Below are 70,459 nucleotides of genomic sequence, written 5' to 3' on the forward strand. Positions count from 1 at the left end.
TCCGGTCGGCGCTGCGTGGAAGGAGAGGGAGCAGGTGAGGATTTTTTTGTGTGGGCCGTTGGAGACGCCGAGGTGTGGGTGCGAGACTCATTCGTTGTACGCGACCTAAATCCTAGAATGGGTGTGCGGTTTAGGTGAGCTCGGTTGGAGATAGTCTTAGAGCCAACTCACAGAGTAGCTGCAGAGAGGTGACAGACCGACAGTGGACCAACACGCCCACAATAATTAGGATCAGTGAGGACTGAGGACATTGCTTGCAGTCGCTCGATGGACGAGTTACAGCCTGGACATCCAGCGTGGAAGTATCAAAGTTCAGAGTTTGGCTCGTTTCCCACGAGTTTTGATGCTAACCCGATCCAAAGTTAGTGGAAAAGGCAACGAAAACTGTGAGGACACGGAGTCGCTGCGGCATTTTTACTTCGGCGAAATTGATCTGCGTGGTTGTCTGGTTGACCACTGTTTTTAGCTTTCCCCCGCAAGCAAGGAAGCCTTTAATTTGTTTTCATGGATTTGCGAGTACGATCTCGGTATTGTATTGTAAGCACTCTGTCTGCCTATGTCATGTTCGGTGTTAGAAATAGTACTACTACGCTTAATAAAGATCAAAGAAAAAAGAGACTTGTGAAAGCTACATCCTTTTTTTCCTGGTGTAAACTGGATAGAGACGTGTGCCCGTGTCTTGAACCCTTCTTCTCCATGCCATATGATGGTCACTCGCTCATCATTTTTGCATATTGTGGAGTTCTTCAGGATCTGCGCTGCATATTGCATTTCGACTTTCGGTACAAGGCCAAACATGTAGCTGGTCTGCTTACTTTAATTTAGACCCTAGAAAAGCAGTACTATGGCCAGCCTGTTCGCTTGTTGGTTTCAGCCAAGACTTACCAGTTCTGGTACACAACAAAACAACACCAGTCAGGCTTATCAGTACAGAAACCAACCAGCGAACAGACGGAATCTCATGCGTCAAAATCTGAGTGTCTATGGCTAGATGATGTTGCTTGGGCTAGGCAGTTTTTTCAGCACACCAAAACCACAAAGGATCTGAGAAAATTGCCCGGTCTAATCAAATACTACGTACGTCGTCTCCTGCGTCTGAAGTTGACAAAAACATTTTTTGTTCCCCTTGTGTGGTGGGGGCAGCCACTGAAAATCTAGTTCAAATCCAATCGCCATGGCGTATTCACGTACGTACTAATCACGTTTCCTTATCATTAGCTTCAGATTGATTGAAAAAGGGAAAGAACAAAACGAATCTAACATGCCCTGAGTTTTAATATTCCACGCGGCAGAGCCTATTAGCTCGTGTACAGTACTCCTACTCCGTAGCATTTGAAAAACGCATCACCTGGCGCTGGCAGGCACCGGCACGCCACGAAGCTGATTGAGACGAGGACGGGTGGTGGCAGATACTACCAAAAAGCCGGCATGGGGTTTTTCTTTCCCGGGCCTTCGTCGCCATCACCAACACCATTGACTACGCAGTTTGGCTTTATCTGCGCCCGCCGCTTCTCCTGCGCAGCTCCAGCCAGCCAGCCAGCGCATCGGTGATCGGTCTACTCTCGGAGTGTTTGGCAGGCCGGTTAGCTTATCATAACCCCCCACTTATCTTAACATGTTGCTGTCTCTCCGTCAGAGCGGTGCGCTGCTGTCTGGCCTGCTGACGGATGGGACCGGGCATGTAGCCTGGCCCACTCAGTGGTCTCACGTAGACGTTGGAAGCTTTGGGAAAGTGGAGTTCTGGAAGTGCTTGCATGGGAACCATCTCTTGTCCCCTCACCTGCTTATTTTAAGCGTTTGATTTGGCTTGCGTACGTGTTTTGTTTATCGTGATGGACATGGAAGATTCGGAGTTTGTTCAGCGCTGCGCGGCCCTCCATAATTATTACTATAAATTGCTACTGCTGCTAGACAAGTGCATGAATCTTGGAAAGTACTCGATGCACATGTGTTACGTAGTAGTAAATCACGTACTGTTCTAAATAAACAAGGTGGTAGCTCTAGTCGTAGCCTTTTTTTGGTCCATCACTCTCGCTTTGAATAATTTAGTACGTGCGGTGCCTTGGCCGCTAGATCATCTTGGCAATTTCTCATGGTCCTTTTCGCCCAGGGCGGCTGTTCCTCTCTCGATTCTCAGTGCCCTGGCCGGCAAACGGCAGAGGGTCAGACGCACGGGGAAGTTTTTGTGGGCATGATTAAACAACCCCCTTCAGTCAATTACGGCATGCAGTCAAGTGCACGTTCGTTCGAGCGGATGCAGATGCTGAGATGCGTACGCGCGTGTCCAAATCCCAGTTCCAGGCGTTGTCGCGCCTCCATATCGCGGTCGCATGTTACTGCCGGCTTGTAAACCGGGTGACTGTTCTCAGATTCACCATGCATGGTTATGCACACTTGGCCGTGTGCTTCCGGTAGTTTTTGATGCGTTGGGTATTTTGTAATAATCAGGTCAGGTGTCAAGACGGCCTTGCCTCTTTTTTTTTGGTAACGCGCTGCTGTTTCTTTCTATCTGCCATGCTTGCAATTGGCCGTCAGATCGGGTGGATCGTACCTGAAAGCCTTTCCAGAGTTGTTTCCCCATGTTTCTGTTCTTGGACTACAAAAGCTTCATCTGGAGGGCAAGAGATGTGGGTGTAATGTGTGACCTACATCCAGCAGGGAGTGGGACTCTACGGCGGCATTGCGGAATACGGACTAGCCCTAACTTGGGGACCATACCATCGCCACCAACTCAATCAACTCCAGCACACTGTTCTGAATTAGCGACAAGTGATAACCCCTCACCTACTGCAAAACTACCCCCCCAAAAAAACGATCATATCACTGACCGTGACCGGTCATTTTCAGTGCGGTATCGACGGTCACTGTACAGCAAAACTGCAAAAGTAGACTAGCCGTAGAAAAGTCACGAGCAATTACTCCCCCGTGCAAAAAGAATATAATCTTGTATTTCAAACCATGTTTAAAAAAAATTGTAATCGCAGAGTTAGAGAACACATTTTTTAATGGGACACATCTATTAAAAATACCTAAAACTATCATACTTTATCAATCTATGAAAAGAACATTCCATAAAACAACCATTTCAAAAACGGTAAAGGAGGAGTAAATACGTAATTTTACCTCTACACTAATCTTACTACCTAGAAAGGCAAGATTTACTTTTTTTAGAACTGGAGGTAGCAGTAAAACGCAAGCACGGGCTCTGAACGGCTGAATATATGAATGGTGCCCCGTGTTACGGCAGGGCACAGCAGTCCATCCCAGCGAGCACACCTGTTTAGACACAAATGTCTGGCATTGTTGACACTGCACACATGACATGCTGGATGCTGTGGACTTCTTTGACCGTGCGACCGTTGAAGCAATCAGCACACACAGGGACGGTCGACACTCGCGAGGGCGTGCGTGAGTGTCCGGGCCTTGTTCTGACTTCTGATACCTGAATTTCTGGTGCGCGCACGCGCTGTGCCGCTGTGGCCTGTGGGGGCACTTGAATTTCCTGCCCGGGTTGTCACCAATCATCAGACCCTTCACCCTTGTGTGTGTGCTGGGCAGTGGGCAGGGCGGCTCGTGTTCACATGGCACAAGGCAGAAACCCTGTCCCGCTGCCGTCCGCGCCGGGGGACACTGTTGCCTGTGCTCCGTTCGCTCGCAAGGAATTGGCGTCCCGATCGCCGGCTCGAGCATGGCCGCAGTGCCGGGGCTCGGCCGTCTCCCCGGTCTCGGACCACTCCGCTTCAGGAGACCCTCGCGTCGTCCACGCGCGAGCGCACGAGCGGGTGTCCTCCCATCCGGCCATCCCATGGGCGCGAGCGCGAAGCCGCGAACCGTGTCACGGTCGGCTGATGCCGCGGCCTGCGGGGAGCGGTCGCGCATTGAACTCGTAGTAGGCGAGGTGATTGGAGCCGTCGCGACTTCGGCCTGCCGCCTCTGCCGCCGCGTGCCGGACTGCTTGCTGCTCCAGTGGTCCTGCACCTCCGCTGGCCTCGTGCCTGACCGCGACGGACGACGGACACGGCCTGCGCGCATGCAACACAACATTGATGTGGTTTCACGTTGGACAAGGAAGCGTGCAGCTTTTATTGGGGCAGAGGAGTTATGAGGCGGCCACGGGCCACCAGGTGGAATGCGGATTCCGTCCCGGTCGCAGCCGCAGGGTGGACGGAGGAATTAACTGCTGGTAGGCTGTATCAGCGGTCATCGTTCCACTGTCAGCCTATTACAACTTATAATTTACGATTATATAGGAGCAACCGAACAGGCTGTATACTCCCGGCGCTGGTCCTGCCAGGAGTGAGGTGTGAGGAGTAGCATGATCGTAGAAATTGTTGCGATGCCTAGGCACCTGCGACGCTGCGTGCAACGCCAAGACATGCTGCCAATCTGCTGTACAGGGCTGATCCAAAAACGGAGTAACATTTCCCACCGTTCCTCCGGTCTTTCTTTATATGTGTTCAGTATATAGCTGAAAACTGCAACGGCGACAAGTCGTTGCAAAGTCTAATCACTACTGTAACTCCTTTTATTTTCTTGATTTTTTTTATGTTTTTAATCACACTAGATGCAGACATTTACATACATGTACATGTATATTGCTTACCAATAAAGAATGATACTGTTAAATTCTAAAATAAAATTCACGAAAATATAAGCCGATGACATGGGGTGAATAATTCCTATCACAACAAATCTAACCCCTTCCTTCCTGTAGCGAACCGAGAAGTACTCCCTCTAGGTTGGTAAAAGAAGTCGTTTTGGACAAGGTTTGGGTCAAATATTGAAAATATAAATCATGAATAACTTTTAAGTTGTTGAGTTTGAAAATGTAAAAACCACATGAATAGATTTGTCTTGAAAATACTTTCATAAACATATACATATAACACTTTTTAATAAATATACTTTAATAAAAATAAGAAGTTAAAGTTATGCTTAGGAGACTGTGTCGCTGTCCAAAACAACTTCATTTACCCACCTAGAGGGAGTACTGTTTTTGGCAGGATAGGTAATTCAACCTAGCTGAGTGGGCTAGATGTAGCCCACTTTGAAAGGGTACTTGTAAGCCCAAAGCCCAACGTAAATGCATTTTAGGCCTTTACGACGTAGCCGAAATTTGTAAGACCAAAGCCCAACGTAAATGCATTTTAGGCCTTACGACGTAGCCGAAATTTTGGCCCAGGATAAAACGAAGCCCATACTATTATTCCAAGCACCCTATGCAGTTTTCTCGTGCAAACGCAGAACATCTCACGATTTCTCCTGTCATCTCGCCGCAGATCGAACGCCAAAAACCCTAGCTCCCGTCCCCCTCTCCATCTCCGGCCCCGGCCACACCCTGGCTACCTGTGCCAACGGCGCCGGTAGACGCCATGGACAGTTCCCTCGCGAGCGCGGCGGCGATCGCCGACCAGCGCCAGAAGATAGAGCAGTACCGCCACATCCTCGCCTCCGTCCTCTCGTCTTCCCCACCGGACATCTCCCAGGCCAAGCGATTCCTCGACCACAGTGATGCGTTTTAATCTAGAACCCTAGAACTAAATTTTTGGGCGATTTTGCTCTTGTTCTGTGTTTAATTGTTGGTATCGATGCGATTGCAGTGGTGTCGGACGAGGTGCCGCTCGTGGTGTCGCGGCAGTTGCTGCAGACGTTCGCGCAGGACCTGGGGAAGCTGGAGTCGGACGCGCAGAAGGAGGTCGCCCACTACGCGCTCACGCAGATCCAGCCGCGCGTGGTCTCCTTCGAGGAGCAGGTTGGCCACCTTGGTTTGCTCCTGCGAATGCTACTTTAAACTCCCACATACCACTACATTAGCTTCTAAATGTTGTACTGCAATTGGTTGCCAAGTTGGTTTAGAATGTCAGTTTGTTTTATTCTGTCCATTCTATAGCCCTTTGTATGGCGTGGGTGCCTTAATGGGAGTAGTTGTTTGTGATATTATTTATGAATCATATGCCTGTAATGTTTTGAAATTTTTTATTGATGTTAGTAAAGGGATGATGCAACAATTCAAGCTTACCGCCTCAATGCTAGCAACTGTTATTTCTGTATGGTAACTTCATAGTTTAGACTTTAGACTCTACTATCCAACATGGAGAGAAAGCAAACTTTAAGGTCCTGTGTGGTTCTCTAAAAATTATCAGTCCGCCTGATGATTTGTATTGTTTGGTTGATGGTAGTTATTGATGGAGAGGTCATCATGTTGTTAAGGCCTCATGGTTCTCCTGATGAGTGTGTCCTCTTTGAATCTGTATATATTGACTGATCTAGTAAGCTGTTAATTTATAGGAATATGGATAGTAGTAAATTTTGGCACTGTATTTGATTGGGAAAGTTGGAGAATTCTTTTATTTTGTTTGTCCCTGTTTCCATTTTTATTGGGGCATTTGTTCGCATGTTCTGTTTCGTTGTAATAATGTATTTAATGGATATGGTAACACCATACTGGAGATTCATGCTGCCACATGATACGTGCTCATGTGCATTCAGTACATTTTTTTCCACCACGGCCGAACCAAATTTCATTACTTAAAAGCAACGAAATTACAAAAGTTTGACAATCCAAAACGCAAACACCTCCGAACTAACGAACTGCCTAATTGTACTGAACACGAAGGGTTCGGCCAACCGGCGACCAAGAACCAACGAAGTCCAACACAGGTTATTGTGCATTCAGTACATAAATATATGCATCGATAGGTTGGCTGTATGACGTTGCTGTTAAATTGTCTTCTTGTTATGTAATTATGTTATTGTTAAATTGTCTTCTTCGAGTTGTAATCTATACGTTATGCTGTGGCCTTATCTGTGTCAAGCTGCTAAAGCCCCTGTTATAAGGAGCAGTTGGAGTGTTGCACCCATTCCTTTGGATCATTTGTTGCAATTAATTTTCCTGCCTAACCATAAAGGCTATTTGATAGATTGGTAAAAGCAAAGAAAAGAAAAATGGTATTTACACCAATGACACTTTATTCTGTTCATCTTCTATATATTGCTCTGATGACTTTTTCTTTTGTGGCTGTGCTGTTTGCTTGACATGTCGAAACATATTGTGATCACAATGATGGAAGTTAAAGAAATGTGTGCTCATGTTAATAAACTAAGCTTTGAACATGTAAATATCAGATCTGTTAAATTTAAAATCAGCAGGGGAAAAGGTTATGTTATGCCAGATTCTATTCACATGCACAGAATAAAATTTCTCCAGAATGCTCTTACCATTTTCAGCTGTCTACAAACACTCACAATGCCATCTCTGACCTTAGTTGGTAATTTGTAAAGAACTGTTGGTAACAATAAACAATCACTATATCTAAATTGTCTGATTGTTTATCCACAGGTGGTAGTGATTAGAGAGAAGCTTGCAGAGCTGTATGAGTCTGAACAACAATGGTCAAAAGCAGCACAAATGCTAAGTGGGATTGACTTGGACTCAGGAATCAGGTAGAAACTGATTTGTCTTGACTCTTTTCATGTTATATGAATGGAGTTTTACATATTGACACGGAAGTTCTGGCTTATTCCTTTCAATCAGGATGCTTGATGACACCAACAAATTATCCAAGTGTGTCCAGATTGCACGACTCTATTTAGAGGCTAGTGCTCGTTTTTTGGTATGCCATCAATGCTCAGTGTTTGCTGAACTCATTTAATTCTTCTCTTCTTAGGATGATGATGCAGTGAATGCCGAGGCTTTTATCAACAAGGCTTCATTTTTGGTCACCAGTAGCCACCAGGAAGTTCTAAACTTACAGTACAAGGTTTGTTATTTTGGGAACAGTAGAACAATATATATATTTTTTTCCATGCTAGGCAAAAGCTTGATTCTGCATTATATTTTTATTCCTTTTCAAGGTCTGTTATGCTAGGATTTTGGATCTGAAAAGAAGATTCCTGGAAGCTGCACTTCGATATTATGATATCTCTCAGATTGAACAACGCAAGATTGGAGATGAGTAAGGATTTGCAATATGTTTTTTTCATCGCAGCCTTAAAAAGTTGTTCTGCATGGTTATCCACTGCCTTGCTAGTGCCTAGTTTCTATTACTATGCTTTTCATTCATATTTCTCATTATTTCACTCATTTTATGGATTTACTATTTCATACATAAGCAACATTTTGCTGTTTTGGAAATTGGTTGTGTGATTGATTTCGCAGCCTTAAAAGGTTATTCTGCATGGTTATCCTTTTGCCTTGCTGGTGCCTGGTCTCTATTACTATGCCCTTTATTGTTATTTCTTATTTCTTATTATTTCATTTGCTTTATTTTTTATTATTAATTATTTCATATATAAGTAACATTTTTATGTTTCGTACATTGGTTGTGTGTGATTAATTTTGGAAGTTATAACATGAGACATGTGGTTTTCCTGTTTTCTTCTAAACTGCAATGGTTATTCTGATGGAACCTAAATTGTATATGATGCCAGAGAGATTGATGAAAATGCACTGGAGCAAGCTCTTAGTGCTGCTGTAACATGCACAATATTGGCTGGTGCTGGTCCACAACGTTCCCGTGTTCTTGCTACTCTGTACAAGGTATCATTTTTGTCGTCTCATCTCAATGTACTTGGATTACGTGCTGGCAGTATCTACCCTCAGCTGTGCTTTACAATTGTGAGCAATGGAATACAACTCTCTAGATATATTGTGTGTTAAATGCTTTGGATTTGTTCATCTCAGTTATATAAACATATGTTGCATGTTTAGCTTATTATAGTTTAGTCAAGCTGTAAACTGTAATATTCATCTCACTTGTTCTCTGTCAAGGTGATGCAATAAATACCAATTAATCTGGGTGCTTATGTCTTATCTGGTAAATATGGGCTGACAAAAATTCTAGCTTCTGGCTTGAGCTGGGTGGTTTCAGATCTTTCCCAGTGCAATTAGTGTGTATATATGCATTTTTAGGTCTTGTAATCTAGATGTTTGGGTTCAACTTTGAGGCTGCAAGTCCACACCTTATCTATCGTGTTTGTCTCTTTTGCTTTATTTACACTCGATGCATTTATTAAGCCTCTTATTGCATTATGCCCCTTTCAGGATGAAAGATGCTCGAAGTTGAAGATATATCCAATACTGCAGAAGGTTTGTGTTATTAGTAATTAATCTCTAGGCATTATATCCTGTAATGTAATTTTTTCTTTGCTGATAATGACAAGTCTTGCCCAAATCTTTCAGGTTTATCTTGAAAGGATTTTGAGGAAACCAGAAATTGATGCATTTGCAGAGGAGCTGAGGCCGCATCAAGTTAGTTGACCTCTATATGCTCGATTTTAAAACAATTTGTTATCTATGATGTCTTAACAGTTCGTTTTGTTTCAATCTACAGGAAGAGGAGCGAGCCAGGAAGGAGCAGGAGAAGCCTAAAAATTTCTGTGATAGATTTGCCCTTGTATGTTAATAGTGATTTGAACCATGTTCGCCCAAATATTTTCTGTTGGTTCTCAGGTTGAGGCTGTGATACATTTTGATGATGACACCGAAGAGCTACAGCAATGGGATCAGCAGGTTAGTATCACATAAGCGTCTCATGTCATGGAAATGGAAAATTGGAAAGACAATGCACGCAGACAAATCTGCACTCACTTGTAGCACAGATTCCTCACGTTGTCTCCACAACCTCCTGCTATTTGGCACCTATGCCAATTATTATTTTCAAGAAAATTGATTAATCGGCCTGATCGGTTGCGCTTGCTTGATACTTGCAGATTGCTGGACTGTGCCAAGCCCTGAACGACATCCTTGACAGCATGTCAAGCAAGGGAATAGCTATTCCTGTGTGAACAAATATCTCATCCTGTCGGTACTTGGCAAAACTGCTTTCATGTCCCCCGGAATCCAGAATCAACAGTTTGTATAGTTTGCAGATGCAAATGTGTATCTTGTGATTTTGGAAACATTTGTTAGAATACAATCGTCTAATGCAAAATCTGGGGGAGGATGCGTGTTCAAGTAACGCTCACCAGGTTATCATTGGGTTAAATTTCTTATACTGCCTCTCTGCACAAACAATTATGGAAACTTTGTCCATGTCTTGTCCTCTTAACTACGACATCAAGAGCGATGACTCCTTTGAACTGGGATTGTTGAAGTCATAGCACTCCTTCGATGTTAAAGTGAACCGGGATGAAGGATGCACGAGCACTCGAGCAGCACAGTATCATTAGTTCATTAGTAAGCTCTACCAACATAACCGCTGGACTGATTTGATTCAAGTCTTTCCGAATGCCTTGTAGCACTGCGGCATCAAGAGCACTCGTGATTCAGGAATCCGCATGATTGGCATCAAGAGCACTCCTATGATTTATGATTCAGTGAATCCGCATGATTTGGCATCAAGAGCACACCTATGATTCAGTGAAGCGGCATGGGATGGAGGATGCACGAGCACTCGAGCAGCATTCTTTTCTGTAGTCTAGCAACCGTAGCAAGCAGCAGCACGCATGAACACTGAAATCTGCTTATTTATGGTACATTTCATACAAGCGGGATCTAAACTCAGCAACACAGTTTATCAAACGACACAACAAACACATCACGACCTACATAGCCGACTGATCGACTGGCAGGTGGTCCACTGTACGAGTGGTGGTGACTTGGCAAGTGGCCATCTGTACGAGGCCCCCTGTTTATTTGTACGGAACAGAGGCTACAGCCATTGCTCGGCTGCTCGCTCAGCCACTCCTGAACGTACCAGCACGGTAGCGTTTGTTCAGTTTCTTGGACAAGCGATACGGCGGCTCGTCACCTCCCTCTCCCTCCTCTTCCCTCTCTGGCTCGTCTTCGTCTCCACGTCCGCCTCCACGTTCTTCCTCCTCCCTCCGCCGTTCTTCCTCTTCCCTTTCTCTTTCTTCCTCCTTCCTCCTCGCCCTCTCTTCCTCTTCTTGCTCTCTCCTTGCCTTCTCTTCTTCCTCTCTCCTCCGCTGCTTCTCCTGCTCCTTCCTGGCTCGCTCCTCTTCCTCCTCCCTCCGCTCTTCTTCCTCCCGTTTCTTCCTCTCCTCCTCCTCCCGTTCCCTCTCCTTCTCCCGCTCTCTCCTCTCTTCTTCCTCCCGTTCTTTCCTCTCCTTTTCCTCCCGTTCCTTCCTCTCCTTTTGCTCCCGTTGCCTCCTCTCTTCCTCCTCCTCCTCCCGTCGCTTCTTCTCCTCCTTCGCTGCCTTCTCCTCCAGCTCCTCGGCGCACGAAATGCACGACTGTATCGTCGAGTCGCGCTGCGCGGACAGCAGCTTGTCCACGGCGGTCGAGTTGGGCTGCCCCAGCGCCAGCGACAGCACCTTCTTGCCGATGGCCTGCAGCACGGACCCCTTCCCGGCCAGGAACTGCGGGTGGTTCTGCCCCATGTGGGTGCTGAACCCGACGAACACGAACGAGTCGTTGTTGAACGACGTCTGCGCCATCGGGTGGAACCGCGGCACCACGAAGACGTCGCCTTCCTTCACGCGGAACACCGAGTTCCTGCACTGCCACCGCGAGCGGCCGCCTTCGTCTTCGTCCTCGTCGCCACGGCCTCCTGGCCCGCCGCGCCGCTTGTGCCCGTGGTGCCCTTTCCTGGTTCCGCCCGACGGGGTGCTGCTCGGGCACACCGTCTGCACGATCCCTGAGCCATCCGTCACGATGGCGATCTCCGTCGCCTTGGGGTTCCAGTGAGGCCCCATCATCGAACCCTGCAATTGCAAACAAACGTACAACCCAGTGGATCGTCGTTGATACCATTAGCACTGCACGGTGCAAGAACCATTTGACGTCCGTGCTGATACATTAACATGGCGAGCTGAGATTATTAATCGCGTGATGGATTACCGTGGTCAGGTTCACCATGAACATGCCAATGTTGGATCCGTGCAGGGCGTCGAGGTCCTTGTTGGTCATCGTCCGGCTCCACCCGTAGCAGTTCTCGACGTCTGGCTTGCCGGAGTAGAAGTTGAACGCCTTGCTCTTGGATTTCTTGTCCTTGTCCTTGTCCTTGCTCTTGTGCTTGTCCTTGTCCTTCTTCTTCTTCTTGTTCAGGAACTCCTCCGGATCGCGCACTCCCAAGAGCGCGTCAACGATGTCCTCAGTCCAGCTGGGTTTCTCGTCCCCCTTCTCCTCTGGGTTGTAGGCTATAATATGTGGCGGGGTCGGCGCAGATTTGATCGCTTCTACCACCTCTGGTTTGACCTTGTGAAAGATGCGATCGATTTACTTGCTGATCACCAGGCGTATGAGTACCATGTACGGCCGGGGCAGTATGCAAAAGTACTTGAGTACACCAGTATTCACTTACCCCAAATCCTTGGCGAAGAACATCAGTCTCGAACCCTTTGACAAGATTACTGACGCTGGAATAAGCTTCCACCTTGGGCTTCTGCTTTGACACACAACAATCACAAAGTGTACCGTGGGGTCAACCAAATGCAGAGGAAGGATCGGAGGTTCATTACCAAGGGATCATCGGCGTTGATGCCTTCGCTGGTGAAGATGGCATAGATCCGAAGACGCTGTCTCCTGGCGTTGGGGTAGCTCTGGATGTACAAGATGCTCCCCTGCTCAAAGTTGTAAACGACTCCTCGCTCCACCTCAAGGGAACTCTGTTCGCTGCTCTCTTCTTCTATGAAAGTCACCTTACCCCGACCTGTCTCACAAATCAGACAGTTTGAAAGTTAGCTAGTCGCACAGACGGTATATGTAGCTTCTAGCCTTCTACAGAGAGTACACTAGTGTTTGGTAATCAGAAAGGTTGTTCTACCAAGGACATGTAACTGGTGCTTATTAGTAAGTGCCAAATACATGTGTCTGCTTGTGTTACTAATAAGTGCGTAAACAGCAAGCATGTCACGTCACCTACCGCTGTGAACGTAGAACACCATGTCGGCATGCAGCTGCATCGGCAGAAACAGCGCCCCGGGGTCCATGGTGATGAAGTGCAGCCGGTACGCCGTGCCTGCCGCGTCGGCGACGTCCACGGCCGTGACCGAGCCGGCCTCGCTCTCCGCCACCGCACGCCGCCTCTCCTTCTCCACCACCTGGCCGCCCACCGCGCCGCTCACCCTCCATCTCTCGTGCTGATGCTTCTTCCCGGACGACGCCGCGGCCGCCGAGACGGCGGCCAGGAGCAGCAGCAGGAGCCACGACCGAGCAGTCGTCGCCACCGCCATGACCCAAGCTATTTGTTAGGCAGCTAGAATCTCTGTTCTGTTTTCCCCGTCGCGGCACGGTCTGCGATCTGCAGTGTGTTGGAGCTCGCTTTGGGCCCCTTGATAAGCAGCTAGGCTTGCGCCCTCGGGGACGCTGCGTGCATGCGACGTGGGGGGACGCTGGCGCTGTGACCGTGCATGGGCGAGACGTGGCGACGGAGGGTGGTGGCTGCCGGTGTCGTGGCGCGTGAGGTGTGCCCCGTTCTCGGCCACTTGGCCCGGCCCAGCGCGGTGAGGTGGACTACGCGCTGCGTTCGGATAATCGGATTTGTACTGCGGCGAAATTTTCGAGTACGGCCGCGTTTAGAAGCCAAAAATTTTTGGTTTTGGGTACCGTAGTCCGTTTGTTTGTATTTGGCAATTAGTGTCTAATTATGGACTAATTAGGTTCGAAAGTTTCGTCTCGCGATTTCTCACCCAACTGTGTAATTAGTTTTTTTTTCGTCTACATTTAGTACTCCATACATGTGCCGCAAGATTCGATGTGACGAGTACTGCGCAAAAATTTTTGGGAACTAAACAGGGCCGTGTTGTGCTTGTTGTGCTGCGTTCTGTGGATATACTAGAAACCACGCGCGGCGTTGCCGCACGCTTGCATGTATTGGGTCATTGCCATGCGTGAGTTTATATGGAATATGACGTTGGAGCTCACTTTGCAGAATAAAAACAAAACAGTAACTATATAAATATGAAATATAAACTACCAAATAACTCATATCATAAGCTCAGAAAGGTACTAGTACTAGGTCATAGACTTGGCTTCCAGCAAGACTTTGTAGGTGCAAAGACAAGCATTGTCCAGGTTACTCTCCGATTCATCATCATCTTTGTTTGACCTGTGATGAACGATAGCCTGAAATACAAAATGGCATAGGCAGAAATAATCATTCACATATGATCACACCAAAGAAGCAATCTTTTAGATGCAGTCTACAGTTAAAGAAAATACAAGTTAGCATCAACTGACAGGGAAAGCAAACTTCCAGGAGGTAAGCTAGAAGTTAATCCTGCTACTTAGGTTCTACTTCTACACTTGCTAAACCAACTCACTTTGATAAACCAATCAGCTGTAGATCACAGTATGGTTCTTTGTCAAACTATTCAATAGGTTTAGCATTAGGTAGGAGTGGAAGTAAGAAGTAAAAAAATATACATGTATCAGTATTAAGTATTGTGGCATTGCTGAATGAAAAAGCTTTAGGATCATGGAAACTCTTTTTGGATGTATCCAGAGTCGGTAGAACTGTACGGACAACAAAGGGAAAAAAGGACATAAGACGATGGACTTGACTAATCTGATCATTAGAGAAAATAAGTACGGGTTCCTTATGCACACTTCTATTAATTGCAACTAATCTGGGCATATTTGAGTTCTAATACACTCTAATGATGACTTCATACACCGCTATGTTCAAAATCAAATGGGACTTCCCTTGGGCAGTCAACCAGATAGATTATGTGTGTTCACAATACACTTTAATATGTTGCAGCAGCTGTCAGTGCGTCTCCACGCACTACCAGTACATTCGCTGTTTTAAATTGCATCAATTTAGGTGGGTAGGCCGGTTGCACAGGTGCAGATTTCATTATGCAATTGCTTTTACCTGGATGAGCAGGGCGGCTGCTTCAATCTTGTTTCTCTGAAAATATGGAAAGGAACTTGACATCTTTCGTTCTGTGTTTTCTAGGTTGAAGGACCAATTTGTGATGGAACCGATCAAGAGGATGCAGCGGCCGGGGTCTCTCTGAAGCCTGGAATAGATTATCGACACTGTACAATCAGCACACAGATGTGTATGCCAAGAAGAAAACCCAGAAATCAAGCAAGAGGCTATTAGAGCTCGTGAAATTGTACATTTATAAGACATGGGAATTTCGTCAAACACATGGTCACTGGTCGGCAATCCTAGTACGGGAGGATGAAGACCAAATTGCAATATCTTTGCTACGACGATTAACTCGCCTAAGCTGAACGGCGTGAGCCTGGCTCTGTATCCGCAACACTCCGTTGCTTGTTTTAATATTAGGGAAGAAGTTTATCTGGGTAGTTGGTTTACTGGATGGAGCCATTAGCATCGTAGGTCATGAAATCAAGCAAGAGGCTATTGGAGCCCGTGAAATTGTATATTTGTAAGACATGGGCATTTTATCTAACACATAGTCACTGGTCGGCAAGCCTAGTACGGGAGGATGAAGACCAAATTGCAATTACTTTGCTACGACGATTAACTCGCCTAAGCTGAATGGCGTGAGCCAGGCTCTGTATCCACAATACTCCGTTGCTTATTTTAATATCAGGAAAGAAGTTTATCTGGGTAGCTGTATAGTGAGTTCAATATTTACATTAAATGATTGAGTTAGCTCTTGAGCCTTACTTACATCTTCCAAGTGGTATGCCCCATTTGTTTATGGGTTAGTGGATTAGAATGAAGGAGAGGTTTAGTCTTGTAGCGGGAAAAAAACGTTTTCAATAAACTTAACAATGGCAGCTGTTAGACCTCCAGCATAAGAATCTGCAGTAAGTATTGTTATTTTTGTCGGCAAACAATGAGACAAGCACGCTGAGGCATTTCATCGAACGGCTGGGAGGCAAGGGAACTGTGACAGAACAAAGAGAGGAACACGAGCAACGCTGGAGAGAGGAGAGAGCGAGTATGGGAGTGGGACAGACCTGGAGCTGGAACTCGAGCTCAGTGTACAGTGGAACTGTGGAAGCATACAACTCATTTGCATGCTCATTGCTCATCGCAAAATGGAAGGAATGAAGTCCAGCACGCCGCCATACATGTCCACGGCGCCCAGCTGCAAAGAATGAGCTCGGTGTGCAGCTCTTGGAGAAGAAGGCGCATCGAGTGGAGTAGCAGGCCATCACCACCGATGCTTCCGCAAGAAGCGGCAGAAAGTCGGTCGGCGTACCAGCATAGTTGTTGATTGTTGCGCAGGCGGTGCCGGCGCCAAAAAAGACAAGCGCGTCAACAAACAAGCAGAGCAGTGCAACCATTAAACCAATAAACAAAGAGACAGAACAGTGCATATGAGTCTGTTGATACCATCGGGCCAAAAATTGACAAAACAAAGCAGTTCGGCTAAAAAAAATCCAAGCTTTGATGCCTGACTGTTTCCATTCAAAGCAGTAAGGGGTGTTCATTTCCTTTTTCATGTTCTCATTAACAACTAATATGTTCATCAAAAGATAAAATTGTAATTAATGGGACCATCCGGCCTGCTAATCCTACAGTAGATCGTATAGAGAACAAAAGTACCCTTTGGAACTGAACAATTACGCCATCAAATAAGCAGTTTGATGCAGCAAATTTGGTAGGATGAGCAAATGTCGCCCTAAATCACAACACGGCTATATTTTCTGAAAGATACCCAAGCCACGTTTGTTGAGTTTTGCAAACAGAGCAAATTGAAGCTGAAAACTAAATCACCCTTACTAACAAGGTCACAATGTGTGAAAGACTGCAACCGCAGCACTACATAGGGTAGACAGGCAGCTGCAGGAAGAACAAGCTTAAGGTATCAAGAACCATTCCCCCCAATAGTCCACAAAATGCCCACCGGGCCACCTAACTGGTTAAGGCATCCAGATAAAGTGAACAATAGCTTAAATTGAAGCCTATCCGTGATTCGAAATTGGGGAAAGAGCTAATGTATCCGTCTACCTACGGAGGTCCTCAATTTCCCCAATATCTGTTTTCTCAAATCAGTCAGGCGACCATCTAGTCTAGCAATCGATTAGCGCAAGAAAAACACCACGCCGCAGAAATCCGAGCAGAGGTTACATCCAGTGCTCACCTAGAGAGATGGAACGAGGCCGAAGCGCGGTGCAGCCTTTTGGGCGGATTCTGCTACCGCGAGGTGAAGCGGCGTGGCACCGTCCATGCGCTCCGCCGCCTCCACCTCTGAGGTCAGCCCCGTACCGGCGCATCTGTGCTTGAGGTACTGCTTGGGCGCGCGGCGGAGATCCAGGTGTGTTCGGGTCGCTCCGCAGCCTCGTCTGTGGGCGGCGCCTGATCTTGTGGTGCGCGGTGGTGGCCGTGCTCGGCTCGCCCGCGTGTGCTGCGCCGCCTCGCTGGTGGCTGGTGCGCGGTGGTGGCCGCACTCGGCTCTCCTACGTGGGCTGCGCCGCCTCGCTGGTGGCTGGCGCCCGCGTCGCCATTCGCTCGACGGACGAGCCAACCCGGAGCCCATCCGTTCTGGACTGCGGGTTGATTTGGAAATAATCTGAGGTGTTTTTGCAAAATATTCTGAGAGGGCCTCTGGAGCGCGGGTTGATTTCCGAAAAGTTAAAGGGGTTTTTCGTAAAATGACTGCGGCTCACCCGATCTGGGCCGTCCGCGCGCCCGATCGAACGGCCGCGAAAAGCCGATGACGTGGCATGCTGTCCGACCGTGGTTTGGGCGCAGGATTCATATAGAAAGATACGTGGCCTATCTGGGATTGAGAAGCAATACTTTCACGAGCGAGAGGTTCAGAAATCAAAACTGATATTCACGTTTTGAGTGACGAGTACTGGCGTGAGAGATTCAGAAATCAAAACTGATAGTTGGCCAACGGACCGGCCAGGCCCGGGCCAGGCACGGCCCGCAGGGAGTCGGGCCGGCACGACACGCCCTATCTCCCGGGCCGTGCCCCTCCGGGTCTCGTGCCTGGCCTTCAGCCCAAGCACGGCCCTACAGGCCAAAATCTGTGTCGTGCCAGCCTATAGCCCGGTAATCTTAAAACACCTCAAACTGCTTCTCTCATCTAATACTTCTCCATTTTCACAATCACATTTCATAATTCATTCATATTTCAGTATTTTACATTCACAAGTAATAAACCGGTCACAGATTCTAAATTCTAACAAAAGCCATCAAAGAAGACAAGAGGATTAAGATAGCTGAGCTATTTGTGCAATGTCGCCTCATTAAAAATCTTTCTAGGTAAAACTCACCCTTGTAAGAAACTCTAGAAAGAGAAAAAGAGTGCAGCACAACTCTTAATTTAGTCTTAAACCATTGTTCCCCGGTATCAGTCACACATCACAGATACAAAGATAATAGATCACTCTCAAGTCTCACACGCTAAGTACCAGCAGAAGGCATAGATGCAGATCTAGATGTGCCAGTCCCAGATATGCCAGTAGCAGCTGCAACCCTAGATGCATCTTCATCAAGATAAAGATTCTTAAAGGAGTCTTCCAACTCTTGGTTGTCAACAGCATGTTGTAACCTTCTTTCTCCTAACTTCTAATCTTTTATGCAAGCCAGCATCTCCACAGTTTCAGGCAACAAACGTCATCGTCGCTCTTCAATTATCCTTCCTGTCAAGCTAAAATATGATTCTGAAGAGACAGTAGAAACAGAAACATACATAATATCTCTAGCCATTATAGATAAGATATGATAGGTTAGTTTATGGTCACGCCACCAGAGATGTAAGTCGAAGTCATCCTCATATACAGTGACATTGTCACTGTCCAGATAAGATGTGAGCTCACAACCAACAACAGAAGCAGATTGAGATGAAGTGCGGGCAGAGGCAGGGGAAGGACCAACAACACCAGATGATCCAGGGCCTCCAAAGATTCTTCCCCATACCTATTTTTTCTTACCTATATGGCTTGCAGGCTGTGCAGGCCTCTGAGACCTAGTTGTATCAAGCTTTCTCTCATATTTGTTAAACAACTTGTAAATAGCTTACTAAGATCTCTAGTGGTGGTCTGTCTAGAAACCTTAGTAAACCTAGGGTTATGAGCACGACCAATGTACTCCTCCCATGCATCTGTCTCGCCAATACCCAACGGCAAATCAAGCCTAACAATCAAGCGACGTAATTCAGATCTAGCAACATCAGGTTTATAGTCCCAGTTATGTATATAACCATCAGGATTGTAAGTAAGCTCAGGCTGAACCCTAGCAGCTTGATCAGTTTTCTGCCTATAAGATTTCTTGTGCCTCTTCAAATGGTTAGTGCCAGCATTAGATCTAGCAGACAAAGTATGCTTACACATTTTACAGGTAGCTTTAGTGCAGATTTTCCTACCATTCACAGTCTCATTGATCTCATTAATATCAGCCCACACAACAGATTTACGCTTACCAGTACCAACACTAGAAGAGTTACTAGCAACAGATAGAGCTGAGCCGTTGGAGCAGGCCGGGGTCCCAGTCATCGTCGCCCCTTCACCACCGCCGCCATCCAGATCGATCGGAGCATCAGAGCCGCCACCGACATCGATACCGAACAAGGCAACAGCGTCCTCATGGGTGTCATCGTCATCCTTAGGGACCAGGCCTGTCGCGATTAGATCGTCGTTGTCGGTGAGCGGCCAGACAATCTCTTCATCAGCACCAGCCATGGCGCCCTCGACCGCAGAGGGCTCTCCAACATCGTTCCTCAATGGTGCGAGGCGTAGCCTTGGTCGCTCTATGCCACGGCTAGAGGACGACGCATCGACCACCGACCTACGCAAAGAGATGAAGGAGGAAAAGAACATATCAGAATAGATCAATAATCAATGGAAGAAGAGGATGGTTAGGGTTAGGGTTGTACCTACGCAACCGGAGCCCGGTGCCGGAGAAGATGAGGGCCACCCAGAGAAGACGACACACCGGTTAGAAAGACGGCGAGCAACGGAGGAGGGACAGACGGGGAGTCGGGGACACAAACTCATATAATCACCAAGATCAAGAGGGGAGATAGAGAGAGGGAGAAGGGAAAGGCAGAGAGGGAGGGGATCAAGTAGGAGGAGACGAGGAGTAGGGAGCAGCTCGTCGACGACAGGCGAATCGAGGTCACCGGAGTCGGGGAGGTCGGACGCCACCAGCAGACAAGATGGCGAGGCGAGAGCGGCGCAGCGGGGGGAGTGGAAATGATTTAGAGCTCGGGGTGAGGGAGAGGGCCCCGCGTCTGCGCGCTTATATATGAGGGGGGAGGCGGGAGGAGCCGTTAGGGCTGCGTCGGTTGGCAGGCCGCGGGGGACTGAGTGTGGAGGGGATGCCGGGCTGCTACCGGGCCGACCCTTGTAGGGGGGGGTCGTGCCTTCCTAGCCCACGGGCTTGAGCTACGGCCCAAGCACGGTATGTACCTCTGGCTCGAGCCCGCAGACCGTGCTTGGGTCGGGCAAAAAATGCGGGCTTCGTGTCGGGCCACCGTGCCTCGGGCTGCACGGACATTTTTTTAGTACTGCAAGTGTGATTCACGCAAGTTTTGGGCCAGTCTCACCGATTGTTTTTCCATTCTCCAGCGAATTCCAACATAGTTCGTAGAAAATCCAAAGTATAAAAAAAATGGACAAAAGGTGGGGGGTGATCATCAGCGGTTGGAAAGGGAACTTCTGATTCGGGCCGACCGAGGGGCAGTCGTCGAGCGTGGATTTGTGTGTTTTGTTTGGTGCAGGACAAAGAAGCAGGCTAGCAAAAAGGAATTTTTCGGCACTTCCGTGCTGTGGCGTGCGTGATCTCTCGCCTTCTCACTCAGCGGAGATGATGGGCCGTCTCCCGTTCTTATTGGGCTTTATGCAGTGGGCTGCTGCAGCTCGTCCTCCCACCTAAATTTGTTGAGTTTTGTTCAAAAAGAAAACCTAAATTTGTTGAGTTTTCCTTAAAAACCTAAATTTATTGAGTTTTCCTTAATAAACATCTAAACTTCGTTGATTAGGGGCGCAGCCAAAGTTTAGACATAGGAAGGCCGTTCAAACAATCAGCAATTACGCATGATGAAATACATATACGGCAACAATATATCCCCTCCAATCCAAAATGAATGTTCTCTCTTTATAAGGGGTGAGTCCATCTTACCTTACATCAAATTATAAAAAAAGGTATTAATAACTATGATGCGTAATAAGTATAATTAGATGGATAATTGAACCTCTTATAGGTCTTGTTCGTTTTCATAATATACCTCTTTTGGAGATACAAATGTTGATAGTATTTTTTATATAAAAACGGACAAACTTAAGAAATTTTAACTTAGTCTAAACCTATGATGGTATTTTTTTTAGGATATAGGGAGTACGTAACAATCAAATAAAATTGAAAACCTAAAAAAAGAACACCGAATGTTATAGAGAAAAACAAAACATCACTAATTAGCCCTAGGTCTGTAACCTTCCGTCCACCACTACACCTTGTTAGTCATCGATGGTATTTTATTGAATATCAAACTTGTGGGGGTGTATCATCTCGGTCCCCGAACTCAGAAAGTGTGTCATTTCGGTCATTAAACTCTGTTGGGGTCTCATATTTATCCAAACGGATATGAAGATGGGTACGAATCATATCCGTTTGGATGGATATGAGACCCAACTAAAGTTTAAGGATTAAAATGACACACCCTGACAAGTTCGTGGACCGGCGAGAGAAGATGAAGACTAGGATATCGTTGGCGTTGTCTCGCATGCTGCAGGTTCTTCCCGACGTCGGTGTCGGCGAGACGCCGCCACCGATGGACTGGAAGGAGACTTAGGACGCACACGTGTTCATGACGGATGTCCCAGGCCTGGCCAAGCAACAGGTTGTCGTCGAGCTGGTGGATGGCCGCATCCTCCGCATCTGCGGCGGCAAGAAGGACAACGACGCCAATAAGGGCGGCCTAGCGGTGGGCCGCGAGGAAAAGAAGGAAGAGGAGGGGGACGGAAATCTTCTCTAAAAGAAAGCAATTGATTGATAAAAGAGTAAAGTTCATGGCCAATCCTCGAATTTATAGAGGTGTGTCATTTCGCTCCTTAAACTCTGCTTGGGTCTCATATTCATCCAAATAGATATGAATTCGTACCCGCCTCCATATCAATTTGGATGAATATAAGATCCAAACATAATTTGAGGACCGAAATGACACTTTCTGAGTTTTGAGACTGGGATGACACACCCCACAAGTTCGAGGACCGGCCATGTACTTTACTCCCATTGAATTATTATTACTAGTTAAATATGGGTTCAGTAAAATATAAAATATAACGAATCATATATTAGTAAAATCTAAAATTTCATTAAATATATCTTAATATGGTAGGCAAACAAATATAGTTGAATTAGATATTTTATTTTAATTGTGTCTTGTATGATTTTCTTTTCCAGAAGGCATCAATAAATACATATGACAAGAATATTTTATCATATCTTTTTTATATTAATATAGACTATTAAGCTATATATTAAGTAAAAAACATTATAGTTATGTTAGGGGGCATTGGCTCCTGTTGAGGGAAGCCCCGTCCTTTCGCCAACCCTACCTTGCCGTCTAGGTTTTCGCCAAGACCCTTTCAATAATTAACACCTATTGACAAGATTGCCCTTGTACCTTTCGCATTCCGTGAGGGCAAAAGCCCTCGTGAGCATGGATGGCGACATCTACTCGATTCCGTGGGCACGAGTATGATCAAGGGGCCGCCAGGGCGAAGTAATCCTCCAACTTGACGCGAATGCCCTTTCACCCAAGCGGTATTTTCGCTGCTTAGTCATGTTGTGTCACGTAGGTCGGCTACTTTTGTAGGAGACGGGAAAAGGAAGAGGCGGCCGTGAGAATGATGGAATGGAGGTTTCCTTGACGCCCCCCCCCCCCCTGGCGTCAGCTATGAAGCGGAGGGGGGACAAGGCGAGGAAGGCGCTTACCGGGGGAGGTCTAATGCAGGGCGGACCAAAGACACCTCAGCGAACCAGAATTTGCCACATGATCTGGATAGTTGGAGGGGCATTTATGCCCATATAAAAGATACATATATGTATAAATAGTGCTCTAGAAGCATTGTAAGAGATAAGAAGAAATCCTAATTCCTTCGGTGGCCTTTCAAGTGCCTTTTCGTCTTTTCGCGTTCCTTTCATTCATTATTGTGCTTTCGATTACTTGAGCAACAGCCTAATGTTCGAGGGCTAAAGCCTAGAACAACAGCCCCTGCCCCCTAGCTCCGCTCTGCGTTGAATCTCTACTCCTAAAGAGATGGTACAGGAATCGTCAACACTCCTCTACTCGCGCCCCCGCCAGACTACGGGTAACGATTTCAAAAGAGTCGTCTAGCCAACAACTGGTTGTTTTAGTCTCTCCCAACAACCAGATTTTTGCAACTGCACTTACATTGTCTTATAAGTATATTTACACCGCTATTTATAAATGATTTCTTCAGTGTAATTTATTGAACAGAGTGATGTAATTTGGGGATAATATGAATATATGTTAAAATTTTCAGAAAAAATTACAAATTACCTCTATGGATTGCAGTGATAATATGTGCCAAAATTTTCAGAAAAAATACAAATTATTTCTATAAATTGCAAATAGCAGAGAAATATATGTCAAATTATTCATAAATTTCAGAAAATCAGATTCTCTGTTTATTCCGTCGTCGTCATCCTTCTCGCCGGTGGGTATCCTCTGCGGATCTGCTTCCTTGGGTCTCTTGGCTAGCTAGCTGCCTAGGACTCGGCATTCTCATCGGCGTAGATGCTCCTGGAGACCTGAACCTGGCCCACGCTTGCTTCTGGCCAGGCCAGGCGACGGTAACAGGTCGAGCCCCTCCCGCGTCGCTTTCCGGGAAATGGCACCGGCCTGATGGACGGCGGCGTCGTTTACATCATGCAAATTTGCGTGGGCCACACATGATCTCCCGCCAGGGTTCATGAGCTGCGTGCCTTGAGGTTGCCGAGACGGGGCTCTTGAATCGCCGCAGGGGTGCGAATCGCGGAGAGCGGAGGACTCGCGATGCGAGCTAGGGAGCAGCGAAAAATCCGGTTGTTAACGGCTCCGAAAACTACCAGTTGTCTGTTAGCAATCCTGTTTCAAAACCCTACCCCAGACTCCAACAGTACCAAAATAGGAGAAGAATGATTTCCTTATTGGGTTGACAATCTAATCCAAATCTTTCTTTCACCCATTCCAGTATTGTTGTATATTAGTTTCTGAAATTTTTGTTGCCTGAGCTTCAAAAATTGTTGCGTGAGCTGGTAACTTGCTCGCCAGAATGCCTACCCTTGCCTGTTGTAGTTGTTTACCTATTTCGTGTATGCAACAAGTCCTGCATCAAAGTGTCATATTGTTAGACATGCTTTACTCTTGATTGGAGACACTACATGGTTACTGTACACTGACAGCCATTCCCAGCTGAGAGGATAGCACATCTAACAATGGGTAGATTAGCTTTCATCATATATCCAGTACAAGAACAAAGCCGAGAGTTTTGAATTGGTTCTGTTGTTATGGCACTGGAAAATGCAACCTAAACAATGACAGTGTCTAACTTCCCGTGTAACTTTTCCTCCCTAAAGATACCTCATCAAGTGTTTTTTTCCGTAAGAGAAAATATTTAACGGTAGCTATTCTTTTAGAATGCATCAAAATATGTTGGTTTCCCGACAGCTTGCATGTAGGATGTCTGACAACATGTTTAGGTTGCATTTAGCTTCATCTTCTATTTTGTTTATTATAGCGAGTTTCGACGCAGAGGCGGTGCTAGGGGTAACAATTTTAAAACCCCTACCCCAGACTCCAGCTGCAAAACTACGACTCTGGCTAATATAACAATTCTATACGTATAAATTTTGGTTGCCTATGGTCAGATATTGCTCTCTGCGTCGTTGTGCAAGAAACATCAAGCAGCCGCCAGCAGCCAGCGTATCGATGTACGAGAGGCTTTACAGGACAAGCTACCTTACAGTCATAATCAACACTTCAATTTGTAGAATCAGCAACAATTTCACAGTTTTAGTTGCCATTACTCAAGACCCAAATTTGCCAACGAGTCCCTCTTCGAGTCTTGACCCTGTTGCTGAAGATCTCCCATGGCCACGGGTCCCTAATCAGTAATTACAGAATTTGGGGATTCGGCAGGGTGAAAAGGTTCTTCACATATTATACTCGACAGGGTGGAAAAATCGAGTGTTGGAGAGGGAGAAACGCGCTAGTGACATATAGAGTTTCTTATCCTTTGTAGAAAGGATATGTAAGTTGTGCATGCGTTCAGTTCGCGCAGTTTTGCCGCACGTTCCCTTGCGAATTGACAAATCGGACCACATTCCCAACTCGGCAGTTCGTGTTATACAATACTAGCGTGCGTACGTACTAGCAGATCAGGTCACGGCTGGCTACTACTCAACTCAGTGGACTTCTTCTGCCCATCGTGTCCATCGTCCTTGTCCTCGCCGTGATCGCCACCGCCGAAGAGCTTCTCGGTGTCCTCCAGGCACCTGCCCCTCGTCTCCGGTAGGAAGAAGAACATGAAGATCCAGCCGGCAGCAGCGATGCCGGCATACAGGTAGAAGCTCCCGGCCAAGGTGATGGCCTTGTAGAGCGAGATGAAGGACATGGTGATGGCGCCGCTCATGATCCGGTTCATCGCCGTGCCAAGCGCGCAGCCCTGCGCGCGGAGCCGCAGCGGGAAGATCTCCGAGCTGTACACCCACGCGATCGGGCCCATGCCGATCGAAAAGGACGCCACGAACGTGAGCACCGCCGCGATGCTCACGCCGGACAGCGGCGTCGCATGGCCCTCGGGAAGCCGGTCGATGGCGTGCAGCGCCGAGGCCAGCGTCACCAGCGACACCACCATCCCGCCCGCGCTGGTGAGCAGCAGCGGCCTCCGCCCGACGCGGTCGAGGAAGAACGTGGCCACCAGGATGAACAGCGTCTTGGACGCGCCCACCGCCATGGTGGCGCCCAGGGAGTTGCTGTCCGACGTGAGCCCGGCCTTCTTGAACACCCGCGGGCTGTACAGCACCACGGAGTCGATGCCGGAGGCCTGCTGGAAGAACTGGAGGCCGAGGCAGGCGATCAGTATGCGGCGGACGGGCGGCGTCGGGCGGATGAGGAGGTCCCTCCACACCCCTTCGCCATGGCTGCCCTGCTTGTTCCTGCGGTCCACGACCACCACTTCGTCGTCGTCGTTGTCACCGACGCCGTCCGGGATGCCGATGGCCTTCTTGATGTCGGCGAGCCGCTCCTCGGCCTCGACGGGGGAGTCAGAGGTCTTGGCCAGCACGCGACGCGCGTCGCCGATGCGGCCCTGCATGACGAGCCACCGCGGCGACTCCGGCATGGCGAGGACCCCCAGGGCGAGGAAGAACGGCGGGACAGCGCCGACGAGGAACATGACGCGCCAGCTGAGGTGCACGGGGAGGCCGTGGAAGGCGTAGTTGGAGACGTACCCGAGGAGCAACCCCGTGTTGATGAACACCTCCGGGAAGGACGTGAGCAGGCCGCGCGCCGACGTGGGCGCCACCTCGGCCGTGTACACGGGCGCGATCATGAGCGCGTACCCGACGCCGACGCCCGCCACGAAGCGGCCCAGCATGAGGATCCCGTAGCCCGGGGCGAGGCCCATGATGAGCGCGCCCGCGAAGAAGGTGGCCGCCGCGAGCACCATGGTGTACCGTCGGCCGATCCAGTCCGACGTCCGGCCTGCCGCGAGCGAGCCGACGAGCGAGAAGATGTTGATGATGCCGGCGAGGATCTCGATCTTCGTGTCACCGATCTTGAGGTCCTGCTTCATGAATTGCTGCGCTCCGCTCATCACAGACACATCTGCATACATACATAAGAAGGATCAGATCATCAGAACCTGAGAAATAATAGATTGACTACGCGCATGAGGTGCACGTACGCACGTGGTGCCTATATATGGCAACGAGTGCATGGAATTGTATGCGTCATGCGTGGACGTACCGTAGCCGAGGACGATGGAGTTCATGGAAGCGAGGACGGCGCAGGCGAGGGCGTACTTGTTAAGGGGCGGGCGCTTTGCCGGCGCCACGGCGGCAGGGATGCCGCCGTCGTCGGAGGCGTCGTGCTGCTTGGACATGGCGAAGGCGGAAGAGACGCGCTGGTGGAGAGAGGGATGTGGCTCTCGGGACCACACTTGCTGTGTCCGGTGACACTGTCCCTTCTCACGCACTACTTATGGCCGGCCGGTCTTCGTTTGAAAGAATGCTACGCTCCCTGTCTATCAATATATTGCCACAATGCCATCCTTGAGAGTAGAAAAAACGCTGTGACGATCAACACTTCAGAAGTGTGGTACTGACTTGTGGTCTAGGATTATTCTTCTTGCTGTCCTTTGTGCGAAGGGGCAGCAGGTTACTGAGATGAGTACGGAACTGTAGCGGTCAAGGCTGTAAAACGACAGCTTTGTTTGATCCCCATCTGTGGCAGAAAAGAGTGGACAACTGGGATTGAAATTTGAAAAGTGTGCACTTATGACCTATCAATTGGAATCTTACAACTAGGAAAACACTTTCAAAAATAAATCATCATGATGATTTTTCATATTCCCAAAAGAAATACGAAAATGAGTATACCAGTGTGGACATCAGATTTTCTTTGTTATAAATATTCCAAACTACAAGCTTGTGTTATAGTAGAAAGAACATGCTTAGATGGTTTAGGCGTAGGACAAAAAATCTACACAATGAGGATCTACAATTGTTCAGCCTAAACTTTGGAGTTAAAACCCTGGTTCTGAATGTGCTACAAGAACCGATAACGTATCGAGTTGGATAGATTCATTGTCTACTCAAACTTATTGGTATAATCTTTAAATAAAGTGGCTACTAGCCATCTCAATATGGTGTCAATTGGCTTTTATGAGAGAATGCAATATTCCTAAAGGGTTGTCCTTCATTAGACAATGCATGAACTCCACAGGAAAAAACTTAACGGGATAATTTTTAAAATAGATTTAAAAAAATCCCATAACAAGGTTACATGATCATTTCTACTACAAACACTATGTATGAAAGTTTTTTCGCCCAAGTGGATCGAGTGGGTTGAAACCTCTATCACGAAGCTAGTGTATCAATGAACTGAGATTGACACTTTTTTCCAAACAAATAAAGGCCTTCATGAAAGGGAACCATTATCTCCAACATTGTTATAGACATGTTAACGATCCTAATCAATAGAGCCAAAGAAGATGAGCAATTGAGTAGAGTGGTGCAATACATAATAGATGATGGTTTATCAATCCTGTAGTACACCGATGACACAATACTGTTTATGAAAAACTGATCTAGAGCAAGCTTTAAAGTTTAAGCATTAAGTACTTTATGCTTTTGAACAAGCATCAAGTCTTAGGGGGTGTTTGGTTTAGCTTTTGGCTTCAGCTTTTGCTCCCAAAAGCCCAAAAGCTAACCAAAGGGCACCTGCTGGTCCAATAGCTTTTGGAAATGCCAGTTTTCACGTAGTTCAATTTTCACAGCTAGGGAGAGGCTGTTTTCACCGGCTGGGGGGTCACTTTCAACGAAATTACCCACACTGCCATCGGTTATGAAGAAAATGTTTCGTTCTTTTCCCTTCTCTTCCCTTCCGCGCGACTCCGAGCCCGTCCATCCGCAAGTGGTGATGCCTAGGCGGAGCTAGGGTTTAGCAGCGGCGCATCTCGCCGGCCGTGCCCCGACCTCCTCCAGTGCCGCCCGGTCCTCACCAGGGCCGTCCCAGTCCTCTCCGCTGCCGAGAATCGCCGGCCCCTCCCCATCCCGGCCTCTCTAGTCCAGCACGGACCCCTGCCGCCGGGTGCTCGCCGGCCTTGCCTAGCTCCTCACCATCCCTGCCCCATCCCTCCTCTCTACTGCGGCATGTGATTGGTCCTCTTCGCTCCTCTCTGCTCTGGTTCGGCCCTGCCTAGCTCACGAGTGAACCGTGCCCAGCCACAGCACCTACGGCCGGCGCCCCTTTCAACGGCCTCAGCTTCATCGATCTACGCCTCCAGTGACCGGATCTGCAACGTAGGTACCTCAATCTCTGATAAATGGTTCAATGCATGTTATTTATTCAGTACAGTGTGCTGTGTGTATGTTAAAAATGATGGCATGGTATTATGGTAATTTAGAAAGTCTAAAAAATTTGTTTGTTTGATTCAAGAATGGGTGACAAGGCAGATTGGAGTGATTTCTTTTTGAAGCATTTGATTGATATCTGGAAAGGGGATATAGAAGCTGGGAATAGGCCCCTGGCACTTTTCACTAGTACTGATTGGAAAAATCATGTATCTAAGTTTGAAAAAAGAACCAGTGACAAGCGAACAAAGATACAGTTGAAGAACAAATTAGACAACAACAAAAAGAATATGGATGGTTCAAGGAGTTCAAGAATTATGCCACTGGACTTGGATGGGACGCGGCAAAGGGAACTGTTGATTGCCCTCAGGAATGTTGGACTGAACACCTTGCTGTAAGAACTGAACTCTCACTATTGATATTCTTTTTCATACTTTGATATGGTGTGTCTTGCTAAAATGTTTCATTCAATTTCAGAGATGCGATAACCGTGATAAAGAACTAAAATGCAACCATGTCAGGTTCAGAAAACAAGGACTGAAGTACCTGGATGATCTTGATCTAATTTTTGGCAAGGTACATGTGACTAGGGCCACTGCATCCTGTCCTGGAGATATATCCTCTGATGAGGCAAGTGATGAGGACGTGGCCGAGGTACCAAAACCTCCAGATAATGATAATGTCAAGCTAGCCGCTTTGAAGAAACCAGAGAAAAAGAAACGCATGAGCTCTTGTACTGAAGACAAAGAAGAGAAGTGTCTATTTTTTCACATGTACAAAAACACATGTTTGAAGATAGAAAGTGCAGCAGACAAGATCTCCTCAAGTGTATCTGCATCATCAGCTCCAACTAATTTAGTCCCCACTATTGGAGAGGCTATGAAGATGGTCGAAGAGTGTGGGGGTGGAAGAAGGAACTTGTGGCAGAATCACCTAATCTAACGCCTTTTAGGAGTACTTGTCTTTCATTAGACACTAAGTACTCAAGGGAAGACACTAAATTACGCAGTTCCGTCGAGCACACCCCAAGGGAGAACCCGAAAATCCATATTTTTCCATCAGGATCACAAATGACAGAATAAAGCTTACAACATTTTAGTCATTTCTTACATCACTTTTCAAGCAACATCAGAGTATAATATTTATTGTTATAACAGCGGAATATGAACATGTTATCAGAGTTATGAACAATTTAATTTAACAGCGGAATATAAACATGTGATCAGAGTTACAGTGAAAATAAACATCTATTCATAACATGACGAAGCATTGATATATAAACTTTGACAACAGACTATAAAACCTCTATTTATAAAAACATTTAGTGGGAGTTATAAATAAAGCTATGATCGCAGCGTAAAGGAATCCTCTCTGAGCACACCAGGAGGAATCCACACCCAAGAGTCAGCTCTAGCATCCGCCTATCACCTGCAACAAGGGCAAATAAAACCCTGAGTACTCAATTGTACTCAGCGAGACTTACCCAATAGGAGAAAAGAAAAGACTCCAAGGATATGCAAGGCTATCTGGCTTATGGGTTTAGAGCATCTGCAGGAGCATTACTAAAAGTGCGTCCGTATATTCAATTTTATTAGCAATCCACATTGGTTCATTAACTAACCATTCTATGTAAGCACTTGTGCTGCTTTCAAGCAGGTGGTAAGCAATCAGAATCATTTTATCATCTTTCATCTTCCAGTTCTTACTACGGTGCTAGATTCTCGACAAGCCGTACTGGATTGCCCGGCGATTCGCGAATCAATGTGCCCAGCTGGGTAACCTGAAACACATGCCCCGCTTGTACCCCAGGCACAAGCAAGACCAACCCACTACCCTCCTGTCACGGGGTCTAGGTCCCTGTCTAAACTTGGACTCCAAGCCCCCACCCCTGAGTCTCGGACTCAGTGCGGTACTTAGACCTCCACCCAAAAACCACCCTGACTGTCGGTTTGAAAGAGCCGGAAACCATGACAAGAGAGTAACAAGTCTTTTCGCACCAATACACAAGTATATGTTCAGGATAATAAGTCTATGACCTACCTAGAATCCAATACAATGGCCGGTCCATAACCGACACAGACAAGGAAACAGTGTAACAAAGCTATGCCCCGTTGGCCGCAAGACACAACCTCTTACACCCACCGATACCCAAACCATATCTCTGCCTGATTTCCATCTATCATTCATATATATATATATATATATATATATATATATATATATATATATATATATATATATATATATATATATATATATATATATATATATCAAGTGATAATAATATAGTAACAATAATAATATATTTTCTATCTCTCGCGAGTGACAGTCAATCACTCGACTTCTACCGGGACCTATAGCATAGCAATCTACACGATCCTGTCATACTAGTAAGACTCATAGGATATATATATATATATATATATATATATATATATATATATATATATATATATATATATATATATATATGCAAGTGGGTTTCATTCAACTCCTTAAAACTTAATGCACAAATATAATTAAAATATAGAAAAGTAGGGGTTATACACCAGGGCTTGTCTGGGTAAAATATAACCAAAAGTTAGCATTTCATCTTTGTAACATGACTCCTGGCACCATCTTCTTAGCTACTCCAGTTGATTCTACGATCCATCATCGTCCCTATTATGGTATGCAATGCAATGTAGAGATGATGTAACAGTTAATTAACAAGGCAACAACAACAACAACTTTTAAAACAGAGTACATACTACGAACTAATAAACTAGCTCTAATGACTAACATAATAATCTATGTATCAACATCGTCAAGAATGGTGTTATTTTCCAACAAGTGTTTTAGTTATACAAACTCAAGTTGTTTTGTTATTCCGTTCTATCGATTTAATCTTTATTCGAAATATGATATCATTATCATTCTAGCAAACTAATTATTCTGGAGCTACAAAAATTACAGTGAGCAGCTAATAATGTTACTAATTTACTATAAAATTTTTAAGGTTAATACTATCACCGATTTATCCCAAAAATTCCTACAAGTTTATGTCTTAACAATATTAAGCATTTTAAAATAATTAGAGCAACCCTAAAAACAACACCAACTAGATGAACAAAATATACTAACAGATAGATCATGATTTTAGAAACTTCATGAAATTTGTTCCACAATTTTTAGACTCCTGAATGATTTTATATTTAAATAACAAAATCAGCTCAGAATTTATTTTAGAAAATCTTCACTAATTCATTGGAAAAAGAAAAGAGCACCGTGGCCTACTCGGTCCATGGCGAGCGCGGCCTCAGCATGGCCCACGACCGGCGAGCCGGCCTAGCAACACGGCCCAAGCGGGGACGGGGCGCGCGAGCGGCCCAGGCGCGGCGGCGACAGGCCGGCCCAGGCGGGGCGCGCGGCCGGCGGAACAGGCGGCGGCCTAGTAACCGGAAGTGGACGGCCCACGCGCAGACGAGCCTAGCGCGGTGGCAAACTTGCACGAAGGCCCCTGAACTTTTTTGAAACTACCCTGCAGTACAAAAACACTATTCCTATGAGTCAGTTTTCACACCTAGCCCTCCGAAAAAACTTCTATTTACACTTCCATGCCCTCACCTCCTCCAGAGCAGAGCATGCGGTGGGGAGCCGTCACCGGCGGCCAATTCAGCACAGTGGATGGCCGGCGACGATGGAGCAGTGCAGTGCGTGGCCAGCGCAGTACGTAGCGGCGGCGGCATGAGTCACAGCGGCCATGCGTATTGATGGCACTCGGCTCGGCGGGCACGGTGAGGAGACGGACGCGGTAGCGGCAACGGGACAGCCTGCCAAGAAGTGGCGTCGGCAGCACGGCCACAGAGGCGAGGCTGACAACGAGGCCAGCGCACAGCAAGGTAGCGGCAAGGCTAGGCGCGCACACAAGCGTCCTTGAGTGTGTTGTGTTTTGCCATTTAATTTCTTTTTCTTTATCACTAATATCCATACACACATGTATATATTTATTGTATGTTTAAACGTATACTTATCTATAGAGATACACTCGGGAAGAAATAAGTTTATACACTACTTGAATTAATATAGCAACATGCTTATCAAAACGAAATACGTGAGTATATGTATATATATATCGGTTTACTAATTTAGACAATTAGCAACATCTAGGTACAAGAAAATTTTCAACAAAGCTCAAATTTAAATTAGATTCAAAAGCTATATGTACATATCGTTCTATTTAATAACGTATTTTATTTCATTCTATTTTTGAGTTCTCTTCTACTCTAATCTTGCTCTAATTTATTATTAACAAGTTAATAATTACATATTTAGTGCTAAAAGGCTCATGTAACACCGGAGGTGTTACAAAACTACTCTAATGCACACTGTCACCATGCTGATCATGAAGCCTGAATTTAGAGAGGTCTTCAGCCATATCAAAACAAATAAAAGAAGGCTAGATGTGATTGAGAAGGAGCATGCTGAAAAGGAGATGATGAGGCGGAAGTGAACCAATTTTTATTTCTATTGCTGTCGTGTGAACCAATTTTAATTTCTACTGTGAGAACTTTTAGTTGTATGGCTGTAACAAATAATTTGTTATGCTAAGACTATTTGCTTGTGCTGAGACTATTTATGAGAATATTTCTTTGTGTGAGATTATTTTTTTGTGTCAGATTATTTCTTAGGTCAGATTATATCCTTGTGCATATACTAATGTATCCTAGATCAATTGAATTAATAAATTTTAATATCCTTTGTAGATGGATGACAACTTGGAAGGTGTAGCCAAAGAAGGACAGAAGGGACTAGTACTCCAAGCTGAGCTTTTCCAACATGCTGCTGTTATTGGTCCAATGGGTGCACAATATACTAAGTGTTATTTTGACAAAGGTGAGTATAGAGAAACACAAGAAACTAGAATTCAATGGGTGATGAGGTGCTTTGCTCGTCCAAGGTACTTCTATAAGATATTTCGAATGAGCATTGAGGTCTTCACGGCACTACATGAGTTGCTAGTATCTACCTACGGTTTGACCTCCACTAACAATGTTTCATCCATTGAGTCATTGGCAATGTTCTTGTGGATTGTCGGAGGCCCACAATCATTTTCACAAGCTGAAAATCGCTTCACTCTGTCACTGTGGACAGTTCACACTAAGTTTCATGAGGTACTTAAGTGTTTGCGCAAGTTAGATAAGGACAATATTAAGCCGAGAGATGCTAGTTTTTCTACAGAACATGAAAGAATCAAAGATGAACGTTTCTGGCCTTACTTCAAAGGCGCTATTGGAGCAATAGACGGTTCACATGTTCTAGTGGTTGTGCCAACCAAGGATATGGTTAATTACGCATGCCATCATGGATATACATCTCAGAATGTGCTAGCTGTTTGTGACTTTGACATGAGGTTTATCTTTACGGTTGCTGGTTGGCCCTGTTGTGCACATGACACACGTATCCTCAATCATGCATTGGCAAATTTTCCTTCATTTCTCGTGCCTCCTAAAGGTATACACATATCCTTACTAAGGTAGCAGTAAAGTACTTGTATTATTATTTGCTTATGCTGATTTGATTTTATAGCAAAATATTATCTCGTGGACTCTAGTTTTCCAAACCGAATAGGGTATCTGGTCCCTTTCAAAGGAAGCACATACCATATACCAGAATTTCATAATCGTTCTGGACCACCCCAAGGAAAGTATGAGGTGTTCAATTTCTTGCATTCATCCCTTCGAAATGTCATTGAGTGGTCTTTCGGAGTATTGAAGGAGAAGTGGCGTATTTTGAAGGGCATGCCAAGTTTCTCAACTCGTACTCAGAAGCATATCATCGTTGCTTGTTTGTCATTACATAATTTTATCCGCGACAACAATTTACGTGATAAGGAGTTCGAGAGATGTGATGCTGATGAGGAATACTTGGTACAAGAGACAAGTGGCACAACACAAACACAGGGAGATGAGAGTGAAGATGTGGAGAATGAGGATACCATGAATACCATTCGTAGTAGAATAACTAATGCTTTGGTTAGTGCGAGAGGAGGATAGTTATGTTCAGAGATGACATAATTGGATGAGCCCTTATCTTTTGGTTCTATTTATGTGGACTATATCACTTTGAATGATAAAAAACTTAGAATAAGTTAATTTTTCCTTTCTAAAATAATTATTTACATGCGAATAAGTGAGTACAACAATTATTTACGAGCAATTTGCATATAAATAGTCCCTCGTGCCTTTAGGGGCATTATAGACATTTCTTACACAGCCTACCGTTTCACAACCCCTCCAACCAAACGACTTTTAGCTTTTTCCACAGCTCTCAGCTCACAGCAGCTTTTCTACAGCCCATAGCTCACAACAACTTTTTCAAAATCCACGGCTCAACCAAACATGGCCTTAGAACCAATTCCATACGAGTAAAGTGTACTTCTTTGGTGGGTTTGGTGATGCCCAGAGCAATATACTAAACTTTTTGAATGTAGACTTGGAGAATTCCCTATGACATAGTTAGGGATTCGGATTCACTTTAGGAACGAAGCTGAGGAGTGGGATTATAGAAGGGTAGAGGAGGATATTGTACCCAATGCCTTTAGTCTATCACCCAAATAAAAGTATGTGTAAGTGTAAGTTCTCAAATAAATAGACTTTTGCCAAAAATGAATATTTTTTATGGACAAATTTGGATTTGCGTATACTTTTTCATATTGGAAAGATAGTTTCGAGATCGAGGTCCATGTGAAAAAGCAAAGCTGCAAAGGGCATGTTGCCTAGTTTGGCCGCTAGATTTATATATTTTTATATATTATTGTTGTTGTTGTTCCAAAAATGCTTGATCCATGGTAATGCCACCTGCCACGTGCACTACGCTGAGATCAGATCATGTCCATGAATCCTGGAACTGCATATGGTCCGTCCGTTTTCGCGGTGTCACCGCTTCCACGTTGCCACCTGGAGCGAGAATCAAAACGAGTGTCGCAGGCAACGAGAATTTCTTCACAAACTCTGAACTGAAGCATGTACGGTGGACAAAGCACAGCACGACGAGTCCAGAGACAAGTGCCAGTCTTTCTTCACCAAACAAAACCAATCTGTTATTACTAGTACTACAAGTCAGCAGTAGCAGCCACATGAGGCAGGCCGGGCTGTCGAGACGGGTTTGACGAAGGAGTGAGCTCGTGCAGGAGACTAGGAACAGTGACCTGCGTCTGCGTATGGGCTGGCTCTGGCTGTGGCTCCCTAGTCACTTCAACTTCAACGGAGCAGCATCGCCGGCGTCAAAGAAAGCTACTCGCCGGGGAAACGGACATGGAAAAACCTTGCATGCGTTTAAAAAACTTGCAGGCTTGTCCATTTGCAAATAGTTTAAAGGATGCCTGATTGCCTGGCCCGGTCTTAGCTTGCAGAGTTGCGGTCGCTCGCCATTGTTTTCACATCGATTCCGTCAGATCGCGAACGCGGACCAGCTAGTCATTGCGACTGCCGACTGGTGTTTTCAGAGCTGCAGAGTCATGCAAACACCCCGGTTTTCCTCTCGTCATGCGTCACAGATTGGACCCGTACCTAACTAGTTGCCTACCCGTATTGGAATCAAAGACGACGTCGTTATACGTATCCTGAGGTGCTCCAGCCATGTACGTACGTACGCACATCAGATCTCCCGAATTCGCGTCCTGCTTGCTGAATCCTGCAAGGAGGGCGACATATACAAGCTTTATTTTCCGACTCCGCTGCCAGGAATGAAGGCAATCATGGTCAGAGACGCACGCACGAGGCAAGAAGAGAGGCACCTTCACTTGTTTTCATGTTGGCTATCCCTCTCTGTTCCTGGCGTGTAAAGCCGAAAGCTGATTGGGAACCAGAGCTAGTGCACGCACCCGTGTTGAAGGAAGAAGGACGACACGAGTCCAGGCAGCCTGCAGCCACCAGTTCAAAGTTCTACGGAGACGAACGTCTCTGGCGAGGGCAAGTCTGACAGTGATCCCGTCACCTCTCCAGGCTGCAGCTACACTGACCCGGAGACGGCCGTGCACGAAGCTCCCGTCCCATTGGGACAGAGTGTTCAAGGATGGCAGCCTCAGGTTTGCCGTATGGGACGTGTACCGCCTTGTCCTTACGATACGTCCCAGGTTTTCGCCTGGATGGGTCTGGAGATAAGGATCTTGTCATCGGGAAAGAAGTTGCATTTTCAGTGTCCGATTTGATCGGAGGATAGTGGTGGCCATTGTTGTGTCAGCACGACCGACGGCTCCATGTACCGGCACTCGCGTGGAAAAATGTGAATGATGGCTGTGGCGTTACCTGACACGAGCAAGAAACTGGCAGCATCAGCTAATAGACTTGATCACTTAACCTTTTCGTGTAACGAACTCTACAATCTCTGAATCTGAAGTCATTTCTGGGGGTTTTAGGGGATGAAGTCATTTCTGGTAGCACCACAAGAAAAGGGGAAAAACTGGCAGGATGCAGGAAAATGGCCTCTGCGGCAACTGTGCTCTTGTATATAGACCTCCGGGCCTCTGGCCCATATGTAAAAAAGTGTGGCCTCGGACTTGTGGTGGACCTATTGTGACACCTATGTCCGGCCCATATGGTAGGCCTATTGTGACGAGCTACGCCTCTGCTTTGATGACTCTCATTCCGACACCTATGTCCGGCCCTGGATGATTACTGATTACTGTGCATAGAATTTGATAATTGTAATCCCTAATCACACGATACATATTCTATATTCTCCGTTCAAGACAACAGTAATATTCATATTGTACAGGAGATATAAGATCCAAATTCTACCGCATTCATTTTGATTTTTTACCCTTAATGGTTTTAAACATATCATTAACTCCATTGTGTTAATTAAAATGTTGAATTACACAGTTTACTGGAGTTCCAATGTAAACCAATTTAGAGAACCTGACTCATGGACTGAAATAAATGCATTTCAAACTTTCAACAATTGATTTGGTAGGGGTGTGCCAAGCTAGTGCAACGCTTGGGCGACACAAGAGCTACCATAATAGTTTCTCCCCATATAAAAAATAAATTTAATATCATTGTTGGCACGTAACCCATGTTTCAGATATTAAACTGATAAGAACAGATACTATACACTTGATCTTAGCCAAAAGGCCAAGAAAGGTATGAGTTGCATTGTCGCCGTGCCTCTTGTTTTGTACACGCCTCACCAGCCATATGTCTGTCACCCTTCGATGTGGTACTAATTCATGTTCCTCAGCTGATGTTTATTACCTAACTTTTTTTTGAAAAAACGTGTTTATTACCTAAGGTTCGTTATTAGCAAAGAAAATACAGGCCGTGCTATGACGCCAGGCTCTGCTACCGGCCCATTAAACTATCTTGGCCTGGGTTCCCCGCGTAGACCGAGGAGGAGCCCGTCGGAGCTGTTCCGAAAGCAAAAAAGCCACCCCGCAGCATCACGAACTGATTGGAGAGGATCAGTGGGCACAATTTGACGCTACAGATGTTCGTGATTTATGCCTGACATCGATGGAACTCCCTGGAGGGCGTGAATTCTGGTCAAGTACTATTGTTCGTTGTCTACTAGATAGTAGTATGCCCGGCCTGGATGGATAGTATGCATAGACTTACCATATACTTTGATCATTATTGTCTACCTAATAATCACACGAGATGATGAAAATAAACTGAAACGGGCAGGAAAACTCTGGTCCCAATCCCGTTTTTTTTTTTTTTGAGGAAATAGATTTGTTCAGAAAAGTAGGGATGAGAAACGAGATTATAGATATATAGAACGGACAAATACGAATGAGAAGCCAAAACAAAAAGTTTGAATCACCTGATCTAATGTTCTCAAATATACATGTATGAAGTCACACAAAAGTATACATATATAAAGTGACTAGTCTATTATTTACTTATATGCCATGCCTGTTAATACGTTAACATGTACGTGCCATATATAGATTCAAAACATAATGAAAATGTAATCCCACAAAAAAATATGAAAATCCCTCTTCTTCCGATCCACGTCTTGTTCCCATATTTTTCCATAAACATGAATATGGAAGGGATAATAACATTCCCTTTTCATCCCTACACACGATATATATCCTCCGTTCAAGAGACTGATATTCATCTTTTACCTTTCTTTAGCCTTAATGGTTTTAAACATATCTAAACTCCATTTTTTATTCCCATCCATTTTAGTCCTTCACACTCTCCGTTGAAGAGGCCCCTAACATTAATATTCTACAAGAGACAATAAGATCCATATTATAGAACATTTAATAATTTTTTATGCTTAATTAATGGTCTTACATATAAACTCTATTTAGTATTTTTAATTAAAAATCCAGTTACACTGTCTTCTGCCATTGAAATATATACCAATTTATATAACCCAGACAATTGGACAGCAATAAATCCTTCTTGGCTCATGTTTGAATAAATCAAACTTTCGACTATTGAATTTTTTTAAATCAAAATTTCAAATATTGAATTGGTTGGGGTGTGCCTAGCCCAAGCAATAATGCAACGCTAGGGCGACACAAGAACCTTTTTAGAAGCTACCATATTAGATTCTCCCCATAAAAAATAAATTGAATTTCATTGTTGCAATGCCCCTTGTTTTGTACACGCCTCACCAGCCATAAGTCTTTCACCCTGCGATGTGGTAATAATCAATGTTCCTCACCTGATGTTTATACCTAACTAACGTTCGTTAGCAAAAAGCCAGGCCGTGTTATGACGCCAGGCTTACCGGCCCATTAAACTATCTTGGCCTAGCTGGGCTTCCGGCGCAGCCCAAGGAGGAGCCGGTCCGAGTTGTCCGGGAAGCTAGCCCGTGTCAGCCATCTAGCCACATCACAAGCTGATTAGGTGAAGCGTAACCATGATCAATGAATGAAGCTCCGGCTGTTCTCAAAAAAAGGTAAAGCGTAACTTCAGCAATGCGAGCATGATTAGAGAGGATCAATAAGGACATTTCGCGCTACAGCTTTTCGTGATTTGTACCTGACATCGATGGAACAACCTGGAGATGCGTACGTACAGTACGAGTTTTAGGCCCGTTCGCATCGCTGAAAAAATAAGCCGAAACAGTGTTTCGGTTGATTTGTTGTGAGAGAAAAACACTGTTCCGACTGAAAAAGACGGATTATAAGAGAAGCGAACATGGCGTAATGATTGTCAAGTGCTATTTTTCGTTGTCTTGTTTGAGCAGGGTACATTGCAGTCAGTGGCGGATGTGGGATGCGGGATAAGGGGGGGCTAAAACAACAGAGATGTTGATTTGCACGAAGATTTAACGGTGAAATCAAGTTTTTGCTACAGTAATTAGCATTGAAATCAAGAAATTAGGGGGGGCTGGAGCCCCCCCCCATCCCCCCCTTTGGATCCGCCACTGATTGCAGTGTAGGAGTATGTAGCACAGCTGCTTTTGCAAAGACACGGACACTGTCGGAGAATATTAATGAGAAATTGAGAATGAGTCAGAGTAGATGCGCCTAAGGGATAATTAAGGCGCAAAACAACAGAAGCACCCTGCATTGGACAGAATGAAAAGGATTAGTATTTGGGACCACGGTCATCCAACCATGCATGTCGTGAGTCCTGACGCGCATTTTCCCGGACCGCAGAAGTCATCTTCTGTAGAGACGCAACAGAGTGGACACGCATGCACTGTAGGTTCATAGTTTTTCTCTGCCTACTTTTCAGGCATGTTTGGATGCATGTGTATTTATTTTAATCCACATGTGTTGGAATAGAATGAAAGTTAGTTTAAGTCCACTCTAATCCACTTCAACACATGTGGACTGAGATAAATACATGCGCATCCAAACAAGACCTATGTAGGAATACATAAACTTTCAAAGTGAAAATCTGGATTTTTTTTCTATTTTCAAATGGTTCGTTCGAAATGAGAATTCAGATCCATTATAAGTGCAAGTTAAATAGGTTTTGTTATCAATAATTAAACCTATTTACTGTTCATGGACAGCCTGCCACTGTATCCCCAAGGTTTATGATATAGAGTAAACTTAAAATGAACTGCTTAAAAAGAAGTTAAAGGCCTCGGGTGATCACCTGAGAGTTCATAGATGTAAATTATCAAGCAAGAAAAATTATAATCCATGGCAAGTTTTCGCTCTCTTATTGAGATAGTCTTTTACTTTTCTTTGGCTCTAACACTCATGCCAGCCTATACTACAAGAAATGCCTAGCGTCGGTGAAACCCCTCGTTTGGAAACTCAAATCCCCTTGGTATCTCAGATTTTTCGTAGGATAATCTATAGAACAATCATTTGAATAAGTAATTCTTTACGAGGTATTTTCCATCCCTGGATTTGTCATCACCTTCTTCCAAATTAGGCCTTAGAGCATCTTCACCAGATTTCTTGTCTGCTCCTATATCCTTAAAATCTTGTAATACAGGAGATTAAGTTACTCCAACAGATCTTCTGTAGGATATCCTTTCGACGTAATTTTTAAGATATCTCAAAATCCACATTTTGTCTCCCGAAGAAAGGAGACATTGGGACATCTCCTATTTGTGACTCCTAGCCAGACTTCCACGCACGACCCCGCGATAGTGCCTTGCGTTGTTGCCTATCGGTTCGCCAAGGCTTCGTCGCCAGGCATTGGGTGCCTGTGGCCAAGCCTCACACCACCGCTTGCCAAGCACCCATGGACAGGCCTCGTGTCACTGTTCACCATGCTCCAAAGTTCGTGCTGCTGCCAGAGCTCCTGAGGTCCTACCTAGCGTAGCCATCCATTAGTTAGCGTGTAAGGGTGCCCAGACGACAGCCGCTCGTCCGTTCTAGCCATAGAGAAGTATGATGAGCCATGGAAAAGTATTATGCAGAGAGGAAGAAGAAAGATGGATTCGACCATGACACGACACGTGGGCCCCACCGGTAAGAATGAATATAAAGGATGAGTTTTGAGTAATATGTTGCAACATTACACTTTTATGTTACTGAAATTGATTTAGAGACGCCTCCTAGAAAGGATAGTAGATCCAGTAGAGATGCTCTTAATCCTCCTTAGGAAGCATCTTGTGTCCACAAAGTCCATATATTGAGAGCGTCCTCAACTGTATGAGATAGCAGCTAGCTCATATATGTCATGTCATTGCCACTTTATTATGTGAACTCCACATGTATATGACTTTTTATTCTATATATTCTCTCCTCCCTCTCTTATTCTTTATGAGCAGGCCTACAAACTACCTCATTTTCTGAGCGAGACAGGTGTTGAGATAAGAAATAGTCTTTTGTATTTTTTATCTTCTCTCCTTGGCATAAGAAAGATGCTGAGATGGATTGCTATAAGCTAGCTGATGTGGCATTGGCACAAGTACAATAAGGTCCCGTTCGGCTTACCTAAAAACTGATTTATTTTTTTAATCTGAACAGTATTTTTCTCTCACAATAATTCTATCAGAACAGTGTTTTTCAGTTAGCAGGTTTCAACGAGCCGAACGGCGCCTAATTTTAAGGAGCGACAAAAGCCATCGCATCCGATTGAGGCGCTGAGCAACACACAGTACCGAAACATAAATTATCTGTCACGCTGGCGCAAAAAGTATGTAAGCTCGCCGCACAAGGCAAATATATATTTTCAGAAATGCTATATGTTGCCCTATTGTTTCGATGTCATTCAGTAACCGTTTTTTCGTCCGTTCGATCTGTGCCGTGTAGGAATAAAAACGGTACGGATATTTTTCGACCGTATTCGAAATCGAATCCGTTTAGAAGGGTTGAGATCTGTCCGTATCTGAGTCTGGATTTCCAACATCCGATACCGTATCCGTATCCGAATACTCAAATCGCATATTTATGACGTTGATATCCAATCGTATCCTATCCGACATAGTTGGCACTATCCGTATTCGAATCCGAATCCGAACAAAAATATGAAAACAAATATAATTCCGATGATATCCGTCCATGTCCGATCAGTTTTCATCCCCAGTGCCGTGTGATGTTGTGAAGTGTCCGATCTGTTTTGTGGCGTGCGGGTGTGTATGTTTCTGTGACATGTCGGCCTTCCTCGACGTGGGGTAGTGGGTAGCGTCTGCTCCTGCTCCGATGCTAGTTATCAGCTCTTCTTCATCCGGACCAGTGGCGGCGCGAACTGGTGCGGCGGCGGTGGATCTCCCCGATTCGGTGCAGCGGCTCCATCGATCCAGCTCGGGTTGGCTGCTGGAGACGCGACAACTTCTCTAGTCGGCGGGTTCCTTCTACCCAAGTTTTACGTCTGCTTTTGGGGGTGCACGGCGGCGGTGTATATTGGCGGCGTTTGGTGGCGGTAGACCTATTTCTCTTCTTCGGTTTCGTCAGTTATGTGTGCTTGCAGCTATTCCATCGATCTCAGCCGATAAATGGATTAGGTTGGTCGAGATTGGGTCGGTTCCACACTGGGCGACTCTGATTTCCTGTAATTCCTTCTCCCCATTGGTTGGATTTGCAGTGTGAGCATCACGACACCTCCGAAGCCTTCAGTTTAGCACATTGGTCCACTATCCAATCCAAGGATACAGACCAGGTTTTTTCTTGCTCGTGACGTTTCTGTTGCTGTGGTGATGCCTAAGGCAGTTGCCTGCAAAATGTTCGATGATATGCCTCTTTGGGACGACGAAACAGCATGGATTAATCAAGAGTTGTCTGTAGCACATACCATGTCAATGTTGATACGGTGTGAAGAGATCAATTTGGTTGCTATGCAGGTCAGTAACACCAGTCTCACTGATGTTGATTACCCATCAACACATCCAGAGCTTGAAGTAATGGTTACAGATCAAATGTTGAGGAAATACCTCTCAAGGAAGTGGAAGCATCACACTCAGAACATCTGCTAATGTCATCGGGGATGCCTCGTATTGCTAACTTGCTGCAACGCATCCAACAGAAGTCATATGGGATGATGACATGTCATCCCAGATCAACACATACGGTGGGTTACTGCAGCAATTAGCTCATTCTCGAGAGCACATGAGTGGCGACGAGAACACACCAAGTGCTGAGCTTGTCATCAGCCAGGTGGTGTGGGATGAGGAACTATTTCATGACGATTCACATGATGGATTACTGCAACAACTAGCTCTAGGTGGAGAGTGTTGGAATGGTGAGAAGATGATCTGCATACCTCTCTCTTGGATATCATCTAAAGGGTTTGGAAGGAAGGTATGTCTCTGATTCAGATCTAGATTCATGTCCCTGATTCATGTTCCTAATTTTAGTTATTATATGTTTTTTTGTGTGTTAGCTACCGTTGTATCATTGTTTGCATGTGTTGAGATATTAAAACTGCAGATGACATGCAGTTTTTTTATTGTTTTGTTTCCTGAAGACTGTTATGATTCAGTAAGCGCGTGTGTGTGCACGCATTTTTGTTTATTTTTATTTTGTTCAGTTGTCTTTCGGTCATTCTTTTATGCTTAGTTTTCAGCCATTTTTGTTCGGTTTTAGTTTTTTGAGTTCATTTTTGTTTAGTTTTAGTTTGTTCAGTTGTCAGTTTCATTTTCGGTCATTCTTTTATGTTTAGTTTTTAGTTTTTGTATTTGCATTTTTTAGTTTTAGTCTTGTTCAGGTTATAGGTTTTAAATAAGCCAAAAAATGGTGGCTTTGAAGATGTTATTATGTAAGTGTCCCTGTTGTCGGATTGATCCCCCAGGCCTGCTTTTTGAAAGGTCTTTTTCCAGTATTATAGTTTCAAGTAAAGTAACTGAACCCATTGTGGTTCAAGTATCAAGTAGTAAGTTGCAGTATATTTGTTCAGCAGCAATTTCAGTATTAAGCAGATATGTTGAGTTTGACATTGTTAATTTTTATATTTAGTTAATGTTTAATTGACTCCTTCAACTGACACATAGTTAAGAAACAGCTTGAGTCACCAAGTTTTTGGGGTTTCAGTTTTGCATGTTGCATGCATTAAATAATTTTTAGAACTCTTGAAAATTCATCTCTCTTTTTGTAACTAGGATGGCGCTATGGCTGATATCTTCGGGTGAATCATTTTGCTTAGATTTCATTAGCTGAGGCCGCACTAAATCCCAGAGTCTTGCACTAAATTAGCTGTCTTGTGCATGCACGTGGCCGCACTAAATTAGCTATTTTCCGTGTGTTTGTGCGTGTGTGGCTGTCATCAATCTCACACCTTAGCCCAGCCTGTTTGAGAGGGATCAGACCAGATGCTTGTAATAAGAGGCGCATCATCCACACCTATCTTGTCTTGTGTGATTTGATGGTTGCGCTCATGGAATTGTTTTATTTTCTATATATGTATCCATCTACATATGTATTACCTGTAGCTGATGAAACCTAGTGACTGCATCTACATATGTATTGTCAGTATTTTCAGTCTTTTTTGTTCAGATTTAGTTTGTTGAGTTGTTATTTTCATTTTAGTTTTCAGTCAATTTTGTTAGGTTTCAGTTTGTTCAGTTGTCAGTTTTATTTTTAGTATTTCTTTTATGTTTAGTTTTCAGTTTTATGTATTTATAGTTTTCATTTTTATTCTTGTTTAGGTTATACGTTGTAAATTAGTTAGTATGTAGATGGACTTGGTTAGCCAGTATTTGCAACCGAGCAAGTATGTGCTCAGGATAATTAGTATATAATCTGACTATCATCCACAACAACGGACGGTCATCAATCGACACAGGCGGGACAAATACAACCAGAGCCTCGCTCGGTTGCCTAACCAAGTCCAAATCCAAATCCAAAGCACAGTCCTGTCCAGTCTCTAATTATCATCTATATATATTCCATGTGATAGTTATATAATAATAAGAACAATAATGTCTTTCCTATCTCTCACGAGTGACCGGTAATTACTCGACTTCTACCAGAATCCTTTAGCAAAGCAATCTACACGATCCTGGCATACTAGTAGGACTCATAGGATAAGGATATATATGCAAGTGGATTTCATTCAACTCCTTAAAACTTAATGCACAAGCATAAGATAAAGTGCAAAATAATAGGGGTTATGCACCGGAGTTTGCCTGGGCAAGATATAACCAAGGATTTGCATTCCATCGTGGCGACACGATCACCAAGGCACCATCCTCCTGCTACTTCGATCGACTCCAGATCCATTGTTTTCTTATTATGATATTTCGCAGATGCAGCGCCGAAAACGTAATTAACCAATGACAACCACACTCTAAAAATACTATTACGCTTCACAAACTAATGGGCTAGCTTTAATGACTAACGCACTAGGCTACGTGTCCGCGTTGTCAAGTAAGGCTTCGTTTCCGAAAAATGTTTTAGTTTTACAACCTCAAAGTGTTTTGGCATTTTATTAATTAAATACATATATTTGTACTAGGGCTTATTTAGCTACCTTAGCAACTAATTCTTGTGGAGCTATAAAAATTACAGTGAACGTCTAATAATGTTCGGAATTTACTGTGAAAGTTTTAGAGCCAACACTATCACCTATTTATCACAACAATTCCTACAGGTTTATATCTTACAATATTAAATATTTCAAATTAATTAGATAACTCCTGAAAATATTATAAAACTATGTGGACAAAATATACTAGCAGATAAATCATAATTTTAGGAACCTAACAAAATTGGTTTTACAATTTTTGGCCAACTTCACAAATTTATATTGCATTTACAAGTCTGCCTTTGAAACTAAATTAGAAAATGCTTAGAAAAAGGAAAAGGGCCGGCAGCAACCCATTCTGTCCCGGCAGCCCAGCGCGGGCGCGGCCTTGCGCGCGTCGCGATGGCCCAACACGGCCCAAGACTGGGAGGCCCACGCGTTGCGGTGGCTTTGCAGAAAAGCCCCCGAGCTTTCAGAGATTAATGCGACTACTATGCACACTATTCCTACCGTCAGCAACCTTGCAACCAAACCCTCGGATGTTTTCACCTTTACTACGGGGAGATCCCTGGGATCCCCGCGCACGCCGGTGCGGTGGCCGACAGCCTAAGGCGGTTACACCGGACAAACCAGACTCACTACGACGGAAGTAAGAGGCCGACTACCATCTACGACTAAACATATAAGGATGGGTGGCAGTTAAGGGCTCAGAGACGCACCGACATGAGCTGCAACAGCAGGCAACTATCTACGGCGGCGGTGTGCCAGTTCCGATAAGCTAGAGCCGCCAGAGGACTAACGTGTGAGCGAGTGAGCATGAGGAGCTTACAACGAGCTTGCCCATGGTGATGGTTTGGTCAGAGGTGGTCCGAACAGGGCTGGCCACATGCGACCGAGCAGGGCGGTGGAGCTCTACGATGGACACCGACGCGTCACCCCACCGACGACGAGCAACCTAGGCAAAATAGCGCGGGCACTGGATGGAGGTAGTCAAGACAAACTCAAGGTTACGAGTAATTGAACTGTTACCGCTCCAACATGCCTTACCCCCAATCCACATACTGCTGTGGCGCCCATGGCCGGGGCGAGCAAAACCTGAAATTGGCCACGGCCAGACCACCGTTGGATTCGACGAGAGTGGGGCGTTTAGGTAACTCTCCATAACTCACTAGTACAAGGAATTGGGTTGGGAGGGCTTGAGTTGGTGATTATGAACGGGAGAGGGCGGCGCATCGCCACTGCTACATCACGCGATGTGGCCCCAGAAGAGGTGACCTGGCCATGACCCGACATGGTACGATAACTCTGGCACATGGTAGCAGGAGCGAGGGCAGGAGGCGTGTCGGTTAGTGCTTAGACGGAGCCAAGAGGGGTGCCAGCGTGCGGAACACTTGAATGCAGTAGCTGGGTCTGAGCGGCTCACCAATGTCGGCTAGCGGGATAGGGCGAAGCAAGGAGGCGTCACCGTCACCCTGTAGCTGGGGTCGGTTGACCCAGACACGGCGAGCGGCGACACTGACCCATGGTAGGTGAATCATAGGGCAGGGCGACTGCCATGCGAGCATGACAACGATGGCCACAGCCTCGGCTGGCTCGACAACGGTGGCCGTGGATGGCTCGACCACCGACAAGGCCACGTGCGATGTGGTGCGCGTGTACGGCGGTGGGTGCACCAATGCGCGACATCGCACCCCGAGTGCGGTGACCACGCACACCCAGCCAGCCAGCCCGAGGCAATGTCGTGCACAGATCTTAAAGTGTAAAAAACACCGATTAGAGCTCGGTTGAGATTAAAACAAAAGCTCAAGACTCTAGTAGACCCTAAGGGCTTCGTATCCAGGCAACAAGCACGGTCGGAGGGTGACCAGCGAGGGAGATAGAGAGGTGCCAATGTGGGTTCGTCATGCTGAGCGCTGGCCCATGAACGGAGCACTAACAACGTGGACACAATGTGTTCTAAGGAGGTTCGAGCCAATTTAAAACGAGCAAAGTGACATTCATCACCACTTCGACCTACACCCTGATCAAGTGCTCACTTAGAGGCAACCAACAACACCAAATCATGAAACTAGTGTTTAAGTATTTTAGTTAGAACTCAAAAGCTAAAATAGCATTGTTCAACACTGTTTTCCGACTTAGAAAAGACAAGGGTTCAATTGGACTTAACATCCAGGAACACTTGTTACCACAATTTTTAAGAGGTCTGTACCTTATTAACTTTAACCAAGAATTACTACATGCGATAGTCCATACTTTACACTAAACTATAGGAACAAAATACTTAAGCACTATTTAACTATTTTGCTTAATATAATTCGTCAAAAATGACATTTGAAACATAAGTTCAAATTCTTGCCAATTCAACGAAAAGACTGATTTTTAGTTTCAGATTCTATTTTTGAGCTCTCAAGAACATTAGTTAACAACATTTGTTTTAAAAAATTAAAGTTACATTTTCAACTACACCACTTGCTCATCATCTTTACTTCAAGTACTACACACAAGTTATATTTTATTTTTGTTTATAGAAATTGTTTTTCGTACCAAATAATTAAAACTACTTATTTTATTTTTCTTATTAGGATTTTCATTAGCACATTTACGCACTGAGTAAATTAACTTAGATATTTATTTGATTTCTCTCAACCATAAAAGGGAGTCGCACATGGTTTGTTTATCATTTCACGTGTGTTTTAAATTTTTTAAAACTTGAGAACTTGTTTTGCTAATTTCTCTCGGGCCTCAATCTCGGTGCTAAGCAAGCTCGTAACACCCGGAGTGTTACAGTCCATGTCCATGGCGAGGACTAGGAGTAGCCGACTAGGAGGTTTCTTCTCTGTTTGGCTCGATGGGCCATATTTTTCTGCTATGATTAGGTTTATTAGGTCATGTCCATGTAGTAGTGGTGGTTGCGCTTACAGTTTCCTTTTTATCTTTTTGTTGTTCAATTATTCAGTTGGCCATTGTATCAGTTTTAGTCATGTTGAGGTTATACGTTCAGGTTCAGCCATATTTAATTTCATTTTTTAGATGGCAACAGGTATCTTTGAGAACAGGGTTGTGTTTGATTATGTCATGGAGGTCCTTGGGTTTGACTGTTGGTGAGCAGTCTGGTCTGATGGCAGTTTGGTTGAGTAGTCCCACCGCTGATCCTGTGTCCATCGTTGCTTGTGCTTTGAAATATATTTAGCGCAAGCCGATAACGATGCGAACGATGGCGAATGACAGCAAATTCTGCGTTGATGATCATGATGGTATTGTTTTTGTTCTAGCTCATTTGGATCGTGTTCCCTTTCAACTTCACAAGTGGAGGATACCAGTTGGTGATATTGTTGTTAGTGTATCTACCCTACCCTATAATACATCAGTTAGAATAAATCTACAGCCACACAACAAATATCTGCTCCACAGTCATGACCTATGCTACGTACACACCTATGAATACACTCAGAAAATATAACACTATCAAAACGAATGCACCGGATTATCTCTTAGCCATTCTCTCTCATTACTCATCCAAATCCGACGACTCCTGCTCAGTGTGTCTGCCCTCCTTCGTCATCCCGCGGACCTCCACCCGCTCCCAGTGCCCACGTCCGCTTACCGCAGGGCACGGTTCGATTCCTCAGCGCTGTCTCTTTTTTGCGGAAAGAAAAAATAATACCGCCTCTCCCTCTCTCTCTCTCCCCAGAGGCGGCGGCAGGCACAGGGCCATCTCCATCTTCCCTGGCGGCGTCTCGGCAAGCGCCCCTCCAAGGTCACGCGCAGACTCCGTCTTCCCCAACGGGTGAGCTGCGCCCCCACGACGGCCCCGGCCGGCGCCCCTCCAAGGATCCGCACGGCCTCTCCGTCACCAGGTACGCCCGCCCCTTGGTCGTCCCTTCCAGTTGTGCCAAACCGAGCACCTAAACCCTAACTTACTATTTGTGCTCGGATCTGATCTGACTACCGCAGCAACAGCCGTGGGTGCTGAAATGAAGGAGGTGGTGCTTCACGTGTATGACGTGACCAACAGCGACTCCGAGAAGACGAACAACACCATCATCCAGATCAACTGCATCTTTAAGGACCGCATCGGCCTCGGCGGCATCTTCCACAGCGCCGTGCAGGTAGTGGGTCTAGCTCCCCTCTCCCCGTTCCCTCGCCACCCGCTCAGATCCCAGGGAGCAACAGCTTCTCCAGATCCCTAAATCTCACGCCATTTCTTGAACCCCTCAACACAGGTCTATGGTGAGGATGAGTGGCCGTTCGGGTTCTGCGAGATCGGCAGCGGCGTGTTCAGTTGCCCCGTGGGGAAGAACCCCATGTACACCTACCGGGAGAGCATCGTCCTCGGGGAGACCGAGAGTGCGGCATCGCCGCCGTGAACCGGATACTGCGGGAGCTCAGCCGCGAGTGGCCGGGCCACTCGTACGACCTTCTCTCCAGGAATTGTAACCATTTCTGCGACGTGTTCTGCGAGAGGCTCGGCGTCCCCAAGCTCCCAGGTAAGGACCACGGAGGGGCATTCCATTGTTTTCTTCTTCTGAATGGCGACAACCTGTGCAAGGTGTATCTCATAGTGGCATTATGTACAATTCTAGAGTTCAAAAAAACACACTGTGTCCTCGAATTGGAAGGAAGATTGCAGGCTCTGATTTAGATGGCGATTTACATTCTTGCTAGGAAAAGAATGAGCAAACTTAATGAACAAATGTGTGAACTGAACATCTACCCTACCCTATAATACACCAGTTAGAATAAATCTATAGCCACACAACAAATGCCTGCTCTATAGTCATGACTTATGCTACATCCACACCCATGAATGCACCCAAAAAAATATAACACTATCAAAACGGATGCACCAGATTATCTCTTAGCCATTCTCTCTCATTACTCATCCAAATCGGACGGCTCATGTTTAATGTGTCTGTCCTCCATCGCCCTCCTACGGACCCACGCGGGATTTCAGCACCGGCGTTAGGGGGAAAAAACATCATTTCAGCACTGGCGTTTCGAAAGTTCCACACCCCCGCCTGGCCGGCCAGCGGCCATGTCCCTCCCCGGTGGCAACGGCGAGCCCCCTCCCCCTCCACCGCCGTTCCCCTCACTCATCAAGCTCGGCCGCGCGGTCACCGCGAGACACGCCGACCGCCTCCTGACAGTGCTCCTCCGCCGCTGCAGGCACCGCCTCCTCGCCGCGCTCGCCTCCCAGGCGCTTGCCAACACCATCGCCCCTACTCCGCGCACGCACCTCCTTGCCGCCTCCGCCTTGCTCGACTCCGCGCGGCCGCGTGACGCCGCACAGCGCCTCGCACTTGCCTCCCGCACCGCCAGTCGCCGCCTCTGGGATGCACTGCTCCGCCGGGCCTGCGCCGGGGGCGGCGACCCGCGCCACGCACTGGAGCTACTCTCCGCTGCCATCGAAGACCACGGCATGGTGCTGTCGCCTTCCACGTACCGCGAGATGGTGGTGTTGCTGTGTGCCCACGGGGAGGTGGATTGCGCGCTTAGGGTGTTCGACTTAATGACCAGGAGGGGGTGTCAGGTAGAGGATCGCGTTTGCAGCTCGATCGTTTCTGGGTTATCCAGAACTGGGAAGGCCGGAGCAGGGCTGGATTTCTATGAGAAGGTGAAGAGTCAGTTCAGTGGATTTGATCCGGGCCTTGTGACACTGACATCAGTTGTCCATGCTCTTGGGTTGGAGGGGAGAACTGGTGAGATGGCGGAGCTTATGCGGGAGATGGAGTGTAAAGGCATGAATGCTGATGCTGTGTTTTACGGCAGCATGGTTCATGGATACATGAGTCGTGGGTTTTTGATGGAAGGTCTTCGGTAGCATCGATCCATGCTAGAGAAGGGAATCGAAGCTGATGTGACTAACTATACTACTGTTATTGATGGACTCTGCAGAGAAGGTAGTGTGGAGAAAGTAATGGGGTTCTTGGATGAGATGGAGCGAGTGGATGCTAAGCCAAATTTGATTACTTATACATCACTGGTTGGTGGCTTCTGTAAGAGAGACAGGTTGGAAGATGCTTTCTCTATCGTGAGGAAACTGGAACAAACAGGCGTGGTGGTGGACGAGTATGTATATTCGATTTTGATTGACAGTTTGTGCAAAATGGAAGATTTAGACAGGGCTTTCTCGTTGCTCACGGAGATGGAGAATAAGGGAATAAAGGCTAGCATCAAAACATACAACGCGATAATAAATGGTCTGTGTAAAGCTGGTCACACTAAAAAGGCTCTTGAAATTTCTGAAGGTGTTGCTGCTGATAATTTCAAATATAGCACACTGTTACATGGTTACATCAAGAGAGGTGACATAACCGGTGTTATGGCAATAAAGGATAGGCTGGTAGTGGTATTTCTATGGATGTTGTCACATGCAATGTTCTTATCAAAGCATCGTTTATGATTAACAAGGTGAATGATGCCTGGAGCTTGTTTCATAAAATGCCTGAGATGGGCTTAAGACCTAATACTATCACCTACCATACAATCATAGACAAACTGTGTAAAGCTGAGGAAGTTGACAAGGCACTGGAGTTGTTTGATGAATACAGGAAAGATTCAGGATTCTCCACTGCAGTTGTTCATGAGTGTCTGACTAAAGCACTGTGTAATGGAGGAAAAGTTGACATGGCTGACCAAATATTTTATGATCTTGTTCAGAAAAAAAATAAGGCCCAATTTCTTTAACTGCAGGAAGTTGATTCATGCACACTTCAAAGGACACGGTGAACATGGTGTGCTGGATTTCATTTGTAAGGTTGGGAATTAGATATTGACTTATTTTCATCTGTTTGTAATTATGCTTCTGCTTTCTTAAGCAACAGAAATTGTATGCAAGCAGCAATGGATGCTTACAAGTTACTCAGAATGCAAGCCATTGCTGTGACTAGATCCGTTGCGTTAGCACGGGCATTATACTTTGCAAATAAAGCATGTGTTTGCTACCACTGAAGTATTGAGCAAATGTATGAAACTGAGTGCTGCTAGCTCTAAGACTCAACTTTGGAGCATAAGACCAAGTACAACACAGACGTTTAGCAGGCTCTTAGAGGCAGTTTCATTGTTTTCCTTGCCACTGTGGACCTGAGCACAAGATCATGTGTGGGCGACTGGGCGTTGCCACTTGACGAGGTTTTTGATGCCTGCCTTGAAACTTACGTGCGAGACGGATGTCTCCCAATAACAGTAATTAGCTTAATTATTTCATTACCTTAGCAAAATCGTTTAGTTTCCATTTGAGACAAAGGCTCTTTTATGTTTGCTTCATGATTCATGTCCTAATGCGCCTACTTGTGTGACAATTTGAAGAGGCTGAACAACAGTGCGGTGGTAAGATAGAGGAGAGCAAGGGGGAGGACGCAGCAGCAGCCGCAGAGGAAGTGAAGCCATGAAGAAGCATTTGAGTTTGCTCCATGCCATAGGTGTCTGCAGTATCTAGCTAGGCTAGATGTTCCCTTAGATTTTTGGTGTAAAATCTGATGGATGAATCACTCACTGCCTACACTAACTCTCCTTATAGAATACATAACCTAATATTCTTGTGTTTCCTTATTCTTACATAACCTGAGTGAAGTTTTATTCTTTAATCTTATACTTTTGGCTTTTGACATTATTATTTTCCTCTAGAAAAAAATCATGAGTTGACCTTTGGTGGTGTAGGTCTGGCAGCTCCATGAGTTGACCTTCAACAAGACGGTGTCGACATTGACCAGCTCAAGGTACACCTATGGCCCTTATTTCATTAGATTTTTTTTTTTTTGTCGACATTGAGCAGCTGAACATTGATGTCATATCCTGCTTGCTTGCATAATGTTTTTTTTGGTTGAGTAAATAGCTTTACTGAATTTGTGGTACGTGTACTAGATAGGTCTAGCTAACTAACCGTTATATTTCACTGATCACTGGATGGAATACTTCACTTTCCTATTATCTTGTTTCTTGCATTTACAGTATGAGATGATTGTTCATGCAGGCGCAACTAGGGAGCACTGTTTTCCTTTGATCAATATATTTGTCCACTTGATTGTCTATAGGTGACTGCTAGCCAGGAGACATATTTTTCTACTTGATTGTCTTTGATGAAATTTAAGTTTTGTCGGCTCATATTTTTGGATGTTTTAATTTGTATGTTCAAACGCCGCCGTAGCATTAGCACGGGCATCGGTGATGAAGAAATTGCCTACGTTTGGACAGAATGGTTCCGGAACAAAATACCATTGTAATGAAATAATAAGTTATTTGAACCTATTTATACCTGGTAAACTGATGGGGTTCTTAACGAAAAAAAGAAATGAAAAAAAAACTTATGTTGTGCACTTATGTTGGTTCTTTTGTTTCAAATTCAGGATGGGAACGATCCTGGGAGTGTTCTTTGTCTCCAGGCACTTGCAATAACATGGATGAAATGATCGATTCATGGAAGGAGCTAAGGAAAGTTATGATTCGAAAATTTGTTACTTCAATCCATCAGTCAATTCAAACATTTGAGGATGGTTATGAAATTTTATATATGACCATGTATATAATTTGGAAAACTGTATATAATCCGGAAAACTATAGAAAATTGTCGTTGTTTGGTTGTTTTCATGTGCACCCTGAAATAAAGCCGTGGCGTTAGCACGGGCGCTATACTAGTATCCACTTAAAAGTACTGTGCAAAGGACTAGCTCTGCCAGAGCTTTTATGGATATTCCAATAAGGATCAAGGTGCCTTTTTTCTCTTAATTTTCAAAGAGTTTTTGATTTTTGTATATGTTTGATTGTTTTTTTGTTTAATCATTTTTTGTTTATGCTTTTTTAAAAAAATTCCTAGGTTGTTTCGCAAAACAATACAATTGCTCCTGAAGCTGCACTACCATTTACTTTAGAAGTTGAAGTAGTGTCTTTGTTTGTTTTGGACAATCTTGATTTAGTTGTTGGAGAGCAATCTCAGCTTATTGTTGCTAAAGGGTTGACCAGTGATAATATGTTGAAATTAGTTGCTCGTGTGTTGAAGCAAAATCGTGGTGGTCATTATCTTTCTATGTGTAAGTTTGCCTATGATTCGAATAATGGCACTGTGTATGTCAAGGTGACCGGAGAAGAGGATGCAAATGTGATGTCTGGGAGATCATTTAAGGTTGCATGTGAAAGGACATCGTTCAGTAGGAGAAGACTCTTACCAGAGTGCTAGATGCCATCGGATTTTCCCTTTTAAATTTTCTTGAGTAGTATGGCTTCTTTTTGAAGAAATACTTTGAAGTCTGTGGGTTTATTTGTGGAATTCGCTAGTTATGTTTGTATTAATTGAACAAGTTTTATATCTGAAACTATGTTTGTAATAAATATTAGTTCTATATGTTTTTTAATGGTTTTTGCCCATGCCGTCAATGATTGATATGGAGTCAGTTGAATTATTTTCCCTTTTTTTGTTAGTGTATTTAATTTTTTTCTTTTTTGCTGTATTTTTTACACTAAACTGTGCCTTTTAATTTCATTGGCAGGTTTCCTTTCAGTTTGTTAGTTTTGGTGTACATTATATTAAGTTTCAAATAGTTGTAAGTATTCTTCCTTGTTCAACCTTTTTTTTTTCTTACATTTATATTTTCTGCTTGTTCATGTTTTCGATAATATTTGCCGTTGAAACACCCGTTTGGCAACCAGCCTGAAATCTGGTTGTTATTTGGCTTTGGAATAACCAGTTCCTGAAAGACAACAAACCAACCGTTTTTTTCTTTATCTTTTTTTGGTTGTTTCTTAACCAGTTATTGAATAACAACAAAACAACCGTTTGTTCAGTAGACAAACTCACTATATTATTCACACGTGGAATATCAGAGTGATATTTTTTTCTGCCCGTGTTGCGTCCCTAATCGTCCCTCCCTACGCACACGCACGCCACGAGATAAAAAAAAATCTACAAATCTTAAAAAATGAAGGAGGCACGGGATCTACAAAGATTCACCACGCACGAGCACACAAAATACTAGTACTAGTGTACTGTATATGCTGTAATCATATCATCGAAGCTTTACGGAACATAAGCTTCGGCCACACCCGGGAGGACACGTGTTGCATGGCACATTACTCACTGCTGAGCACTCAGCTCAGTGGAGGGCTTCTGACTGGGCCCGTGACGACGGCTGTCGCCGACGTCCTCGTCGTCCGCGTCCTTGCCGAAGAGCTTCACGGTGTCCTCCAGGCTCTTGCCCATCGTCTCTGGCAGGAAGAAGTACATGAACACCCACCCTGCGGCGGCGATGCAGGCGTAGAGGTAGAAGCTTCCGGCGATGGTGATGGTGTTGGAGAGCGAGAGGAAGGACATGGTGGTGGCGCCGCTCATGATCCGGTTGAGCCCCGTGCCGATGGCGGCCGGCCTGCGCGCGCAGCCGCAGCGGGTAGATCTCGGAGCAGTAGACCCAGGCGACGGGGCCCAGGCCGGACGCGAACGACGCCACGAACGACAGCATGGCGGCGATGCTGACCGCGCCCAGCGCCTTGGCCTCCCCCTCGGAGCGCCGGTCCATCATGTGCAGGGACGTGGCCAGCGTGAAGAGGAAGATGGCCATCCCGCCGCCGCTCGCCAGCAGCAGCGGCCGCCGGCCGATGCGGTCCAGGAGCAGCGTGGAGATGGGTATGAAGAAGGTCTTGCACGCGCCCACCGCCATGGACGCTCCCAGCGAGTTGGTCTTGGACTTGATGCCCGCCCGCTCGAACACCCGCGGGCTGTACATGACCACGCAGTCCACGCCCGTGGCCTGCTGGATGAACATGAGGCCCAGCCCGGCCATGAGCATGCGGCGCACGGGGCGGGAAGGGTTGATGAGCAGCTCCTTCCACACCCCGTCGTGGCGCGAGCCCTGCTTGTTGTTGGCGCGGACGATGGCGGCCACGTCGTCGGCGTCGGACACGCCCTCGGGGATGCCGACCACCTTCTTGATGTCGAGCAGGCGCTCCTCGGCCTCGGCGGGGGAGTCGGAGGTCTTCTGCAGCACACGGCGCGCGTCGTCGATGCGGCCCCGCATGACGAGCCAGCGTGGCGACTCCGGCATGGCGAGTACGGCGACGCCGAGGAAGACCGGCGGCACGGCGCCGACCAGGAACATGGCGCGCCAGCTGAGGTGCACGGGCAGGCGCGCGAAGGCGAAGTTGGAGACGTACCCGAGGAGGATGCCGAAGTTGTTGAACACCTCCGGGAAGGAGGTGAGGAAGCCGCGCGCCGAGGTGGGCGCCACCTCGGCGGTGTACACGGGGGCGATCATGAGCGCGAAGCCGACGCCGATGCCGGCCACGAAGCGGCCCACCATGAGGAGCCCGTAGTCCGGGGCCAGGCCCATGAGGAGCGCGCCCGTGAAGAAGATGGCGGCCGCCAGCACCATGGTGTAGCGGCGTCCGAGCCAGTCGGAGGTGAGGCCCGCGGCGAGGGAGCCGAACAGCGAGTAGATGTTGATGACGCCGGCGAGGATCTCGATCTGCGTGTCTGTGATCTTGAGGTCCTCCTTCATGAACAGCTGCGCGCCGCTCATCACCGAGATGTCTGCTCGATCGTATCGATGGCCGACCAACGAAGAACAGCTGTGTTAATTCCGTGCATGCTTGCATGATGAACGAACTACTAGCAGCTAGGACGCGCGCGAGGCGGAATGAAATGCACGTCCGTACGTACTGGACACAACCGAACCTACCATAGCCGAGGAGGACGGAGTTCATGGAGGCGAGCAGGGCGCAGGCGCAGGCGTACTTGTTGATGGGCGGGCGCTTCGCCGGCGCCACGGCGACCGCGACGGCGTCCGTGCCCGACGTGCTCATGGCCAAGTGTCGGTGGTGTAGATCTACCGATTATTGGCACTAGATTTCGTTCTCTGTACTGGCCGTGTCCCGGTGTGTGCCGGCCGGCCTCTGGCTCGGTTCTCTCTCACGCTGCTCGATTATTGGTGTACCAGCAGCGAATGCCGCCGGAGTTACCGTGCCTTCTCACTCCTCGCTCTTCGCTGCTAGTGAGTGCTAGCTACGTGAGGCAGAGGCAGGGAGGCCGAGTGGTCCTTGCGTGGTGGCTGGCTCTGCAGGCTGGCTAGTCCTTGGCCCTGTTATTATGTAGGGAGCATCCGTGACTGTGTACAAAAGAAGAGTGGAGGGCGATCAGTGGACGCTCGCTGTCCCGGCAGATCACGTGCTCTGCTCGTGCAGGGGTACAAAATGGCCTGTACTTCTCCAGTTCTCCTGTTCTCCCGGGTGAGTGAGTATACGATGACACACCGTATTAGTGATGGTACTGCATACCTCACACGTCACACTCGGCTTCGGCAAGCCCCGTGCCATTGGCCACGCCCGCGCGCGCTGCAGCATTTCCAGTTTTCCACTGCGACTGCGTCAAGGCGCCGCCACCCTAGCATCCTCCGGCACCAGCACACCACGCTCGCGTGCCGCCCGCCGCCCGCCGCCACCTCGTCGGCTCGTCGCTCGGTCGCTGTCCCGTTCCTCGGCGCATCCATAAGCACTGCTCAACTAAACAGTTATTTAGATACCGTGTAAACGCTATACGGTGGTACGCTATTTTCGTTTAGGCCTCATTCGGTTGCCACAGTTCCTGGCCAGAATCATTCCTGAGCTGCGGTTTCTTCAATAGTTTGAATAGCACCGGAACCAATCCTGGCCAAGAATGGCCGGGAACAGCGTAACCGAACGGCGCCTTAATCAGTCGTTTCGCTCGTTTACTATTTAGTGTTTAGGATAACATTGGTACGGAGCTTGTTTGCAACTGCGAGTTCGTTCTCTGTTCCTGAGATGAGATAAATACGCCGCATGTAACCGCCATTCTTCTCTTCTGCTTACTTCTGTTCCTGAGGTAACAAAACCGCAGGTTGCCAGTTTGTACGCACACCACACATACATACCGTGGACGACATCATTTCTTTTCTATGTGACCGAGACTCTATAGACTTTGAAGTACTCAATAGCGAACCGTGATCTGGACTTATGCTGCTACCATATATTTTTTTTCTACTGGTCGTCACGTCGATTTTGACGTCGCAACACACGCTAGCCAGCAGGGCGGCTCTGCTAGGCAGCCACCACCACCTTGTTAATCATATATGCTACGCAGCGCGTTGCTACTACATCAACCGAGCTATCACGTACTCGTACGTTCAAGCGTAATCCTCACGCCTTTATTGCGTCCATAAGGTGATGATCAAGGATCTGCAAACACACACACGGCCTGATCAGATTGTGTACGTGGCCTTCGCCCAAACGGAGATATATATCCGTGCAACTCGTGACTCACGGCACTGCCACGCGCCCTGCCCGTTTTGTAGCCACGAACCACGGCGAGCGAGCATCCAGCGGTCCAGCCTTAAGCTCGCCGAAGCCTTTGCGTCGAGACAGCGGCGATCACCTAAGGCCGTCGCAGGCAGTCCCCGGTCGAGCTTCTGTATTCTCTGGTCCCTGTTCACCGGCAACAAGACAAAAGCTGGGTGGCTTCTTCCATCTGCACCTTTATGCGTGAACAATGTTGCACACACTCGCGGTCTTTCCTTCCCTGAGAGAGAACTGCCATCACATTGGTAGTAGTAGTTACTTTTGTTGAGTGCAAGTTAATCAAAGACGCTGCAACCGACAAGTATATTATTTCCTCTTCCCTGCTCGTCAGCAATAACAAGACATTTAGCTTGTTTCCGCGAACCTGACCGACTTGTCAATTCAGTTTCGTCGGGTATTATTCTGTGACAGGCACCCGTATCCTGTGCGGTCGGGGACGACGGACCGAGCCCGAGCCGGGCGAGAAAACCGGTGAAACACCTAGGCCGCACCGCAACGGAGCAGAGCGGGGACGGTGGTCCACGAAAGCGCAGCCGCCGAGTCCTCGAGCGACTCCGGGCGTGTGTGTGGCGCAGAGGCGGCCCGGCGTCTCCGCATCCATCCAGGCACTGGTGGACTCGCCGTGCCGGGCGACAACGACGCGACAGCGCCGCCGGCCAGCGAAAGGAGGCGGAGAAAGAAGCTTAGCTTTAGCTTGCTATTGCTATCCTTGGCCCGCGCGGACGCGCGGTTCGCCTACCTCGTCCCTCTTGTCCATTTGCCATCACTGACGCTTGGAGCTTACTCCACCGCCTTTATTCCCGGTTCTTTTCACGGCGATCCGTCCCTCACCGGGGATCGCGTTCGGACGGCTGCACCGGGTTATTGACTCTCCTCGCGCGCCGGAGCAGGGATTAGGAATCTTGCACCGTACCGTGGCATGCATTTTCTTCAGAGGTTCAGAACCACCAATATGCCTATCTTTCCCGGTGCATCGGGGGTTCAAAGAGTCCGGTACCTACCTTCGCCCTCGACACTATAGGACCACGACGTTAAAAATCTGAAACTTTCGTGCTCCAACCAGTTGCTCCCGTACACGTTGTCTCCCAGTTCACTATCGGAGCCATCTTTCCAAGCTAGAAGATTGGAACTTTGGAAGCATGGATCCACACACCGTGGTTCAGCTTTAACAGCGTGTTTCTCCACCCACATTATAGTATTATTCTTTACTTTACTTTCAATCAGAGCACGCAGGTCTCTCAATAAGCAACCATTTTGAATGGTTACCCCTGCTTCTCAAGAAAACTCTAAAGGCACAGCTTTGTCCGGCTTACTAGGATCATTATCGTACTCGTACCTGAGTTCTTCCCACCATGTCAGTAGAATCATGACGATTGACGAGGATGACAATCAGGCAGGCATATGCTGATCTTTTCCACTACCAGAGGAAGCAGGACCGAAAATATCTTGGACTGATACAACGCTCACCCTTTTCTTTATTTGAGTTATTTGAGCAGCACTGCACTGTGAACATCATATCGTTGGACTGATGCAACTGTAAGCTTCTTTTCAGTGGGGGCAGGCAGAATCATGATGTCTGATTGATTGTGTAACAATAGACGAGTTAGACGCTGAGGAAGACAATATATATAGATGTGGCTTTTGCAAGGGGAAGGATAAGATTCACTCAACAGTTGTCGTTTCTGCACTATCGGATGCATGGCCATTGGCCAGGCCATTCTTGGCATGCTGCAAAAGAGATGCTTGAGCTCAACTACACGCATACTACACCGATTGGAGCAATGACCGATTCGGCAATTAGCAGTGCTCAATTCCTTGTGCATGATGATCTGGATCCCCTGGATATAGATATGCTGAGAAAGATCACCCCCGTTGAGCAATCCGGAGCTTAGGAGCGAGACGTGGCATACATGCCTTGTGAGAGCACCAAAAGGACAGTTCTGATTTGCTCTACGCTTTTGCCCTTTTGATTGATCATCATGCCTTTTTCACCCCTCTGATCCTTTTGCTCTGATGTTATGTATGCACCCGTGTCCCTTCGATGCTGATCCACGCTTCCTCTACAGGTACGTATGTGCTTCTTGTGTTGGGGGCTTGGGGCCAGAAGAAGAAACCAAGAAAGCATGAGTTCATCATGGTTTCAGACCAGCTGCCATTATCCCAGCAAAGGATCGGAAGAGGTAAAGGAACAGGACATATGCAGGCAGTAAATCTGAAGGATGCCTTCGTGTGATGCCTGCAATCTATGGAAAATCCTGTGACGATGACCATCATTCTGAACCCTAACGCACAGTGATTGGACGCGGCAGCTCAGAAACCGTATAATGGCTTCTAGGAGAGATGCGGGCCATGATTTCACGCATGATGAACCCAGAAGTTGGAGGAGAAGAGGTGGAGCCCGCTCCCAATGCTGGACCCTGGAGGCCGTGGCGACTGGCGAGGTCGAATTCGACACGTATGGACCGGCACCTACTAGTAGTATCTGTCCATCGATCCAGGAAGATTATATTATGCGGCACGCACCAGCAAATGCCTGATCGGATCCCCCCCCAAAGACAAAGAAAAGAAGAAGCCTGATGCTGATTAGGGATAAGCAGCGGCCACACCGCGTGCGTGTGAATTCAACAGAATACAAAAGGGACTGAACCGCCCATCCAATCCAATTGCGTGGATGCATCCATCATCATCCGGCTGCAATGCAAATGCATCGCTCGTGTATTGTAATGCTGCTTGTCTTGGGCTGGGATTCCGCTCTGGTTGGAGGCCGGCCGGCAAAAAAATCCGCGGCGAGAGGGATCGTCAAACCGAGAGTGGCTCCTGCACTAACAGAGCTTCCCCATCATCTCATTATCATATCATTGCGCCTAACTCCGCCGTACTGCGTGCGATGCGATGCGCACGCGTGCACACAATGCCTTGCCTTTGCTCCTCCCGTGCCTGGAATTCCGTCAGATCAGCTTGTCGTCTTCGCCTTCCTGTGCTGCCGATAGGAAAGGAAAGGGAAGGGACCGGAGAAGGTCAGATCGGTGCTGCATGTGCATTTCACGCTTGGCGGCTAGTCTGCAGCTTGCAGTGCACATGGCTGTACTGTATGTGCGTTGCATTCTCAAGTCTTCATATCAGGGTACTGAATGGCGGGTGAGGCCTCTAAATCTCATGTGAAGTAAGGACTGCAGATGAATAGGTTATCTGTCCTCTCGATGTACACGGCTGCTAGGAAACGCAGCCATCTGAGCCTTTTGTTCTCTTTCAGCGCCGCTTTCAGCTGTCACACTCGACGAGTTAACAGGCTGAGAAAAATATCTCGTGTTAAAACCTGAGAGGCTGGTCTCCTTCACGGGCGGGTAATTTTAAGCGAGACTCCATATATGTGCTTTGACATAGGATTTGTTGAAAGTAGAAAAACTTTAATTTTAGATGCGTTTTGTCAAAAAAACTGATGTGCTCACCACTTCCTGCATAATGCATATGTGTTCATGTTGTAACCATTCTACTACTTTGTCCAGTTAAGCATTATTTGGATAAATTCGTCGATCGCTCTCAATATATGTGGATTAGAGTAGAAAATAAACTAATCTTCTGTCTTAAACTCTTAATCCCTTTCAATACATATGAAATTAAGAGGATTGTAACATTTCCAAACAAACTCTTAGAGCACGGACTGCTTTTTTTGACAGGGCCATGACTGAAACAAACAAGTACGCCCGATATATAAAATAATATGTATTCCGCACCATTCGACATCCGAAGACGCGCAAATCGCAGTATATATTCTGTAAAATTCAAACTGCGCTTTTCATACAACTTGGGTATCCTAAAGTGCAGAACCTAATCATCTATAGCATACACTATGTTTCAAGGGAAAAAATCAACAGGGTACAAGACTCTTATATGGTGGGGACACGTGATGCTGTAATCTGAGGCAGGAATATCTAATCCAAGCAAATATCTCAATACCATTATTGGGATAGGTTCCAAGCCCACTAAAAAAAAAAAAAGCGACGCTAGCGATACGGAGGCAAACACGAAAGAAATCGTGACCATGACGAGCATATACGCTCGTGTGCTGGAGAAATTAAATCCTGACGCCTTGACAATTGACACAAGTGCCTCTATTTGACACCACTTACACTCGGATAGTGTGCTAGCAGAATGCCGAATTTCAGATCAGATTCTTCCTCTCATATTGTGGCAAGATGGTGCCATGCCTCCGAAGTTTGAGGTGACTTTTTTTTTTTGAAGTTTCTTGTGGCTTTATGCCTGTAACCGACAAGGTTAGGGCGTTGGACCCGTAATTTAGCCCACAATAGCCCAAGCCCATGGTGCGGTTTTCTTCTTCGGTTCATCAGGTCCGACTACTGGTCGAATGCACCAACTACTACTCTCTTAAAGAAAAATGTGCTTTTGCCGTCTAAGGGCTTGTTTGCTTTCCATTGCTACTAAACTTTAGTCACTTTAACTACTAAACTGTCAAACAAACTGATTAAAAAGGAACTAAAGTAGTTTAGTCACATTAGTACCCAAGGAGGTGCTAAAGTGGGCTAAAGTGTCCAGTGGACAGGGGCTGCCCCTCATTATTGCTGGTCTCTCACCCTGATTTGTGCATTCATTAGGAATAGTTTGGTCTTCGTTGAACTGCTTTAATGGCCTTTAGTCACTTTTAGTCATTAGAACCAAACATGGGTGACTAAAGTTTAGTCATTGGTTTTAGTAGCTAAATTTTAGTCATGGGAAACCAAACAGGGCCTAAAGATAATTGTATATGACTACATAAAAATTATTTTTTTATAAAATTTGACCAACAATTAGTCAAATTATATTACAAGTTTAGAGCATAAATCTTATATGAATATATATGTGTTCAAAGTGTTTTTGAGATGCATGATTCTTATATAAATATATATGTGTTCAAAGTGTTTATGAGATGATATTTATCTTTTAGCAATTCATTACATATACAGGAGTTAGCTTTTTTTGCAGAAAAATGTAAAAAAACATTATTTTTTTCTTGCAATCCAAATGGGCCTAAAGGTCAAAATCAACTTTACAAGACTTTTCCTCTTGTTAAATAAGCTTACTAATTCTGGAAGAAGGAAGTATCGTTATTGTTCAAGTTTGCTCCTCGAGCTTTAGAGTTATCTCTATCAACTCACAAAATTGTTTAAATAACCCCCCTGCTTTAGTTTTGTTATTTCTAATTAAAATCTTGGTAAACACATGGCAAAGGCTTTTAAACCACAAAAATATCTATAAGCTTATGATTTTTTAAGAAAAAAATCCTACTAATAGGTCGGGATACTATAAATCAAAAGAAAATATTTAGAGCTCCTGTAAATATATGTAGCAGTTTCAAGAAAATATATTTATCCTGACAAACTATAAAAAATATTTAGAAGTTTTTGAAAAACATCGCAAAAACATTAATTTTTTTTGGAGGGAATCTAATAAATGTCAAGTGAATTTAGCTCGTGAGCCGGAGAATCAGCGGCCCAACATCTAGCCCAGCAGAAGCATCCAAAACCCAACTGTTGCTAACCCTTGAGCCCAACTCGGCCACTCCCTCTTGCGCGTAGCCCAGAACCCACGGCGGCGGCGACGCCCCCTCTACCGCCCAGATCTCGCTGCTCGCTATCGTAGCTCGTAGGCCGTGAGCCGGAGACATGGGCGGGGGCGGGGCTGCTGGCAGTATGGCACGGGCACGGGCACGGGCACGGGCTCGATCTCGTATCTTGGTTTGCGATTTCACCAGGAATAGTCCCCGTCCCCTTCCGGCCGCCAGATGCCATACGCTCAGGTCACCACGGCGCCTCCCGGCGTGTCGACGACCGGACTCATTGACTCCAAGGCTCACGGGCATTGGCTTTCGACTTCGAGTGGGGGAGTTCAGATCGCGACTTCTCTCTCTAGCAGCAGGACAGCAACTCCTCCCCCAAGTTCTGCCTTCGAAAAGGGAAAAGGCCGTAGCATCCGCCTCCACGCCCGGCGCTGATGCTGCCGTGACGCCGCCGGGCTCGGGGGAAGCGCGGCGCCAGCGCGTCGCTTGCCAGCAGGTTTAACTCGCTCACTCGCGCGTTCCTCCCCTTTTCTCTCCGTAAAAAGCTCCTTTACCGGCAGGGTTGGCCGTGCCTCTGTTCTCCACGTGAACGGGGTTCTCATGCCAAGTATTCGTGGAAACGTGCGTGTAGCATTTGAATTTTCTCTACCAAGTGTTCGTGGAAATGTGCGTGTGGCATTCGAATTTACTCTCGGCCCTCTCAGGCTACAGTGAGTCGGCCACCTCTCCTTCACTACTTTGCCATCTTTATTTTTGTGGCGATGATGTATCGCCTAATCTGCTATCGTCTTTCTTGAATGTACAATATTGATGTGTCGCCTAACCCGCTAATCGTCTTTGAATGTACAATATTATCACACCACGTGTTTGGTGTCGTTACGTAGTTTATTCTACACCTGCTGCGGCCACGTCATTGCGAGCCTTAAATAACTAAACCATGTTAGGAAGAAAGAAGAAAAATAAGTGGAGAAATTTAATGTAGAAAGCGAAAAGGAGAGGGGAATCCTGTGAAGCCTCTCATCACGGCTCGTTCGTTGGATTGGTTTCTGGGTTGATAAGTCCGGCTGATGCTGGTTTGTTGTGAGAGAAGCCCTGGTTGAAACCAATCAGATCTTTCTATGACTACTACAGTTTTTGCCTAGTCCGACATTCCAGCCCTGGCCACAATTAGGTTTCTCTAATTCGACTGTCACATGCACCTGGTTCTTGTTGCTCCCGTTGTTTCTTCCTCAACCTCCCGAGCTCAGCTGCGACTGCCATGGATTCCAAACCGATGTTAGTTTTCTTGCCTGTCTCACTTTCTGTTCTGTTTCTCCGTGCTGTTTGCTGGCCTCTCTTGTTTGTTTGTTTGTGTTACTGTTGATTTGATCTCTTGTTCTTGTTGAGAAAGCAAGTAGACAGGTAAAAGGAAAGGTTCAGTACAATTTGCAATAATTTTGACATTCGTATATTTGGGTATGATGCGCTCTGCCTCCATTTTCCCCTTTTCTTCAGAATAATTCTCTCATTGTTCTTGTTCAGGGAAGCATTTGTGGCAAGTGAGGCCTCCGTCTTCATGAATCAGCCCCCTCCACATGTATGTATGCTGATGAACTGGTCTCCTTTTCTGCTATTCTTGCACCTTTTGCCTCTTATTTATAGGCATAAGACTGATTTTAGGAGACTTCAATCTAGTCGGTGGAAGGAACATCATAGAAGAAATAATATACACTTCTTAGCCCATGGCTTTCTTTTATTTTAAGTTCACTTTCTTAATAAGGTTTCTCTGAGTCGCGCATTTCTTACAACCTTTGCTGAAAGTTTATTTAACATTTTTTATCACCTTAGCTGAAAATCCAGAAGTTTCCAGCTCTGTCAAGCTTCAAAGTATGGCGACAGTAGCAGTCCTGTTTTAATTAATGCAAAACCCTGAAATTGTTTGCTGAGTCTGAGATATATAATGGAATCTGCACTAAGTTTATAACAGAGGTTTCAGGCTCAGCCATATCCTCAGTCTTCATGTGTTCGCTTAACAATTGAGAGTTGAAATTTATGAGGTAATATTATGATACATTAGCAATATGAATGATGCGATGAGGCAACCGCAGAATTATCAGTTTTTGTCATGCAACCCCAGAACAGCACTGTTGCATGTTGACATCGTATTTCAGTTACTTGATTGCATTAAGTTTTAGGATCTAAATATTTCTAATGTTTTTGTATCTCATGGATATATTTCTATAATCCTTATTGCATTCTGTGAGAGAGCATGACAACTGTATTTTCTCTCTGTACGTGCAGATGTCTAGACCATCAATTATTATCAAGCTCATTTTGGGGTTGCTGTGGACCATCACCCACTTAGCAATCAGCTTTTTAAATTTATGGTCTCATCTGATTTATAGTCTAGAATGCTATCTTATTTCATCTGGATTGTTGCGGAAGTATCAGAATCTTCATCTGGGTAGACTGAAGTGCTTGGCTATTGTGGTAGATAGCAAAGAAGCTAAAAGTACTGCGAAGGTCAAACAACTGTTATGCTGGCTCTCATCTATGGGTGTGAAGTACGTATGTCTCTATGACATCGAGGGTAAGACAATGAGTTCAACATTTGAATTGCAGGGTATGGCTGTTTTCAGTCTGAAGTTTGTTGTTGACTACTTATCTGCCTATATGATCATTCCTTTTCTGTAAATAAATGTGGTTCATTAGAAATCAAATGACTACAAGAGGCATTACAGAGCTGTCATAACCTGGGCAGAGCAAAACTAACTTTCCTGTCATCCTTTACATGTCATATTGTGATGTTTTTAGTTGACAGATGCACAATCTTTTTTTCTTTTGAGACCTATAGACTGAATCTAGCACGTACAAGATTATCTTACACTATTCTATGTTGCATCATAGGAGTACTGAAGAAATCATTTGAACCTGCTGTGAATGTTTCAAGAGATAGGACTGCAGGAGAACATTTTGTAAGCTGCACTACGGAGCTTTCTGCTACTCCATTTTATATTAGGATCTTACTTTTGTGTATATTCTCTACTGGTATGCTTGTCCATTTTGTTGTTGTTGTTTGTAAATCTGTATTATGATTCATGGTGACATATAGGGCATTGGAGCAAACATTAAAGATCTACACCGTAGCCAAAGAGAGATGGTGATAGACTGTCTTTCTGGTTCTGATGGCAAGGAGGGTATTGCAAAAGCAGCCAGTTTACTTTGCTCAACTTACTTCAATGGTGATACTCATGGAGATGGCAAAAGGAAACCAGCATTTACAGAAGCTGACATGGCTAGTGCACTGAAAGCTGTAGGTATGCTTGGAAAAGTCACCCTTTTCTGCATGCTTTGTTTCATATACTTATTTAGTTATTTATCATGCTTTAATGACTTTATCACTTAAGTTCTGACTTCATCCATTAGGTTGTGGTGGACCAGAACCTGATCTTCTTCTCATGTATGGTCCTGCTAGATGCCATTTAGGATTTCCTGCATGGAGATTACGGTATACTGAAATTACGTAAGTTCTTTATCAAAACATTAATATTCCTAACTGCGAAAATAATCATCACAATTGACAAATCTCCAGGTATATCACCACAATTGACAAATCTATAATATTTCTTGTTCCAGGTATATGGGGCCACTAAAATCAATGAAATATGGTGCCATTGTGAAAGCCTTATATAACTTCTCAAAGAAACACCAAAATTATGGTAAGCTTGCTTTTCCATATTTGCAATGTACTACACTGAAATTAACCTTTAGCGTTATAACTTCAACATTTTCGGCTGTGTCATAAATTTTTCTTCTTATAGGAGTTCTAGCTAATATTTTTCTTCTTATCAGTTTTGCAGATACGCTACACTAACTAGGGTTGCACATGCTTTGTAAATGTGCTGGCAACATGAGTGTGCTCTGCTCTCACTTTTTCTGTGGTTCCCACACGTCTTGTGAGATCTGAATATCTTAGGCATTAATGTGTATCTGGTGAGATCTAAATATCTTCGGCGTTGATGTGTGGAAAACAGTGTCCCTGAATGTGCTAGCACATTTTGATGCCTGATTAGTTAGTGATTACTGATTAGGAATAAATATTTGCTCGTTTTGGCTGACTCCAAGTCTTTTCCATCTCAGGGAAATGATAGCTGATACTGGTTTAAAGAAACCATTTGATCATGGAGAAACAACACCTTGGAGCTACTCTACAGTCTGCACCCGTTAGCTTCTGCTGCTGCTTACTGGAGTACAGAAGTACTTAACGTTACGTTAGACATTACCATCGACACCGACTTCGTGTTTGCTTGTAACAAGATCAAAAGTGTGTTGTCGATAGAACATACATACGGGATAACATCCCACTGTAAAAGTACCACCCATAGCGATGAGCAATGAAAGAACCACAAGAAACCTAACCATCTCATCTATTATTGCCTGTGCTATGATTCCTAATGATTTATCTGCTTTTGTTGGATTACTACGGCACTGTCCATGTCAATCTTTAAAAAGGAACGATGTTGAAAATGAATTAACTTGGGGAATGGAATTAGAAGAAATTGCTCTATTCGCTTGGCTGATAAGCCATGACTACTATTGATTGATTTGTTATGAGAAAAATATTATTCGTTGATTGAAAAATAAATAAATATGGCTTATAAGCAAACGAACGTGGCGATTTAGCCTCGTTCTGTTTGCTTTCAGCTGGGACTGGGAGAGCCTGGTACCGAGTGAGACTGACCGGGCTCGTCTCTGGCTCTCTGGTCTCTGCTCTCTGCTCATCTCCAACCTTGAGACTCGAGAGCCCACCAAACCCAAAGCCCAGGCCTCTCCGTCCCTGCCCGGCCGTCCCCCCATGTCGTCGCAGTGCCCCTACTGCCGCGCGTCGGGGCCGGCGCGGTGCGCGACGACGCAGCCGCCGCTCTCGCGCGCCGTGTCCGAGTGCTCCACCTGCGCCCGCATCGTCGTCGAGCGCCACCTCCACACGCACCCCTTCTTCCCCCTCCTCCCCTTACTACATCCGCTTCCCCTAGTCACCCCCGACCTCGCCACCGCCGTCGATCCCGCTCCCGCCCCCTCCCCCGGAGACGAAGATGACGAGGACCCCTTCCTCCCCGCGGGCTTCGTCTCCGCCTTCTCGGCTTTCTCCCTCGAGCGCCACCCCGTCCTCGCCCGCTCCGCCTCCACCTTCTCCGGCCTCCTCGCCGAGCTCGAGCGCGCGCTCGCCGTCGACTCCGCCGCCGCGGCCTCCAATCCGGACCCCGCCGGGCCCATGGTCTCCGTCGACAACCTCCGCGCCTACCTCCAGATCGTCGACGTCGCCTCCATACTCAGGCTCGACAGGGACATAGCCGACCACGCTTTCGAGCTCTTCAAGGATTGCTCGTCCG

General features: G+C 46.0%; 5 protein-coding genes and 5 pseudogenes across 8 annotated transcripts in view; 5 read left to right on the top strand and 5 right to left on the bottom strand.

Annotated features, from left to right (window-relative positions):
- Nucleotides 1-5,235: 5,235 nt before the first annotated feature.
- On the top strand, nt 5,236-9,986 carry LOC136504873 (COP9 signalosome complex subunit 4-like; annotated as a pseudogene).
- Nucleotides 9,987-10,474: 488 nt separating this feature from the next.
- Nucleotides 10,475-13,181, bottom strand: LOC136504880 (vicilin-like seed storage protein At2g18540). Its single transcript, XM_066499919.1, has 5 exons — nt 12,825-13,181; nt 12,421-12,611; nt 12,264-12,344; nt 11,801-12,157; nt 10,475-11,664 (listed from the first exon to the last, which is right to left on the bottom strand). Exons 1-5 carry the CDS (start codon nt 13,132-13,134, stop codon nt 10,678-10,680), a joined length of 1,926 nt encoding a protein of 641 aa, XP_066356016.1. The 5' UTR covers nt 13,135-13,181; the 3' UTR covers nt 10,475-10,677.
- A 659-nt stretch (nt 13,182-13,840) lies between these two features.
- On the bottom strand, nt 13,841-16,030 carry LOC136504888 (uncharacterized). The gene is made up of 3 exons (XM_066499929.1): nt 15,845-16,030; nt 14,778-14,925; nt 13,841-14,026 (listed from the first exon to the last, which is right to left on the bottom strand). The coding sequence occupies exons 1-3, from the start codon at nt 15,910-15,912 to the stop codon at nt 13,916-13,918; spliced, it is 327 nt and encodes a 108-aa protein (XP_066356026.1). The 5' UTR covers nt 15,913-16,030; the 3' UTR covers nt 13,841-13,915.
- Nucleotides 16,031-24,986: 8,956 nt separating this feature from the next.
- LOC136550654 (polyol transporter 5-like) lies at nt 24,987-27,086 on the bottom strand. Its single transcript, XM_066542281.1, has 2 exons — nt 26,818-27,086; nt 24,987-26,676 (listed from the first exon to the last, which is right to left on the bottom strand). The coding sequence occupies exons 1-2, from the start codon at nt 26,951-26,953 to the stop codon at nt 25,232-25,234; spliced, it is 1,581 nt and encodes a 526-aa protein (XP_066398378.1). The 5' UTR covers nt 26,954-27,086; the 3' UTR covers nt 24,987-25,231.
- Nucleotides 27,087-29,011: 1,925 nt separating this feature from the next.
- LOC136468056 (uncharacterized) lies at nt 29,012-33,417 on the top strand (annotated as a pseudogene).
- Nucleotides 33,418-37,877: 4,460 nt separating this feature from the next.
- Nucleotides 37,878-38,054, bottom strand: LOC136512037 (U2 spliceosomal RNA; annotated as a pseudogene).
- A 12,827-nt stretch (nt 38,055-50,881) lies between these two features.
- On the top strand, nt 50,882-55,525 carry LOC136550663 (pentatricopeptide repeat-containing protein At5g57250, mitochondrial-like; annotated as a pseudogene).
- A 640-nt stretch (nt 55,526-56,165) lies between these two features.
- On the bottom strand, nt 56,166-58,298 carry LOC136550674 (putative polyol transporter 1; annotated as a pseudogene).
- A 6,885-nt stretch (nt 58,299-65,183) lies between these two features.
- LOC136504895 (uncharacterized) lies at nt 65,184-69,495 on the top strand. Of its 4 annotated transcripts, none has more exons than XM_066499957.1 (8): nt 65,184-65,586; nt 66,612-66,666; nt 67,371-67,692; nt 67,977-68,044; nt 68,182-68,386; nt 68,496-68,592; nt 68,706-68,788; nt 69,210-69,495. In XM_066499957.1, the coding sequence occupies exons 2-8, from the start codon at nt 66,646-66,648 to the stop codon at nt 69,215-69,217; spliced, it is 804 nt and encodes a 267-aa protein (XP_066356054.1). In that variant the 5' UTR covers nt 65,184-65,586; nt 66,612-66,645; the 3' UTR covers nt 69,218-69,495. The 4 variants fall into 4 exon arrangements, 3 of the variants coding, with proteins under 3 accessions (XP_066356054.1, XP_066356037.1, XP_066356044.1); XR_010771014.1 differs by lacking the exon at nt 65,184-65,586 and adding an exon at nt 66,181-66,365 and having other exon boundaries at nt 68,182-68,382; XM_066499940.1 differs by lacking the exon at nt 65,184-65,586 and adding an exon at nt 66,188-66,365.
- Nucleotides 69,496-69,897: 402 nt separating this feature from the next.
- The window catches only part of LOC136504917 (plant-specific TFIIB-related protein 1-like), a 3,254-nt gene continuing 2,692 nt past the window's right edge, over nt 69,898-70,459 (top strand). Inside the window, exon 1 of the mRNA XM_066499973.1 lies at nt 69,898-70,459. This exon is cut by the window's right edge and continues 92 nt beyond it. Coding sequence (XP_066356070.1) covers nt 69,925-70,459 — 535 coding nt within the window. The 5' untranslated portion in view covers nt 69,898-69,924.

This window comes from Miscanthus floridulus, chromosome 1, assembly GCF_019320115.1.
Source record: "Miscanthus floridulus cultivar M001 chromosome 1, ASM1932011v1, whole genome shotgun sequence".
NCBI classification, from domain to species: domain Eukaryota; kingdom Viridiplantae; phylum Streptophyta; class Magnoliopsida; order Poales; family Poaceae; genus Miscanthus; species Miscanthus floridulus.

Bases quoted from the DNA above. Each gene is read 5' to 3' on its own strand.
- LOC136504880 (XM_066499919.1), bottom strand. From the start codon at position 13,134: ATGGCGGTGGCGACGACTGCTCGGTCGTGGCTCCTGCTGCTGCTCCTG. The intron at 12,612-12,824 runs GTAGGTGACGTG...TTTGTGAGACAG, and splicing joins GGTGTTCTACGTTCACAGCG to GTCGGGGTAAGGTGACTTTC. The intron at 12,345-12,420 runs GTAATGAACCTC...GTGTCAAAGCAG, and splicing joins TCAACGCCGATGATCCCTTG to AAGCCCAAGGTGGAAGCTTA.
- LOC136504888 (XM_066499929.1), bottom strand. From the start codon at position 15,912: ATGAGCATGCAAATGAGTTGTATGCTTCCACAGTTCCACTGTACACTG. The intron at 14,926-15,844 runs GTCTGTCCCACT...AATCTATTCCAG, and splicing joins AGCTCGAGTTCCAGCTCCAG to GCTTCAGAGAGACCCCGGCC. The intron at 14,027-14,777 runs GTAAAAGCAATT...TTTGTATTTCAG, and splicing joins CAGCCGCCCTGCTCATCCAG to GCTATCGTTCATCACAGGTC.
- LOC136550654 (XM_066542281.1), bottom strand. From the start codon at position 26,953: ATGTCCAAGCAGCACGACGCCTCCGACGACGGCGGCATCCCTGCCGCC. The intron at 26,677-26,817 runs GTACGTCCACGC...GTATGTATGCAG, and splicing joins CTCCATCGTCCTCGGCTACG to ATGTGTCTGTGATGAGCGGA.
- LOC136504895 (XM_066499940.1), top strand. The intron at 68,045-68,181 runs GTAAGCTGCACT...GGTGACATATAG, and splicing joins GGACTGCAGGAGAACATTTT to GGCATTGGAGCAAACATTAA. The intron at 68,387-68,495 runs GTATGCTTGGAA...TTCATCCATTAG, and splicing joins TAGTGCACTGAAAGCTGTAG to GTTGTGGTGGACCAGAACCT.